This window comes from Coenobita brevimanus, chromosome 63, assembly GCF_032717465.1.
Source record: "Coenobita brevimanus isolate Jiangsu-jjx chromosome 63, ASM3271746v2, whole genome shotgun sequence".
In the NCBI taxonomy this organism is placed as follows: domain Eukaryota; kingdom Metazoa; phylum Arthropoda; class Malacostraca; order Decapoda; family Coenobitidae; genus Coenobita; species Coenobita brevimanus.
The window spans coordinates 3,194,020-3,266,108 of NC_137016.1; the positions used below are offsets into that span (position 1 = coordinate 3,194,020).

Sequence of the window (72,089 nt, forward strand, 5' to 3'; positions counted from 1 at the left end):
CAGACTGGGAAATATTGTTAGTATGGTATTTATGTGAGATGTTAGTGTCTGTAGTTGTACTGGGGGTCAGTAGGAGGCCCTAGTCACACATACCACCTCCCTACCTACTGTATATTGGTAAAATGGTAAAATAAACACATTCTTAAAGTTTTGTGTTCTGGTATGATGATAGTATTGTGTGTATGTGGGTTCGACGTACCTTTAGATAACTCCCCTTTTATATTATCGTTGCTACGCCTTGCTCTCTCTCTCTCTCTCTCTCTCTCTCTCTCTCTCTCTCTCTCTCTCTCTCTCTCTCTCTCTCTCTCTCTCTCTCAAGCAGGGTAACACAGGAACCAGTTAAACAGTGTTCCAGGTTTTCCCTACAAAATGAATAAACAATAGTAAACTAAGAATATTGTTGCTTACGCCTCACAGATCCATTGGAAAGGCTTTGGCCTAGACCCCGAGGCCATAGGAAAATGGTCAGTCTCGGCCAGTGTGTGTGTGTGTGTGTGTGTGTGTGTGTGTGTGTGTGTGTGTTCTTATCACTTGAGAACGTTACTCTCATGTTATCTGCATCTGAGCAATGTATAATCGGTATCTGTAGAGATAGTGATTATGATACCGATTAACTGACCTGTTTTACATTGTTTTTAGCCTTAGTCAAACAACCTCCCCACCTACCTGTCTATTTGTATGTATATATGTGTGTATGTACGTATGTATGCATATATGTAAGTTCATCTCTCTCTCTCTCTCTCTCTCTCTCTCTGTTTGCCTGTCTCTTCAGTCAGCTAGCTATGTCCCTAAATTCGTCCATCTCTGTCTAGAAAATTTTTTGATAATTCATCTCTGTCAGTTTTTAAATCTTTGTCAACATATTATGTTAATCTATGTCTTGTTATCGATCTGTCTGTCTGTTTATCTATCTGTCTGTCTATCTGCCTGTCTGTCTGTCTATCTGTGTCTCTATCCGTCTCTATTGCCACATCCACCCCACACCAGCTATCTGAGCAGACTGAGCAGTTTCCTTAACAGTGTCCAGTCGAGTGCTATATGCGAGTCACCTTGTATTGACTCCTTCATTCCGGTTACATCTTTTTCATATTTATTCTTGCTCCCTCCACACGATTTCATTCAACTGAGAAGATATTTTGAAGCAGAGAAGTTAGATACAGCCTTCATTAATCCCTTCAATAATAATAATAATAATAATAATAATAATTAATAAGAATAAAAATAATAAAAAATCTCCCAGTCTGTAATAAAATTGTCTGGATGCACTATTGCTCTTTCTTTCCATACCTAATAACATCATACTATTCCTTTTTTACTCTAACTTGGCCTAAAATTTCCATCCCTTCACCATGAATGCAGTAGATAAACATTTGAACATGATGCTAGTCAAGAAGTGCTGTGGAAGGAGGAGAGCCGTAGAATTGTCCTTGGCCCGTATTCTCGTCGGCTAAGGCAGCTTCCTAACGCCTCTTCCTTAGTGATTTATTTTGCCTGTTACTCCTTACTGTCCTCTTTAACGTCATTAAAATCATTGAAATACCACCATACTCAGCGTAAATAGCATACAAACTGATGTTAACTAGTCTCATCCAGAAATAAGTTATAAGGAAGAGGTGCTAGGGAGCCTCCTTAACCGACGAGAATACGAACCCATTTCTGCTACTGATGTACGATGAATAATTAATAAAGGAGAGAATATCTGGGCCAAGTTTGTGTGAAAAGAGTACAGTAAAAGTAATTAGGCTAAAACTAACGATTGATTAAAACCAACTTTTTCACAAACCAAACATTGTAGTGGCTGTGTTCGTTCTATTCTAACTTGGCCTAAAACTGCCATCTTTCCAACCTGAGTGCTATCTTGTACCGATAGCGTAATACTTGAATATAGTGTAAGTCACGAAGAAGTGTTATGGAAAGGGTGTAGACCCGTAGTTTATTTTGTTCTGCCATTAAGGTACGCGAAATAAGCTGATAAAGGAAGACAATCAGGACCAAATTAGGGTAAAAACACCATAAATGATACTTTACTCACACTACTGAACAACAGGAGAAGGAACGCAACTCTTGGAGGCAATTGTACCAAAAATTAAAGAGAGAGAGAGAGAGAGAGAGAGAGAGAGAGAGAGAGAGAGAGAGAGAGAGAAGAAGAAGAAGAAGAAGAAGAGGAAGAAGAGAAAAACATCAGCGGGATGAAGCGAGTTTACCTCGACACGCGAGCCAAGTGAAATCCAGATGAACTTGGCTAATGTCGAAAAAAAAAAAAAAGAGAGAGAGAGCATGAATCTCCGAGTTCGCTTTCAAGGTTATATTGTAAGTGGGTCTGGAGATTCCGTAACAGAATTCTGCACATTATATCTTGATATCCTTTTGTATGTTACTGATGCAATTTATGCCGATTTGACAATGGTAGGAGGAGGAGAAGGAGGAGGAGGAAGAAGAAGAAAAGAGAAAGAAGTCGTAGCATTAGTAGTAGTGGTGGTGGTAGTAGTTGTAGTCTATCTATATACTATCTATATACCTGGGCTACTTCCCCCAAAGAAAGGAAGGTAGCCGAGACAGGACGACACACTCCCAATTTACTCATCCACACACACACACATTGAGTAGTAGTTGTTGTTGTTATTGTTGTAGTATTAGAAGTAGTACTAGTTGTGACCATTATAGTAGTAATAGTAGTAGTAGTAGTAGTAGTAGTTATAGCAGTAGTAATAGTAGTAATTATTATTGTTATTGTTATTAATAATATTAGCATATCATCATCCTTAATCTATTTTCCACTACTATCTGCAGTTATTCCCACATACAGTACTGACAAAATCATGACACTTTTAATTTACTTCTAAATCGTGGAACATGCACTGAACAATCCAAAGGAAAGTGTGTGTGTGTGTGTGTGTGTGTGTGTTTGGGGGAGGGGTTGGCGTGGCGGCTGCAAGGGAACGAAGGACGTGTCTAGCAATAAAAGGCGAAGGGACGGGATGCACAAACATGCTTACGATCGATTTCTTGCCATAGTTTACAGTTTTCTCTTCAGGATACACTACACACACAGGGGGATTCTGCAGTCTCTTTTCCTTGCTCTTACTGCAGAAAAATATACTGTAAGCTACGATAATTTCCCCCAAAAAAACTTATTTATTTTCTTAAGAGGAACAGGTAAGAATAAATATTGTAAAAAAATAGATAGATAAATAAACAAATAAAATAAATAAAAGTATAGTAACGAGTTGAAAATGAACGTAAATTTCTTGAACCTGGCTCTTGACCTTCTCTTTAGCCTGGGAGATCTTTTAACACCTCTTACTGAGCGATTTATTTCACTTATTTACATACGAGCATCCCCATGTATTTTACCGACGCAAACAACAGTGAGAATAAAATGATACAAATGGCACGCAAGCAATTCAGTCGGCTGATAATTGTCCAGTAACGTACAAGAAATTGCAAAAATGTAAATTACTGAGAGGGTATCTATAGGTCTCTCGCTTTAACATGGCCCCGATTTTCATTCTTTTGTAGTTTATTTCAAAATAGCTGTGCGGTAGATTTCTACCAGTGGCTCTTAAATTTTTTCGACCCCAATACCCCCAAAGTACAACTCTAAATCAACCTGATACACCCTATCTAAGATACTGTAATTACACCTCTAACTTTTAATTTCCTGAGAGAGAGAGAGAGAGAGAGAATATGGCTATGAACAAACAGTTGAACCACAGGACTACTCGTGTGTCCAGTTAGTCGTAGTTGCCATTCACAATTTTTTTTTTTTTTTTTTTTTTCAGGATGTCCCTTTGGGTACCCTCATGATTCCATTTCGATACTCCATGGGGAGATTGAGGCACTACTTTATGAACACCTGATTTAGATTATAGAATGACTTTAAATCCTCTCTATGGCACTGCTTCGTGACTAGCACCATTTTCTTGCATTGATCTATTATTATAACTCAGCATTCAAGATGGACAGATGACAGTTTTAGCCCTAGATAGACTTAAAAAAAAAAAAAAAAAGGAATAAATGGCGGGTCTTGTTTACTCTAGCTTGGGAGATTTCGTAAAATCTCTTCCTGGGCAAAATAATTTATCTACCACACATTAATATCCCTTGTATATTATTTACCCAAAGTGGTCGTTCATGAAGACATAAATCGAATATAAGAGAATATTAAGATGTACAATAAAAAACAAATTACAGTACAATGCAAGCGGTGCAAAGTCTCCTACTACGATATCAGAAATATCGGTATGCGTCATGCTTCTCTTGTAACTTTGTCGTGTCCTAGATACCGCCAGATAAACTTACACGAACTCATTAATCAGTTGTTTTTTTAATCTATCTTTTCCTTTTTTAAACCTTTATTTTAATGATTTTGTAGACGACGACCGTAGTTGAGGGAAAGATATCTGAGCAACCTCGCGATTTATCTTATCTCGGTTATCGTTGACAGTTCTAGAATCTCGCTTAGGCAAATGACATCTGGCGAACCTTTCCTCCCTGTGTATTTGTTCGCTTAGTAATGATGAGATTTAAAATTGAGTCTGGTTCCCTGTTATTATCCCTGCTTGTTTGTTGGTTTTGATCCATTTCTTGTATCTTTAACAGCCCGTTCCTTGAGCCCTAGCACTCCTAAGTACCATACACCTCCACAAGTCACGACGTCAGCGCTAACACCCACCATACATAACGAATACATGCTTGGGGTGTCTCATACAGGTCTGGTCTACTGGTGTCAACGGGGAGTTATTCTTACACATCAGCGAGTCTTATGGTAGATCAGTAAAGTATGGTCTAACGAAATTCAAATCCTTTAAACTGCTCAACTTAGAGGACTTAAAGTTGATGAAAGGACAAACGGGTCATAACGTGCCAGCTTAGGTATCAACATCTCGAGCCACATCAGTGGACGAAATCGCAGTGATAGGATAAGTGTTTGATATTCCAGACAGGACGCGGCTCCAGATGTTTGTGTGTGAATCAGGTCAGGGTGGCCTAGGAGGCCTGATAACACCTTCTCAGCTATTTGTTTCGCTGTACCTCTTACTAGAACACGCATAGCGTTAAATAGCAAAGGAAACAGTGCCGGGTACAGCCAGTAATAACTAAATAAGTAAATAAAAATATTAATTGATAACTACATGTTCAAACATATTGATGCACTAGAATGGTTTTATACATGGTGACAGGTAGAGATGTATGGTATGTAGAAAGAGGACTATACTGGGCCTTGGGAGCAGGCTGTGAAACCTATACCCAGAGTCGGACACACACACACACACACACACACACACACACACACACACACACACACACACAAATACGCTCATGACAGTAGCTGTTAATTTTCTGTGATAACTCTGTTTTGGTTTTTCCCCAAACGACAAGAAAGGATAATGTATAAACTTTCCTTGTCTCTTATTTTTCCAGCAAAAGCACCTCCTACTTAAGGCAAGTAAAAAAGTTTGTGTGAAGACGGCCACAACAATAACGACTCGTCGAGTTCGTAATCACGAATACAGAATCGCTAACAGAGAAGGGATCCATTTACTGTATGTCTATGTTTGAAGGGTTAATATTCCATATACAATATATATATATATAAAGTAACAGACAAGACAAAATCAAGGTGTATAAGCAGTATACAGTACATATATGCCAAATAAATAGCTAAGATAGAGGTGCTAAGAAGTGTCTTGTTCCAAGGCTCGTAAATCTCTTCGATTAAGGAGGTTCCCTATCATCTCCTAAATGTCTTATTTCGCTTATTATAAGTTACTATATATCGCCTTTTGTGATGGTCAGATCATTGTATTATCGCCATATTCTGCACAAGTAAGCTGCAAAATGACATTAACCAGCCGATTCCTAAAATAAATCGCTGAGGAAGAGGCGATTGGGAACCTCCTTAAACGACGAGAACACGGGTCCAAGTGACTTTGGAGATTTTGCAAAACCTTCTCCTTGGTGATATATTCAGCACATTTTATCTCAATATTCTCTTCAGTGTTGTTGCTGCAAGCTATGTCCAAATGAAAACGGTATAAACAACATACAAGACAATAATAGTGTGTAATATGCAAAACAAATCGCTAAGGAAAAGGTGATGAGAGCTTTCAGTGCGACTACGAATTTATATATTCAGTTCCAGAGAGATTAAGGGTCCTATGCTTAAACCTTAAATCGCAAAGGGGAAGGCAAGCTCAGCTCCCTATTTTTGACGATTTCGCGAGTGAGTCAGATGGAGCGTGTTGAGCCATTCTATATGGTTGCTGGCTGCATTGTGTAGTATGGGATGCAGGCTAATCCATACGTAATAACCACAGGCGTTCCAAAAATGGCCGTCAAAATTAGGGTTTATCATTCCCCTTTGCCATTGAGGATTTAAGCATATGACCCTGAAGCTCACAGGGTAGAGCTTTAGTTATCACAGTCAAATGTTATATCCGTTGACAGGAACAGAGGTAGGGTGATCTAATCATGATAAGTAATATCTATTCGCCCGTGAGATTAACTGATGCACCTCCACGGGTTTTGCAGGTGACCCAATCAGGTGTATATGGTGAAGGAAAGGTTGATACACTGAAGAAAAACTCAGTTCATTCACTTCGATAACACAGTTTTTTAATATAATGCTTGCTGTTTAAGACGACTTTTTTCAATCAGGCAGACTTATAAATTGGAGAAGTCAGATAATCATCGTCTTAATTAAGCCCTTCATCATCAAAGTTTTTTTTTTTTTTTTAATGCTAGGAAGAAGGAGCCAAAGGCCATGAACCCTCAACTACTGTTCCTTCCAGGAGAAAAACAAAATACAAGAGAGAGCCAAATTCAAGATCCGATCATGTCGAGATGCCTGGACACACTGCGTTTGAAGGACTGGAGATCATAGCTAGCAGGAAATACAGAAAGAGCGAGACAGTTCCAGAGTTGCTCTGTTGCATAAATGAAGGACTGGAAGTAATGGTTAACTCTTTAATTAGAGAGCTGGACAGAAAATGGATAAGAGTTTGCTGCTAGACGGGTGCTACGCGCCTGTAGTAGAGGTAGAGGGATGCAAGCAGACAGTTCAGAGGAGCAGTGACCATTGAAGTAGCGATAGAAAAGAGATAAAGATACAACAGTGCGGCGAAAAGACAGTTGTTGAAGGAAGTTTGTAAAAGGAGGGAAGTTAATGAGATGAAAAGTCTTTGACTCCACCCTATTGAGAAGAATTGTATGTGGGGAGCCTCCCCACACATGAGAGTTGTACTCCACACAGGGGCGGATAAAACCTGTGTATAAAGTCAACAGCTGTTAAGGCGTAACGAAGGAACGGTGTCAGCCTAGCACACCCAATCTCTTGGACGTAGATTTTACAAGAGCTGTAATATGATCTTTCCAAGACAAGTCCCGAGTGAATGAAACCCCAAGCATGTTCAAGGATGATGCAGGATTAAGCTGAATGTTATTAAACATTAGTGGGTACTCCCGTGGAAGATTTTGACGGGTTGATAGGTGTCAAAACTGAGTCTTTGATGCATTAAAAACAACAAGATTATTTTTACCCCAGTCAGAGATACGAGCCAAGTCAGACATTAGGTGTGCCATAGCCTCATCCCTTGTTTGTTGGAGTGGCTGCTGAGATGGACGTTGCGGGAATCGAATGGAAAGGTGGAGTCATCAGCATACGAGTGGATAGGGTTAGATGTACAGCTTAGATGGTCATTGATGAATATGAGGAAGAGAGATGGTGATAGGACAGAGCCCCGAGGAACACCACTGTTGATAGATCTAGGACAGTGATTCTCAAACTAAGGGTCGCGACCCACTTTTGGGTCGCGAGAGGAATTCTGACGGGTCGCAGGGACATAGGACAGGCCTAATGCTTTCAGTATATTTGATTTACTTAACTGAATTTGTAATTATCCTTATTACAGTATTAGCTTATTCATAACAACTACGATTGGCTATATACCGGTTACTCTCTCTCTCTCTCTCTCTCTCTCTCTCTCTCTCTCTCTCTCTCTCTCTCTCTCTCTCTCTCTCTCTTTTACCCTCTGGGTCGCGAAGTCTTGAAATATTCCAAACAGGGTCACACACTAAAAAGTTTGAGGACCGCTGATCTAGAAGAACGATGGCCGGCTACAACAGAGGCTATAAAACGACCAGAAAGGAAGCTAGACTTGAAGGTACAGATAGGATAGAAACCGTAAGAGGGCAGTGTGGAAATTAAAGATTTATGCCAGACTCGAAAGCCTATGAGATGTCAAGTGCAATGGCAAAGCTTTCGCCAAAGTCTCGAAAGGAGGATGACCAGGAGTCTGAAAGATAGGTGAGAAGATCGCCAGTGGAAAGTCCCTGGCGGAACCCATACTGACGATCAGAAAGAAGGTTGTGATAGGAAAGACACTTTAAATTTTTTCTATTATGAATTAAATTAACTTTTGAGATACAGGATGTTAAAGCAATTGGACGAGAGTTAGAGGGTTGGGAATGGTCACCCTTCTTTGGGACTGGCTGAATGCAAATTTCCAGCAAGGGGAAAGTACAGTTCTTTACTCTTCTACATTTACTCTCAAGGTACAACGTTCACAGACATCAGCAAAACTCTGCACTAGTCTACCAAGTTCTTGTCCGGTATTTGCAAGTAGGACTGCATCATCAGCATACAAGTCAGATATTACATCCAACACCATTACCAACGCCATCCCCCTCTCTACTCGTGTCTACTTCTCTCATCACCCAATCCATATATATATATATATATATATATATATATATATATATATATATATATATATATATATATATATATATATATATATATATATATATATATATATATATTGAACAACTATGAGGACATCACACAACCTTGTCACACGCCCACACCGATCATGAACCATTCACTTAGATGCCCATTTACCCTTACACATGCATCACTACCATCGTAAAGACTTGACGGCACCTACCAGCTTACCATCTACACCGTACATGCGCGCAAAACCTTCCACAATCTTTTTCTGTCTGTTGTATGCATTTTCCAGATCCACGAATGCCATAAACACCTTATAATCCTTCTCAGAAGCCTTCTCCATTGTCTGTCTCTCAGCAAATATTTGATCTACATATCCTCTGCCACTCCCAAAGCCACCATGTTCAACACTCACCAGGAATGATATATCTCTATAATAATTCTTCCATACACCTTCCCTACCACACTCAAACTTATTCCACAATAATTCTTGCATTCACTTCGCTCACCTTTATTTTTGTACAGGGGTACAACTTGGGTACAGTCACAGTCTTTTTTCCACTCTACTAGCACAGTTTCACTCATCCATGCTTACAAATCTCCAACAAGCACTTCATTCCGCTCTCTCCACTACACTTAATCATCTCTTCATACACCTCAACCTCAGCTGCTTTCCCATTTTTCAGCCGTTTCACAACGTTCTTCACCTGTGCAAGTGTCACATTTCCTATTACTACATTCTTTCTCTGCACACCCCCCAAACCAATCACGTTTACAGCGCCTCTGCTCTCTCTAATCCCATTCATCAGGCTTTCAAAATATTCTTTCCATCTGGTCCTTCTTCATCCCAATGAGTTAATAATCTACCACTTACATCCTTCACACTTTCACATTTCTTTCTGCTGTTACTTCTACATTTCGGCACCTCTTTCCAGAATAACTCTATTTTCAGAGAAATTTGCATTCATTTTTCTTCCTAGATCATCATTTACCTCCTTTTTCCTCTTCACTAGTCTCTTTACGTGCTTCGTGTTCTCAGTATATTCAATTTTTATTTCAATTGAACCCCTGTCCTGTAACCACTCTAGTCACTTCTTCCTCTTTAATCTCACTGCTCTCTTCTTCATTCCACCATGCCGTACCATTCTTCTTTGTTGTTACTCTTGCCACACCACACACCGCTTTAGCATTCCTAACCAAGCAATCCCTATATACATTCCATAGGCTGTCCAGATCTATTTCATTCCAGTTCATTGATTCTAACTCCTCCCCTATTTTGGTCCTGTATTCATCTGCCATGTCTGATCCTCAGCTTCCGGTTCTCGACTTTCAGTCTTTCTCCCTGACTACTTTCTCCTGGTCGACGTCACTCCCCTCAACATGATCGAGCATACCAAAATCATTTGATCTGACAGACTTCCACATCGTGCTCTCACATACATATACAATTTTTTATTATAAGAATTTGTAGTAAATAATATGGCCTACTGGTTCAATTATCTCTTCCCCTTTCTTGCTCTGTAGCCTTCCCCTCCCCCCTTGTTAAATGTTCATTATGCTAACCCTGGAAAACTGTTATACAGGGAAATGTCCGTCTGATTAACGTGATCAAACAAAAATTAAAGCTAATATCAGTTTGAAAAAGCCCGCGCTCTTACGGCCACGTAGTGTATTCAGCGTATTGTATATGACTCACAGTTTTTACAGTGTTCGGTTATGGCGCAACAATATTACTACATCTTCATTGCAGTTATTGATGTTTCAGCATATGAACGGCAAAGTACTTAGTTAAAGCTTAATAAAATTGCCATAAATTCCAGACCATGGTGAGAAAAGTAGATTTTTTTTCTTTAGTTGATGGCGAGCCAGGGTCGAACCTAGAACATTCGGACATTGTTGACGTCGATGAGATGCCTGATGCAACTTCCTATTAATATTTTACATACAACGAGGCTGCGAGTTCCTGTCATTCGTGATTTGGATTCCCAGTTGTACAGTTATTTAGAGCGAGACGTTATCAGTGGTGTTCAGGCAAAGCAAACTGAACAAAGACTTTTATCGTTGTTGATATTTCGGAAGGGTAGTTGTTGAGGTCGCCATTTGCCTTGAAGTTCGAGGGACGTGTGAGCCTGAGGTACACAGTTTCTTCTGCCACCTGTCACAGCCGTCATGGAGGGTATCAACCTTCAGAGATTTACCCGTAGCTTTACAGAAAATTTGTAAGTGCCTGCACTTGTTACTGGTGTTGTTTTTAGTTCATTTAAAGTATATGTTGATGGAAGCAAAAATGGAACGGGTCGGATTCTTGGCAGGCTTCTGATAAGAATATTCTTATATCACTTCCTGATAGTGTCATCATGTTTATGGTATATCGTGTATTCCATGTTGCAAGTTATGTTAGTCGTCGTATATTATTATTATCGGTGAACAGAAAATATAACGAAGGTCAGCTACTTTTCTGGTAGTGATTTTGGTGTCAAGGAAGCACTTTTACCTATTAGGGCGGTTTCAGAGACTATACAGTAGATCAGTTCTGTATCATAATTTAGATACATCTGTACAAGAAGGGCAATTTAAGCTTTCTATTTTGTGGATGTCATTAATTTTGTGGTAGGCGTAGGGAACACCCATATTTCACTATTAAGCCATAACGCTATACGTTTTCCTGGTCTTCAGTGTTCTCCATTGTGTATCAGTATTATCACAGTTTTAAGTAAATGAAATAAGGAAAATAAAGCATTAATAGGATTGGAAATTAGATTATTGTGTAGTGTACCATATGTACCATTTAGCTACTGTTCTCATGCATGTCAGATGCAAAATAATTACAGTAGTGGAAGCCCCAGCTAGAATGCAAGTGTTTTAAAGTGTTTTCTATTTATCAATTACTAACGCCTCCATGACATTTATTATGGATGCCGCTCGTATTAATAACCTTCCAAAGGGGATAATTGACTCCAAGGAGGGAAGGGAGTTAATTTGAATCAAATTGGCATAAAAAATCAGTCTGGAAATGGTGAGATATGCAGAAAGTTTTTCAACAAATGTGAATTCCAGTTGTGGCTTCTGTTGAGTATTTCTGATGTGTTTGTCAGTTATCCCTATCAGTCCTATCTATCTAGCCATAGCCAGACGCCATAATCCCATAAGAGGTGACTGTTTGTCTTTGAATTAGTTGTTTTACGGGGAGGGGCCCATCGGTCCAATGCTGCACTAATTTTCTTTCTATACCCATATGATTTTACTAAGCTTAGACAAGATTTTCGTGTCAGAAGAGGTTAGATATAGTCTGCATTAGTCCTTCTCAGTTACAGATTTTTAATAAATTCAAAAGATTGGAACAGTAAGCAGTTGAAATGCCAGTACATCTGTAAGTTAAGGAATTAAAAGTGTCATTATAGGTCTATATTAGTCTGTTGGCTGAAATGAATATGGAACTTCGATGATTAAGGTTACTGTGGTGTGGGTAGTCAAATGGTGGGTGACAGAGCGACTTGGAGGTGTTTTGTCTGTGGCCACCCTTTGCGGTATTAGGGCGTCGGGCAATAGATAGATAGATAGGTAATAGAGGTGCTGAGTATGGCACCTTGATGACAGACTTACCTATATTAAGTATGGTAGCTAATTAATGAAGTAAAATGGGAGGGATAGATTGACATCATTTCACAGCCTTGAAACTTGAAACTTTTACACAAAGTTCATATCAGTACCGGTACTAGTATATACAGTAAACTCCCAGTTATTCATTGTTGCACTATCTGGCGCTGCTGTCTCGGCTCTGTTAAGCAACATCTGGTGAAATTATTCAATATCCGGTGCTGAAACGGGACGTAACTGGTGGTTCTGTGCAGTATGTGGTGTTAAGGTGTATCATCTATCTATCTATTGCCAGACGCCTCAATCCCATTCGGGGTGGCCACAAACAAATCACCTCCACATCGCCCTGTCCCCCACCATTTCACTGCCCTGCTTCCAAGCTCACACCCCCCTCTCTTATATACTGACTCATAAACCGTATCAATTGACTCATTAACCGTAACCATCCGGCACTGTATTACTGTAGTGTATCATTATTTTATTGTATTTTATGCTCAGTTTTCATCTTTTACTCAAGGGAACGTTTTTAGGATAGAGGTTTGAGATGGATAGTAATGCAATATCCGGCTCGACGCTGAATATCGAGCCGATGAGGGTCCTGTGCAATATCCGGCATTTTGCTTTAACCAGCATAGGGCTTGGCTGAATTATGCTGGATAAGTAAGAGTTTACCGTATTGCTGGGAGCGCTCACCACCCACTCACTTGATGTAATGCTGCTCTTGGGTGTCTGCCCTTTCCTTTCCTCCATCCCTCTTTCCTTCCATCCTCTTCTGTCTTCCTTTCGTTCATTCTTTCCTTGTCCTTCTGCCTATGGACAACTCTGTACTCCCTCTTCTGTCTTTCATTCCTTCATTCTTTTCCTTCTGCCTGTGGGTGACACTACACTGAGTGACAAGCCAAATGGTTTCCTGTACACCAGGAAACCATTTACTATGCTGGGTGGTAACCATATAACCAAATTTTGGCGCCTGGTGGTTTAGTGGGTAATTATTGCGCTCCAATCGAATTGAGCCGGTGAAAGTTTATATCCAAGGGGTGCTTGAGGTTGATTGCTCGTGTAATGCCACTCAGGGATGAGTGAGGCTGGTCACTCTCATCTTAAATGTCAGGACCAACTGCCTAGCCCCGGGCTCCTATGCTCCTCATGGGGCAATGTAGGATTGGATGATAGATAGATACTGTATTTCATGATTGGTTAATATCCGTTGTGCAAGAAAGAGGAACCACCTTGCAGAAAACTGTAAGAATATATACCGGTGTATATATATATATATATATATATATACAGTATGCTGTTTTATGAGTATGGAAGGTGTATACAGTAATCCCTCGATTATCCAATGTAATCAAGCCAGAGGCATGTCCTGAAAGTGGATCCGTCTGGATAATGGACAGCTCCCCTGGCCTCCCTTCATACATAACCTAACTTTGAAAGCAGTTGTAAAAGTCCACCACAGTACATCAGACAACACTTGTTCCAGTTGTTTAACACTACTCTATCTGGTCAGGCAGACCTATAAACCATAGCCAAGGAATGACCACGGTCAAGCAGACACATCAACCACAGACAAGCAGTCATCACTGCAGGGCCATACCCTACAGTGATATGAAAAAAATGCTGCAGCTGGGTGAATATGTTTACGTGGCCATACTTTCCACTTGGACGCAGGCATTTTGTCCAGATAAAATGGAAAAAACGTAGCTACAAATAATGGTTTTGAATAGCCAGATCACAGCATCCGGGTAATGCATTGTTCAAATAATGGACGTCCGGATAATCGAGGGATTATTGTACCGGTATTAGCCATTGTACAGTAATTTGTGATGCAATGTGTGACTTGGGGTTTATAGTTTTAAGATGTTGGACAGTTCTTTACCGAAACTTGTACAGTTGCAACACATAGGTGCGTGTGTATATGATGGAAGGAGGGGGAAACAAAAGATTCTGAAGATAATATTTTCAGTTGAGGTGCACAGCCAAAACTTCCGGCTTGACTAGAGGTGCTTAACAACCCACAGACTTATTGTCATTCGGAGTTTATACTGTATTTTATTCCTGCTTTTACCTGATGATAATATTTCGTTCTGAAGAAACTTTTTGAGCTTTAACCCCTAAAAGACTGGTTTCCACATATGCTGTTTGAGTGTACTATGGCCAAAAAGACGGGGATGTGCATAGGCTATGCGGTCACCCCCCCCACCATATCGCACCGCGGATTATGCCCGTCTTGAGTGTGTCACACCATTCTGATGCCTGTCTTTTAGGGATTAATACCTGTCACTAATCGCATCACCATGAGGGCTCATCCATATACTGAGTGTATAGTAGTACTGGTAGCTATAGTAGTATGAGATAGCAAGAATAAAAATTTAAATGTAGGTGTTATGAATTGGTAGAGTAACCCATAAGTGCAGTAGCTATGTAAACGATAGATACTCGCAGTGAGAGGACAATAATGAGATGGCTGCTCCTGCTGCTGCTCTGTTTGCATTCATAGTTAAGGTCCTTTTCCCTCCAGTTTAACAAGGGACATTAGGTAGTTACTAAAACACATGAAACACATCATTCAGATATCCCTTTGTCCTTTAATAGCCATATACCATACTGTACTGTATAGCTACCACGAGGTATTGTTGGAGTATATAAAAGATTTTTATTTTTTCCTAATTTACCCTCACATCTAAAAACTAGCATACATATCGAGTTGTCAGATGTCATTATTGGTAATTTCCATGAAGAAAAAGTTGTTATGCACTTTCTAAGTTTGAGGTTTCCTTATTTTATAAATTGGAATTGATGGAGTGTGCGGTGGAATGCTGAAGCATGGGGGAGAGATAGTAACTAGTAGCTTGGATGTGCAAATTGGCCTGGGAGGAAGGTAGAGTCCTGGAGGATTGGAAGTCAGGTACCCTATAATTGCAGTATTCACCCCTACTAAGGAAAACGGGAAAAAGAAGTGTGTGGTAATTCCTAGGGGCATTTGTCTTCTTAGTGTAATAGGAAAAGTACAGTATGGTATATGGTAGTGTACCTATTGACAGTTAAGGAAATAAGAAGAATTATATGGAGGAGAACAGGGAGGTTTTAGTTCAGATTTTCATCTTTAGGTCTTTAGTGGAAAAGTTTCTAGAGAAGGGAATGAAGCTGTATGAGCGTTCATGGATTTGGAAAAAGCACATGACACTGTGGATAAACAAGTTATGTGGAAAAAATTAAAAATATATGGAGTAGCTAAATGGGAAGTTGTTGCATCCCGTGATGAGTGCCGTATGTGTGACGGTGCTAAGGCTGCAGTGTATGTAGATAGTGAACCAAGTGAATTTTTCTATCTGAATGTTGGATTGAAACGGGTATGTCATGTCTCCTTGGTTGTTCAGCCTTTATATGGATGGGGTTTTAAAAGAGGTACAAGAGGGCAGTGGATATTGGAGCAGCCTTAATGAGAGAGGGCAGCATTTGGAAACTTCCTGTACTGTTGTAGTAGTAGTAGCTGTTCCCTAGGCAGTCTGGCCGAACATCCCCAAGTCCCTTAGGAAGGTCATGGCTGAGACCGGGCTTTCCCACAGAGCTCTCAAACAGTGTATGTTGTGTTGTTGGCATAGGTGATTGTGTGTAATGCAGTCTTCCATAATGTGCTTAACAGTATGGGGTGCTGTGTTGCATCCTGGACAGGCATCAGTGATGGAGTCATCCAGCCTCTTCTGGTAGCTGAAGAGGGCTGGATGGTGCCCACATCTCAGCCTGGCCAGGTGGACCCTGTCGTCACGAGGGAGATATGATTTAGAATGGTGGATGTCATGAGGCCATGCATGCAACTGTGTGTTGTCTTTAAGTGACTGAATGGAGCGGCGAGTGATCTGAGTGTGAATATGCTTCTGGAAGCTGGTCTGAGGTGGGCAAGGGGAGAGAGATGACAGTGTATTTGTGTATGGTATCCTGTGCTGGGTGTTGTTTTGATGTTCCTTGGTGTGGGTGGATGTGCTGCCATGTAATATAGTGGATGTTGTGGGTTTGTGGAGGCTGCAGCAAGAAACTGGGTGCCTCTCATGTCTAGGTGATCCTTGACTTTGAGGACTTTGGTTTCTTGATGTAGGTGGGGGACGATTGGGGGGAAATGTATGTGTTAGCGATTGTTATGTGTGATTTGTTACCAGTGCGTATTTTAATTGATTGTATTTCTTTTGTGTCATGTGGGGGGAGAATTAACTGTGTGTGTGCACAGGTATCTGCAAAGTTGATAAGATTTGTGTACCAGGGTGATGAGTTCACTGCCATGCCGTCGGCCCCGTCTTGTCGAATGGTGGTGAAGTTATGAAATGTTGGTGTTTTCTGTGCTCTGTGTAGTTTTGTTTCTTGTAAGATGGCAGTGTGTATGTTCTGTTGTTTGATGAATTGTGTGAGTTCTTGTTTTTTGATGTTTATGCCATCTATGTTTGACTGAAGGATGTTTATGTTGTGTGTGCGACGTGTGTTGGCTGCTGCAGCACTTGGGGGAGGTGGTGTGGGTGGAGGGGAAGGGGTAGGAGGAGGTTGTGATGAAGGTAAGGGTTGAGGTGGAGTAGGATGGGTTGGAATGGTAGGAGTTGGGGGACTGGATGGTGTGGGAAGGATCGGTGGGTTTGGCTGTGGAGGTGTGAAGGAAGTAGGAGTAGATTGGTGGGAGGGTTAGTGGGTGGGGGGAAGGAGCATAAGGAGCAGGCCCAGGTGTTTATGTAATGTTTTCTGGATGCAAGTGTTGTGCAGGTGTAATGGGTCCAGTTCTGGCAGGAATTGCACTGAACTGAACCCTTTTTTTGTCGGCTTGACGTGATAAGTTGTGAGCATGTTGGACATATGTATTTTTTTGGTGGGTCCTGGATTGCTCTCAATATTCCCGACTAGAAGAAGTCATCGAGAAATGACAGCCGGCATTTCATTTCTCAGTGTAGAAAAAATGGTGTTGTTGTGTGTGTTGTGTTGGGAGATGTGGTACTTGCCCAGGCACCCGAAGCCACTCCCAGGTACTTGAGCCCCATGAGGGGCCGGAGGGGTTTGCAGTGGTTTGGCTCCCATGCTGTCCTCCTCTTCTCTTCGACAGCCTGTGGGGGGTAGACCCACGATGAAGACGCCACCACTCCTGGTCCTGTACTGTTGTTTGCAGATGATACTGTGTTTAAGTGAAGACAAAGGGGAACTGCAAGGCTTAGTGAATGGGTTTGGGAGAGTGTGTAAGAAACAGAATCTAAGGGTGAATGTAGGGAAGAGTAAAGGTATGGTCTTCGAGAGAAATGAAGTCACTGCATGTACCATGAGGTTGGATGATGACGAAATGGAAAATGTGAGTGCATTTAAGTACTGTACTTGGGTATTGTGTTGAGTAAGGATGGAAGTTTGGAGGATGAAGTGCATCAAAAGGTGCAACAAGGGAGAAAGGTTTGCAGGTACTTTGAAAGTAGTGATAAGAAATAGGGAAGTGAGCATTGAGGTGAAATGTTGCTGCACGATAGTACTGTATTGTGATTCCAACTCTAACGTATGGAAGTGAAGCTTGGACCTGCTGGACGTGCACAAGTCAAGAGTGAGAGCAGTGGAAATGATTTATTTGAAAGGAGCATGTGGTGTTACATGGAAAGGCAGACTGACAAGTGAGGAAGTGAAGGAACGTTGTGGTGTGTGATACCAACTCTAACGTATGGAAGTGAAGCTTGGACCTGCTGGACGTACACAAGTCAAGAGTGAGAGCAGTGGAAATGATTTATTTGAAAGGAGCATGTGGTGTTACATGGAAAGGCAGACTGACGAGTGAGGAAGTGAAGGAACGTTGTGGTGTGGACGTGGATGAAATAGAAAGAATTAGAAGAAATACACTGAGGTGGTGTGGCCATGAGGAGAGGCTGGAGAGCGAAAGACTAACAAAGAGAGTGTATGTGAGTGAGGTGGAGGGGAGGAGGAGGGGAAGACTGAGGATGAGATGGAGGGATGGAGTGGAGAGGTATAAGAGAGAGGAGGGTGTGAGCTGGGGGAGGGCAGTGAAATGGTGGGGGGCAGGGCAACATGGAGGTGATTTGTTTGTGACCACCCCTTACGGGAGTGAGGCGTCTGGTAGTGGATAGAGAAATTGGAGATTTTATCTAATTTTGTCACTAACATCACATTTTCCATGGTTTTCAAATTCCACCCCACTGTCACTGGCTGAAGATTGTAGGACTGATGGGATATCAGCTGGTCTATTATGATTTTTATATATATATAGACTAAGTTCCATTGACCTGATATTGTGTGTTGACTGATTAGGCTAGTGTACCTTAATAGAAGTGCGGACACAGATTATATAATTATAAAATTAGGTTTCTGCGGAGCATCAGCTGGAATAAAGGAAACTTTTTCATTTTGTTGTAAAGGTAGGTTAACACAGATGTAACTTACTGCAGCATAGATTATGCACTGATATTGTTATTCTAACCTTGAAGCTTGGTTGTTGATTATTTTATTCTTTATTTAGGGAGCCAAATGTGAGGCAGCACCTGAAAAATGTGTATGCCACATTCACATTGGCAACAATTGCAGCTGCAGCCGGAGGGTATGTACACATGTTCAGCACCCTAATTGGAGCAGGTCTGATGACTAGTCTGGGGGCACTGGGTTGCCTCATTTGGCTCATGGCAACACCATATGATGGCAAGAACCAGATAAAACGGCTTTCTCTCCTTGGTGCCTTTGCCTTCCTTACTGGATGCAACCTGGGTCCTCTCCTTGATATGGCGGTCATGGTCAACCCAACACTGGTTAGTACCTGTACTGAGAGATGATTAGTGTGAATTTGAAATGTAGCTGATTTGATAAATACAGTAATATATATATATATATATATATATATAAACCCTTCATAAGTCAAACCTTATGGGGCTCCAGGGTAATTTGACCGAATTTTCCTACTAGTTAGAAATACTGTACTCTAGTAGCAAAAAAACTTATATTACTCCCTCCCAAATAATTGCAGATTATGTGATTACTTGTTTAACACTAAAGAAGCATTTATAAAGCAATAAAAGCAAACAAAAACAATTGGATGAAAATCATAGGATAGGTTAGGATAGAAGATTGCATACTTGGAGGGGTACAACAGTCATTTAATTACATAAAGGTCTGCACTTACAGTATTTATTTCACTTTATAATCAATTAAACTGAAATGTAACACTTGAAATATAATAAACTAAAGTGTAGCACTTGGAATAAAAGAAACTAAAATGTAACTCTTTGAACACATACTACTGTAAGTCACACCTCAGTTAGAGTTTGACGTGCCGGAAATTCCGCCTTCTGCAGCAACAGGACTGCTGAATGTGTTTAAATGAACAGCCTTTGTTTTTCTAATTTCTAGAACTGTTGTGCTTTGTTAAATGTTTGCCATGGGGTGGCTACAGCAGAATAATCATCAGTGATTATGTCATACCTCATTACTTCCTCACATCATCAGATCACCCATGTATTTCTCTGCTGTATCATTTCCCCCTCCCCCTGTTTTTTTTCCATTCTTATTCTCTCATAAACATTGTGCAGTTCTCTGGTCCACATTCAGTATATAATCTACCTTGGGAGTTAGGTTTTTGGAGAACTCTGTAGCTGGAGAAACAGTGTATGTAGGCACACACAACTTTCAGTGGGGAAAAATAGGGTTAGGTGAAGTGCATCATTGTAACAGGTGATGACAAACATCAGGCAGTATAGTCAATACATTTGTTTTCCTTTTAGTACTCAGACTTATTTGACCTTCCATTAGATGTGAAGGGAAAAAAAAAAAATCCAAAATTTCAGACAATAAAGTGAAATTTGTTGAGGAAAATGAGGGAGAAATTCAACTTCGGTGGTTGAATAGCAATATAGGAGCAGGGCAGACAGGGAAGACTGACAGTAACAGCAAACATCAAATGCCCTGTAGCAGACCCATTTAATTTTCCTCAAAGGCCATGTTGCCCAGATAATTAAGTTTGAGGAAATTACCTTACTTTCAAAAGATGTAAGAAAATCCATTGAGTTACATAAATTATTGGATATAACAATATAAAAAATTGCATTTAATGGAAAATATAAGCTAGTGTTTAGTGAATGCAAATCCATTAGGTATTTGTTTTCTTAAAAATCAGTATTTTGGGTTGATTTTGTTCTTGAATGCAGGTTTTTAAACATTTTTAGATTTGTTGCCATATGACCATGTAGTTGTGATGTCGAGTTGTGCGGTATACAGTAATTATTAATTTCGTAGACTTCACAAACATGATCTTTTTATTTTGCAGAATAGCATAAAAACACCTGAAGTAGATTATAGGTTAACATTACAATGTATAATAAAATTTGTGGTGTTTTTACTTTAGATCTTTAACAAAATCCAGTAGCTACATATAGGCATGATGACAGACGACAACACATTTTTGGGCTTGTTTAATTTCTTGTCATCACCATCACTTATATTTTTTAGGGATCATAATGATAATGTTTAGTTCTTTTGCACATTCTCTCAGCCCATTTTATAGGCAAGAATAAAAAGTGGGATGATATGATGATTAAGTTTTACTTTATATTGACTGAGCACTTCAGTAACTCTAGCTAATGTACACTAATGCAGTTCTATTACCTCATTTTACAGATTATGCAGGCACTGCTGGGAACAAGTGTGGTGTTTGCATGCTTCTCTCTGTCTGCTCTGTTTGCTCCCAGAGGCCACTTCCTCTACTTAGGAGGCAGCCTGCTGTCAGCCCTTGCAACAATCTTCTGGCTTTCCATGCTGAACATCTTCTTTGGATCACGCCTCATCTTCCAGGTGAGCAAGGCACTCTTCATTTAACAGTCCCATGACCCTTGACATTTTACCATCTGATGGCTTACTTGTATACTGAGGTACAGTAATCACTCCAATATCCGACGTAATAGAGCCATAGGTAGGTCCGGATATTGGGCCCCAGCTTATGGACTTGTGCTTATGAACCCTAACTCAGAGAAACACCTATACAACTCCCTCTGGACATGCATAGCACGTATTTAAGACCCAAATCACACCAATAAGGCACATAAATGACTGAAATAAATGCCAAAGAAACATAAAATGAGGGTTTAGAAGTATGTTCATACATTAATAAACATTCTGGTACTTATGGACCCTAACCTAGCCTAACTCAGAAAAACACCTTCCTACTGCACATGCATAGCTCCTAACACCCTATTCACACCAATAAAGGACATTAAAGAGTGAAATGAGGTAAGTATAGTATGGAAAAAAGTACAGTATGAAACGGGCGGGAAAAAATCGTTTTATTTTTTTATTTTTGGGGGTTTTCGGACCATTTTGGGAATATTGGATCCCAGGACGATTATGTCCGGGTAGTGGGGATGTTCGGATATTGGGCGTCCGGATATTAGAGTGATTACTGTACTTCGTTGTTGTTGTTGGATATTAACTCTTAGTTAATTCGTGCCCTGATTAGACAGACTTTCTTATTAAATTGCATGTTAATAGAATTCACTATAATTTAATGTCTTTTCAGTTGCTATCCATGAAGTACAGATTATAGGTGCTCATGGATTAGCCAAAAGTAGTTTCACACCTGTATCAGTGTCAGTCTTCAACATACTGTGTATGCATATGTACTCCAGAATTTATGATGTGTTGCCCATACACAACAGTAAAGGTGATTCAAAGTAAGTGCAAAAATTATTGTTGGATAAGTCTGCTGATTGTTTTAAGAAAGTTATGTGGAAGAATAACTGTTGAGAAGATAAAGAATGTCTCATTGTTAATGATGAACAGGGTGATTTTAGGAGTGGTAGGGCATGTTTGGAGCAGAAATTTGCAGTAAGATAGGTCACAGAGGAAGAATGTGAGAGGAAAGGTTGAGATCATGGCATTTATGAATCAAGAAAAAGTATATGAATAGGTGAAAAGGGAAGGATTATGGAAGTGTTTACAAGTGGTATTTATCGTAGTCATGTCAGACTTGTGCAAGCCCGCTGCTTCAGTAGCCTATATGTAGTACAGTACATACATACATGGACTAAAAACTGAACTGCTGTAAAGAATCATGATGATAGAAGTAAGCATACTTCTGGGTGATTGGAGTCAGTGGTTCATTGTGTTGGAATGTAGGAGATGTTTGGTGCTTAAGAGAATTGCATGGGGATGTGTTAGAATCCTCATTTCTGTATGGATTTTGAACTTTAGTATGACATGATTGTAAATCTGTATGGTGTGTGTGGAGGAAATAAGAAATTTGTGATTTGCAAAATGTGGAATAAGGCAATTTGTCAGTAGCTAGGGTAGAAGAGAGTGTGTACTTAGGTGCTGTGGTCATATAAAAGAGAAGGGATGTAAATAGGGTGGTGGTGGTTGTTGACCAAGCCTAGTCTGTCTGGCCAAGCAGACCCATCAACCACAGGCAAGCAACCGCCCCTGCAGTGTTGTCCTGTTCAGTGAACTAGTGTTTTCTTGTGGCTGATAGTACTACATTGAAGTGCAGCATATGTGATTTCATGCAGTTAACAGGAGTCAGTGAATGTACAGTGAGGTTGGATGGTGAGGAAATTGGAAATGTGAGTTCAGTACATTTAAGTACTTGGGGAGTGTGATGAGTAAGGATGGAAGTTTGGAGGGTGAAGTGCTTGAAAGGGTACAACAAGGAAGAAGGGTTGCTGGTTCCTTGAAAGCAGTGATAAGAAACAGGGAAGTAAGCATGGAAGTGAAAAAGTTAATACATGACAGTATTGTGATACCAACTCTAACATATGGAAGTGAAGCTTGGACGTTGTTGGAAGGACACTAGTCAGGAGTAAGAGCAGTGGAAATGAGTTATTTAAGAGGAGCCTGTGGAGTCACATGGAGAGACAGGCTGACAAATGAGGATATAAAGGAGCATTGTGGTGTGGATGTGGATGTGATAGGAAGCATTAGGAGGAACACACTGAGGTGGTTTGGCCATGTGGAGAGGATGGAGGGTGATAGACTGACTAGGAGAGTGTATGTGAGTGAGGTGGAGGGGGGGGAGAGGGAGGGGGAGGCCGAGGATGAGATGGAGGGATGGAGTGGAGAGGTATGAGGGAGGGGGGTGTGAGTTGGGAGCAGGGCAGTGAAATGGTGGGAAACAGGGCGACATGGAGGCGATTTGTTTATGTCCACCCCATACGGTATATATGTTTAAAGTCTTGGGGAAACATTTACCGTGTTGGTATACTTTAATGTAACTAATACTACTTTAATGAGGTGTATAATGTGCATGGTAGAGTTGTGATACTTCATTTCATATATAAATCCCAGTTGTCTGTGGAGTTTGGTACCTCTGTATTTATGCTGACCTAGGCCCACTCCCAGCGAGAAAGCTGGCCAGCTTGAGCAGAATGCACTTATTCAAACGAGAGAGACGTATTACTCCGAGCTCTCTCTGTGTTGCAGTAGTATCTTTCTGTGGCCAATAAAGAGAGAGAAATCTGCTCAGTTTTCTGTCACCTGCACATGCTACCTACCTACCATTCCTTCAACAAGATCTGCACCAATTCCCACCATCTCCTGTGTGTGAGAGAGACATTGGTGGAGAGGTGTCAGCCGGAAGTGACTTCGACCAGGCAGAACATTACATCATTGATAACCTGCTTGGAACAGTGCAGCCACGCCTAGGCTGATACATAATATTGGTGATCAGCTGTGTGGGGTTCCAACTAGTTGATACATGTTGGTGGCCAGTGGTGGAATTCCTACCAGCTGATACAAGGAGCACCATAGCTGCATCTACTTCCCCTCATTATTTGGTTAACATGGTTATCACCCAGCATTGTAAATGGCATCCTGGGTTGCTGAAAACTGTTAGGCTTGTTGCACAGTGTAGAGCCACCTGAAGTGAAAGAATGGAAGTATAAAGCAACTGGAAGGAAAGAGATAGGTAGGATGAGAGGAGGGCAGACACAGAGATAGAATGAGAAAGGGAAAGGAATAGAGTAATAAAGGGCAGGAAAGAGGTAGGCAGCTCAAGTGAGTGGATGATGGTTGCCAGCACCTACCACCTAAATAGGTTGGTTAAATGTGTATTCAGGTATGTGAGCTTAAAGGAGGGAAGAGTCATTTTAGGCCAAGGAAGTCGGTCACTATAATAAAAAAGGGTGAGGTTTGGAAGTTGATAGCAAAGGCTAAGGATTTGAAGGGATTGACTATTGGATAAATAGTGTGGCAGTAGAAAACACTTTTTTTTTTTTTTTATGTACAATATCAATATATACTGTATATATATATATATCTACCTATCTATCTATCATCCAATCCTACATTGCCCCATGAGGAGCGTAGGAGCCCGAGGTCAGGCAGTTGGTCCCGGCATATAAGATGGGAGTGACCAGCCTCACTCATCCCTGAGTGGCATTACACGAGCAGTCAACCCCAACCATCCCTTGGATATAAACCTTCACCGGCTCAGTCCGATTGGAGCGCAATAATTACCCACTAAACCATCAGGCGCCAAAATTTGGTTATATGGTTACCACCCAGTGTAGTAAATGGTTTCCTGGTGTACAGGAAACCATTTGGCTTGTCACTTAGTGTAGAGTCTCCCACAGGCAGAAGGAAGAGAAAAGAATGAAGGAAAGAAAGACAGAAGAGGGAGTGTAAAGTTGCCCATAGGCAGAAGGACAAGGAAAGAATGAATGAAAGGAAGACAGAAGAAGATGGAAGGAAAGAGGGATGGACGAGAGGAAAGGGCAGACACACGAGAGCAGCACTACATCGAGTGAGTGGATGGTGAGCGCCCCCACCTACCACAATATATATATATGACATACAGTATAATTATTATATGTACAGGCATACCCTGGTTTAAGGATGCAGTTAAGTAAAAACCCATCGCCAGGTAGGGTATCTTAACTCGGGGAAGATTTAACGTGGAAAGTATAGGGATGCCTTTTTGAGCCTTGAGTTTCCTCCCCAACCAAGTCCTAAACCCACCCAAATGAGTCCAAATAAAAGTTTAAAGCCAATATAAATGGCCTAACAGCTTTAAACGAAGCTAAGCTAAGCCTGAAACCAGTGCCGTCTCGCTTGAACCCAGTCAAGGTCACTGAAGAATGCCGTCTCCGACTCGAATGCAAACTCAGTAGAGAAGAAGCAGCTGTATGGTATACAATCCCACCATCAAATGGTCCCAGGACAATTAAATAAACATCTGTCATGCATGATAATAATGTGTGAATGACGTAGAGTCGTCCAAGGTGCAAATTGTTATGACGGAGAATCGTTGATGTTTTGGTGGGGAATGCAATCAATAGCCTTTTGAGTGGCCCATTTTTATGTCGTTTTTGTTATTGCTTTGGTTGCCAATCTCCTTTACTTTGTTCTCTTATTTTCCAACATATAGAAATTCCTTTGTATTTTCAAAGTGTTTTCCCTTGAATAGCCCAGATGTAAACAAATGATTTATCGATCGATGATGCAATTGGGATAGCCAGTTCAAAGGCCCCTGTTTTGGTCATTTTATTTACTTCTCTGGTTTCTGAGCTCCGTTATTTTCATCTCTCTTATTTTCCAACATTTATTTAGAAATTCCTTTGTATTTTCAAAGCATTATCCCTTGAATAATCCCAATGTAAACAGATGATTTGTGGCAGGTTGGGGCGCTCACCATCCACTCACTCGACGTATTGATGCTCTCAGGTGTCTGTCCATTCCTCTCCTCCATCCTTCTTTCCTTCCGTCGTCTTCTGTCTTTTTTTTTCTTCATTCATTCCTCATGCTTATCCCTCTTCTGTCTTCCTTTCCTTCATTATTTCCTCTTCCTTCTGCCTGTGGGTGACTACACTGAATGACAAGCCAAATGGTTTCCTGTACACCAGGAAACCATTTACTACACTGGGTGGTAACCATATAATCAAATTTTTGCTCCTGGTGGTTTAGTAATTACGGCGCTCCAGTTGGATTGTGCTGGTGAAGGTTTATATCCAAGGGATGGTTGGGGTATATTGCTCACGTAATGCCACTCGGGGATGAGTGAGGCTGGTCACTCTCATCTTAAATGTCAGGACCAACTTGCCTAGCCCTGGGCTCCTGTGCTTCTCAGGGAGTGATGTAGGATTGGATGATGATGATGATAAACATATGATTTATCAGTCGATGATGTGATCAGGATAGCCATTTCAATGGCCCCTCCTTATGTCATTTTAGCTACTGTTCTGGTTGTTGAGCTCTTTTATTTTCTCTCATTTTCCATTTATTTAGAAATTCCTTTGTATTTTCAAAACGTTTTCTTGATCGGCCTGATTTTAAATACTGTACATGATTTATTGATGTCATGGTTTTCATCAGTGCATGAAATATGTACTCTCTAAAGTTTTCATAATTATTAATATATATTTAAAATTATTATGTATTCCATGATAGGTTAGATGATAGTTCAGTGGTCAAACACGAAATATTCTTTGTTGAATCTCCTAGTTGTCCACACTGTTTTGTACCTTGTCTGATGGGTGAGAATCCATACCCCAAGTGACAATGTTGAATCCACCTATTATAAAACATATTGTCTAAAAATAGTTTATAAATCAACATTAACGAGAAAAAAAAAAAAAAAAAAAAAAAAAAACGGGGGCAGGCCTATGACAGGCGGGTTAGGATGATATTTTTACTCCATTATTCTAGGGTATCTTGGAGATAAGTTTGAAGAGATGTGAATGTTTGTCTCACACTTCACTGGCCATGCTGTTGATAGGTCTCCCATTTTCTTAAATTTTCTCTTCTTGCTCTTACCGTAAGTAGGAAGAGATGCAAGGATTATGATCTGTTGGTGTTATATAACAGATAATAATAGGGCTGACTGGGTTTACCCCAAAGCTATCTGTTTTCAAACCCTTACTTCACTCATATTTTGGGAATAATGCCAACTGTGTGCTGGAGTGGCATTCCTTCACGAAGTGGCACTGTTTTTTTTTTTTTTTTTTTTTTTTTTTTTTTGGCTGCAGTAATACTGTCTCCCATCCCATGATAAGCGGATTTTGGATTGCAGAAGGGCAGCTATAGCTTTAAGTCCTGTGGAATTTCATCCAGTTGTATCTTTTCATTTCAGGCATTGATTCTTTTCTCTCACAGGTGAATTTATACCTGGGTCTTGCTGTGATGTGTGGATTCATCATCTTTGACACTCAGAACATCACAGAGAAAGCACGACGTGGTGACAAGGACTACATTATGCACAGCGTTGAGCTTTTCATTGACTTTGTCAGTGTTTTCAAGCGCCTCCTCATTATCCTCACAGATCGGGTAAGTTTGTGGTGTCTACCGGTATTTTATCCTTCATCTGTGCATAGGCTAGTTTGTAGGTATATGAGCAAAGTTAACCCCCTCCCCACTCCATTCGTTTTGATATGCTATCCAGGACTTTTTTTTGTTTGTTTGTGTTATATTGTTTATGAGTAGTTTTTAAAACTAATAATTGTGTTGTTTCTGTACAGGTAGCAGCTGTAGAAATAAGGAATTCCTGTTTTGTTACAGGCAGTGTCCATAGAATTCATTAAATTTCACATATCATCACGTACAGCATTTGTGAAATTATTTAGATCATAGTTTTGGTTGTTACCCATGACTTCATCTGTTTAGCCCTACTTGCTGGGTGATGGCATAGGCCGCCGCAAAAAGGGTGGATGGAGACTGCCGGGTGATGGGAGAAGCTGCAAATGCAATCCCACCACAGTTTGAACTGACTGCCATTTGATTTCCTCTCCAAAGGATAAGGAGAGACTTTTGCCACCCTATGCAAGCATACCTCAGTTTTCTCTGTGACTTAGCCAGGTGCTGAATAATATTTTCTGAAACCACCTCGTCCGATTCCATTCCTGTCTCACGCGGACCCCTTGACATATCCACTCCTACCAAGCCTCTGCCCAAGGATACTTGAAAAGGGCCCACTTATACAGGGCTCTTGCTAACTGCCAATGGTTGCAAGCCATTTGGCTCCTAAGGCATCAGCTTTACGAGCCAAAGAAATTATTAGTAACCAAACTGACTACGAGGCGAAATATTTTACAAGCAATAAATATATTTATTTATTTACTTACACATTATGATGATTGGAATCATATTGTGAGGTTTTAAACATTCACAATGGCGACAAGGAAAGACTTTATAATCGATCACAATGTGCGTTTTTGTTCATTTAGTGAGATTTACTTATTTTGTAGTTTACTGGGTTTTGAAGTGGATGTATTTTTTCCTCGTCAAATGGCGACTTGCATGTAAAATTTGTTCGCCGAAGGAAAAAAATACTCGCATTTGCGAGCTGTGGCTCGCCAAACAAGAGCCAAGTTATAGTGCGATAGGGCATGCCTTGGATGTCATGTGTCTAGTTTATGTAGTAGTGGAGAAATTATCACGTTGAGAGCAAAGTCAAAGTTGGGGCTGCATTCACACAAATGAAGACTTCCTGCTTCAGGCACCAAAAGCTACTCATCTTCACATTCTTACTCATCGTTGCGACCACGTGCAGACCTGGGGATGCTTTCATTCGCAAAAAGAAGAGTTGGTGAGTAATATGGTCTCTAATTGGTCCTTAACTATCCTTTCCTATGAAGTTTCGGAAAAGGGATGTCTTGGTAAATACTGCATTTGCTGTAGGGAGAGCATGGCCGCTCCCAAAACATTCCTGCTGCAGACTTGTACATAATCAACCTACTCTCTTTTTTCCTAAAATGTGTGTTGTACACAATCACATTCATTGCCTCCCCAAACTCTAAGTATCCTTTCCCCTTCCTCATTTCTTGTACCATATGCACATCCCCAATGCTGCTTCACCTACATGACCATGTAAGTCTCCTTCCAAAACTACAGTTTCATCATCGTCCATATCATTAACACATGTATTAAGTCATCCCAGAATCTAGCTTTCTCTGCTTCATCCAAGCCAGCCTGTGGAGCATATGCTGATATAAATGAAAATGTGACTCCACCGAACAAAACTATCACTACTGTTATCTTTTCACTCACTCTAATTACCATACATTCACGACATATTCCACGCATTTCTCCTTAACAAACACACCATCACCACCTTATCCATCTGCCTTACCCTGCCAAAATATCTTGTACTGACAGTCTCTCCCGGCAGTCATTCTGGCTGATCCTCCCCTATATTTAGCCTCCCACACACAGCCAACGTCCAGTCACCTCCTACTTATCGCCTCGAACACATCTCCTGCTCTACCTCTTAAACTTTCCACATTCCATGATGTCAGTGCGGTCCCCTTGGGTGATTTAGTTTCCGCAGACTTGCTTTGAATTTTCTCCTTTTTTGTCATAGTTGATAGGAAAAAAATTAATGGGGAGAGACAGACCGCAGGCCCCACCCACCTGCACAGTCCCAAGTCCAAGCATGGGATCTGGGATCCCAAGCAGCATCCATGACCAGTGGCTGTGGCAGTGGCCCCCGGGCACCCTGCCAGGACAGGTACAGGGAAACCCTCCAAGTGCGCCTCTGCATTGTAGCCACCTTGCCATTATACATCCACTGATAAGGCAGTCTTCTGAGGTGCTACTCCCTGGTTTGGGCCCCTCTCTTTTGAGCAAAAGCAGTAGCCTGAAACTGCAGTTCCCCATACCCACTTGCACAGATCCGAGCTGCATCCCATCTCAATCCCCAAAACTATGCTGGAGAAACCTGTCACCCCTTCTCTCAATAATTCAGCCACTAGTCTGCGGGGGCAAAGTTTTCTGGCTGCATGCCATTGCTGATGTCAACCCCTGTGACATAGTGGGGTACATTGTGTGATTATATAAAGTGCATGTAGATTACTGTATGAGATAGATGAAAGTGTTTGGAAGGGTATGCTGGTCTGCGTTCCATGTTAGTGTCACACTGAAAAGGTCAGCAAAGGGGAATGGTCAGATATTCTTTTAACTAGTAAAACAGGAGCTCCAGCTCTACCTATCACTAGCATTCCCATTCCCTTTGGGAGTACCACCCTAATCAGCTGGTGCTACAGCCTACAGTAAAACTGTGTGTGTTAATCATAATTACTAGAGACAAATCAGACACCAGAAAGTAAGGCTGTTAGTTACTGCAGTTTTTTTTTTTTTTTTTTTTTTTTTTTTTTTTTTTCATGAGGAGCATAGGAGCCCAGGGCTAGGCAAGTTGGTCCTGACATTTAAGTTGCGAGTGACCAGCCTCACTCATTCCTGAGTGGCATTACATGAGCAGTAAGTCCCAACCACCCCACCTGCAGAGGCTCAATCTGATTGGAGTGCCTTAACCCACCCCATGCCAGTGACGTCCATGTATGTCAGCCCCTGTATGCGCAGACAGTTCCATTGGCGTCCATGTCCGTCGGCAATTTGATATTCAGTGAGATCTCACTATAACGGACTAATTGGGGCCCAAGCCATTCTGAAAAAACAAAATTCCGATAAAAGCGACATCCGGACTTCCCCCTGCAAAACCAGACTTTTTCCGATAGTCAGTCCCCTACTTATGAAGGATCAACTTAAGAGAAATCCATAGATACGAAAAATTCGCAGATACGAAAAAAATTGTGTATGGTGTGTGTGTGTGTGTGTGTGTGTGTGTGTGTGTGTGTGTGGTGGGTCAGTCATACCAAGGAAGGGTCAGATGAAGACAGACAAAGAGGTGAGGTGATAATTGCAGTTCAGGGAAGAGTAGTGGATAAGTAGAGGAGTGGAGACAATAATGATCTTTAATGTGAGAGAAAGAGAGAGAGAGGATAGCACAGACGTAGGTATGGTGTAGGAAGGCGATGGGGTAGAGGGAAATAACTTTGTGACCTCCATAATTATGGGATTAGGGTTGGTTTGGAGAGAAAGAGAGAGGGCATAGCACACTAGTAGGTATGGAGTATAATGGAGATGGGGTAGAGTGAAAGAACTTTGTATTCTTAGTAATTATGGGTTTAGGGTTGGTTTGGAGAGGGAGGAAGGGAGGGAGAGGGAGTATTAATGAGAGATGGACCTATAAAATAAAACTACCTACGAAAGACCTTTAAGATCCAATTATTTTCGTTAGTTGGGGACTGCCTGTATATATATGTATATGTATATATATATATATACTGTATATATAATCACAGTACCCTCATGTCCGAGACGTTTCGCATCCAAGATGGAGACCATAAATAAAAATCCAATATATTGCTGCAGTACAGTTGCGTACATCCAATACGGAACGGTTCATAACGGCCCAAATCTGAGGAGAATACAGCTATGACGGTCTCACCCGGTCCAACACAGTTGCCGTGCCCTGGAGAGTACGTGGTTGCGTTATTGTTCAATAAATTATTGGCATCTGGTCACACGATGAGCAGGCAGAACTTGCCTTTGTCTCCCTCACCAGAACATCTTGGTCCCGTGGACACACTTACCACGTGTTGCACTCAGCGTGTACTAGGTTATTGCCTCTCATACCTAACCGTGCCTAGGAAACCATCAGCTAACCCCTCGAAGCACTGCCATCTACCTCAGGCTACTAAGCTGGAGATAATTGGGCTACTAAGCTGGAGATAGCAAGCTCAGAAACACATTTTCAAGTCAAGGAAATTTGTTTTGGTGCCAAAACAGGTGTAGGTTGATGTTTTTAGGGGCACTTTTTGAAGATTTTGTGACAGTATTAATTTTTTCTATGAGGTCTTGTGCTGGTCCAAGACGTTTCTCATCCTAGACGGGACCCTCAGGCGACAATATTACCGTGTTGGACACTAGGGTACTTTGTACTGTGTATATATATATATACACAGTGGAATTTCAAATTTTGACATTTTAGAATTAGACTTCGAATTTCAGTGCGTTTTGGAGTTTTTTCCCTACCTCACTTTTCGATGCAAAATTGCTTTTTTTGATGCTCTCAGACTCAGACTTCAACCACAACAAGCAAAGATAATATTTTTGAAGTGAACCAAAATGGTAGAAGTGAAGGAAAATTATAAGAAAAAGTATGAGCCTAACGTAATATGTGACATGTCAAGAAGGGACTGAAAATCATCATCATTTATTCATATGTGAAGCATACAAAGATATGGTTCCGAGACAATTCATCATGAAGTCAATTCGCCATCAGATAATTCCCCATCAAAACATGGACGCAGCCAAAGGTGAAATGGCAATACAGGATAGGGCAGAAATACACCAAGTATACACTTGCTGACAAGACGATATACACTTGCCGACAGTATGGCAATACAGTGCAGAACTACAGTAACTTAACCTCAAGTGTAGTTCATAAAGTTTACAGGGGGTGTGTGCAAAAAATCATGATTTTACGTAGTAAGGTTCAGAGGCCCCGGACCCAAACTAGATTTTCCCATGAGAAGTTCAGTTTAAATTTTGATGATCTGAAATTCGCGGTGATTTTTAGGCACTCATGCCCATCGAAATTCGAAATTCCACTGTGTGTGTATATATATATATATATATATATATATATATCTAGTGTAAGGGGTCAATAATGATAGTATTTAGGGCACTGTAGTTAAATATACCTGTGTAGTACCTTGCACCTGAAAATAGTCTATATTCTGTATTATTCATATTTTTATTATTATTGCTGATTTCAGTTGGTTCATAATGATCAGTGTGATAGTGCATATAATGGTACAGTATATGGGGTATATATGTTTTTGAAAAATGGTGATTTATATGGGTAGACAGATCATGGTATCATACTGCCATGGGATTATTATTTTGTGGACTTTTCTTACCCTAGTGATTGATAAGGTTTAATGATGTTGATATTGCACTTTGCTACACCCATATAATATGATCTACTGATACTAGCATCTTGTGCCTATAGTTACTGATTGTACTGTACAGAGCCATAGACAATGATTGAAATTTACAGGTGAGGAGGAAAGATCATGGAAAGGGGAAGAAGGAAAGGAATGGTACAGGAAGGATGTAGATGGTACCGGTAATTTGATTAAAGTTTTGGTAGCTGATATTTAGTGTTATTATGTTTGTAGTTGTTGTAGTGGGCCATTCATGAACAAGCAAAGGAAGTTTGGAGGTCTTCCCCCCCACACACACACACACACACAGTTTAGTTTATTGGTGTCTTTTATTGGTTTATTCTTCATATTTGTACAGTCGCCCCAAGAAGTGATGGCAGAGTTTCAGATTGCTTCGGTCACTCTGCACTGCCATACATTCAGTGAAAGTGAATATAAGGTAAACATTCAATGCCTTCATCACGTCATATCAAATAAAATATATATTACATCACGCTAAGAATTATGTAAAATGAGTAACAGGAGGCAGTGATATATTAGAAGTTAACACTTGTATAGTTACCTTTCCCGATTTGAATGAATATGAAATGTATTACTCCGCTCGTGGTGGGCAGTAGGCCTATAACTCCGTATTCCTGATTTGTTTCCCAGGATTTCAAATACAGATGCTCAAGTTTTGAAGACCAGTTAAGGAAAATTCTTGTGACTGCAATACACTGCCTTATTTTCAAATGCTATGGTGATGATACAGCAACAATAAGGATGTCATAACAATGAAATTATTATTCGTAATGATGCTCTACCTGCGGTAGCAGCAAGACCATGCTGCCTTTTATTCCGTCTTTCTCTCGCCAATAATAATTATAATTAGCAACTTTATTCCCAACTGATGCAAAATTATTTTTACTTGTAAGGAGGTATGACAGTTTCTGCCTTTTTCTCTTACACTAGGCAATAAACAGGACCAAAACATGAGTTCATAAACACTTGCACTGCAATAGCAGGCATTCTTTACTCCATCTTTTAATCTTAATATGTCTTTTAAAATAAACTGTATAGTGTCCTGCTGAACAGAAAATGCAGATTCGGAAGTTTTGAACTCATTGATTTGTTTATGAACCTCTGCATTATATTACTCTTGCTAATCAATTATGCACTGAGGATATCAGACTGTGACAAAAGTTAGCATTCCCCAAGGAGCTCCGACTCGAGGCAAGTTTCGAGGTTCGTTTTTTTATACTTCTCTCCCCGATTGCCCTCTGGCATATATTAAATAATCCAGAGAGTTTTCTTGATAGAAAACTGGCCAAAGGCAGTGTAATAACATCATATCTTTAAGTAAATGTTATCTCCTTTCGGGCGTGTTGATCGAAACATTTAAAATAGCTTACTGGCTTGTGCCGCCTTCCTGCTTTCTGTCGTCGTCCATGGAGACATTGGAAATGGAAATAAATGACTTTAAATTATTCCCTAGTATTATAATGGCCATACCACGTTGAGTACACCGCTTCCCGTCCGATCAGCGAAGTTAAGCAACGTTGTGTCTGGGTAGTACTTGGATGGGTGACCGCCTGGGAACACCAGATGCTGTTGGCATAACGTTCTCCCTACGTGTCAAGTGGGGTTGGTGGAGGATTAGTGCCCCTCCCTGTAAAACAATTAACTCTGAGCCCTTGGCCACCCCGTTTGGGATACATGGCGTCTGGCAATGAATGAATTATAATGGAAATTATTTTATAAATAATAATTATTAATTTTAATTGTTTATTGAAGCTCCCTTTTGTTCAGTCTTACGCTACTAAAAAATTATTGCGTGTTACCATACTAGACTTGAACTCCACAAATTATTCCTGACTGTCCCTGAGCGATAGTTGTGAAATTTCAATTACTTCCGTTTAGGATTTCCTGTTCTCGTAACTAACGAACTGCTTCCTACAATTTTGAAATATACAGGTACTTTGGCATTGATTTATTGTTTTTTGTAACAATTTTACGTATTAGGTTTCACCTCGTGGATATATAAGGAAGAGTATGTGCACTATCGCTGACCGAAAACTTCTGGATACTCCGCCGTCACTTCTTAGGCCGACTGTACCTCAACATAATTTTCTTGACATTGGACCCCCTTCATTGAAAGGAATATTGAAAATTATCTAATCCCTCTAGTTTCAAATATGTAGCCCGACTGATTAAAATTGTTAGAAGATTTCAAGAATATATTGCCATCCCCAGGCCTAAGAAATTAAGGGATGCTTTATAATAATGAGAATGCCCATTGAAGCTGTTCTTGATATAGGGACTGCTGCTGCTAATTTCAAGACATGTGTGTCACAGCTGCTGGTTTTTATAAGAATGTCAAATAACTGGCTTCACTTCTAGGTCAACAAGTAGCATTTCAAACTCTTATTCTAACTCAGATGGGCACAGTCAGAGGGCAGTAGGGTTGAATTAGATTTAAGAAAAGGAAAATACAAAACTTGAGAAGGTGTTTGTCCCCCGTAAAATTCTTAACTCCATTCTGCAACCAGTAAAATATTTATTTGCTCAGGTCTTAATCATCATTAGCTACATGTGAAGCATGCAACAGAGCCATTCTTTGACTGCTAAATTAGGGGGCAGGGTGGCTTAGTGGTAGAGCATTGAACTCGGGACGGTGGGAGTTGAGAGTTCGAGCCACGTCAGGTAGCTGCCATCCCAGGAGGGGTAGCTCCCTCCTGTCACCTAGCAGGGCTATATGATCTAATAAAGTCTAGCTCAGGGGAATATTTCCCATGTCTGCTAAATTATAAAAGGTTACAACCAGTTTTCTGTATGGTTTCCAGCATGATTTCTTTCATTTATGTTTGTTAGCTCAGTTACTTCCTTCACATCAGTGCCATGCCTGATACATTCATTAACCATATTTCTCGGGAAGACCATTCTTCTAGAACAGTGGTTCCCAGCTTTTTCACAATGAGGGTCACTTATGTGTCAGATCTACGAATTATGTAAGAAGAGCTTTTGAATATTTGTGTTTTGTAAATTTTTTTTTATAAAACAAGTATTCAGTATCATTTTTCTAACCCCACTTCCCATAGAAAAGTGGGATGGGTTATATCCAGAAACTTGAAATAGAAAGCACAAACGTAAAACTATACATACGGTTCCCAGTTGATTGGAGCACTAGTCATTTGCACATTTTTCAGACCCTCCCCGTAAAACAAATAACTCAAAGTCAAATGGCCACCCCTTACGGGATTACAGCATCTGGCAATAGATAGATAGAAAATATTGACCCCACAGGCAAATCCCACTTGCACCTTTTTTTTTTTTTTTTTTTTTTTTTTTTTTTTTTTTTTTTTAATAATAAATAATGGGTAGCTACAACCCCATTGAGGTGTAGATAATGTTTCAAGTGTACTCACTTAGCAATGAGAGGCATCTATTGAGTCAGCCTGAGCCTCATAGGATTGGAAAGGGTGCAGTGTATTTTTTTACTGTATATAAATGGGATGGAATGGAGAGATGTACGAGAGGAGGGGGGGTGAGCTGGAGGAAGGGCAGCCAGAGATAAGAGGACATGGTGACATGGATGAGATTTTTTGTTTGTGGCCCCCCCTTAGGGGGATGAAGGAATCTGACTAGATAGGTATTGTACAGTGATAGATAGATATAAAATTTTGCATACCATTACCACAATTGTAGACATAATTGAAACTCATATTTCCATAAATTTTGGTGTGAAAGCTTTTGTTGTCATTTATCCTCTTATTATTAAAATATGCTGATTGCATCTCCAGTCCCATTTATATGTAAATCAAGTGGACCGCAGACTTAAGTTACCCTCCTCCTGCTGTCCATCATCCTTTATTTAGGGCTGGGGTTCTTAACGGGAGGTATGGGGACCAGATTCTGGGGTTATGGGACACGTTCTTAAAAAAAAATGCATGGTTTAGTCAGCTTTTGGGGGGGGGGGGGGCAGAGGGAGGGGATAATTCTCATCACCTCTGAGAAGTAAACTGACTTTTTTATAATCTGAAACAGGTGACTCAAAGTAATGGTGTAGAATAGTTGTTTATTTGTCGTTTGCTGTTTTTCCACAAGCAAATAAGTAGGATGAAATTCTAATGATTCTTTCCTTCTCTGTTCATGTTTATCCATATGTAAAATAAAACCAGGCTGCTGACATCTGATGTCACATAAGCTCCTAACGGGACTGGTGATGATTATTTCGACAGAGGGGAAGAGGGTATGGGGACCGTGTCAATCCGTTGGGGGACTGGACAGAGAAGTGGTTGAGAACCCCTGTTTTAGGGGATAGAAAAGTTAAAAGGAAGATTGTGTAGCCCTGCAGTGGAGACACATAGTTAGATTGGTACTATAAAACTTGGGCACTCACTTGTTAATATGACTGTAGCTGTATTATAAGCTGCCTCCAGACACACCCCTGTCAGGGTTATCAAAGAGAGCTGATAGAGTTCCTCAAGCTAGGCCGAAATCAGAACATCACCCAGCCTTCCTCAGTTACCAGCTTAAATTTGGCTTGGATGGAATCAGATGACACGTGCTGCACTTGTAGAGTAGGGCCACAACACAACCCACTCATGGAGTATTGCACATTACATACTAAAACTTGGAAAGATGAAATGATAGTGATTATATTGATAGAAATAGTGATAGTTTTATTTAGTTCTGTAGTTTTAATGTTAATTGCTGCTGAGGTAGTGATGAAAATGGTTTTGATACTGTAGATTATGTCCCATACACATAGTGAAGTTGCTGAAGGTACTATTGCTATGGTAGGCATGATTACTTTGGTGGTAAGTGTATTGGCCATGATAATGCCTGATGCAGGGATGGCTGTATTGTATAGTTAAATTATTGTATTTGTTGTTCAGTATAGTTGTATCTCCTTGTGCATGCCACATATAACTTGGGTAAAGATGTATTATATACAGTATATGTATGCATTGTAATTTGTAACCTTTAAGTGGAAGAATAGTGAGAGAATAATGGCTGGGGTTGTGCTTTGATCAACTGCTATTGGTGTTGGAGTAGGGATGCAGGGAAATAGGATCAGTCTCGTAGGAATTACAGTAGTTCCATTTTGTTAATTATGTTTGTCTGTTGACTCATCAGTTATGTGCTTATAACTCTTTTTGTGCAAGACCGAACTTAATCATTACCCTGTTGCTTTGGACCCCAGTTCGTACACACACTCAGACAACACAGCTGCCATTCGGGTTGTAGTATTGAACCTTCTGCAAAGATAAGACTGTTCATTGAAAACTTTAGTGGTGTCATATGTAGTCTGTGGGATGTTTTCAGACATTTTGGTGGGTCTTATAGGAATGCAGTGAAAGCTGTTCCGCAAAATTAAGCATCTCGCTGTTCCCTGCCACATGCAGGATTAGTTTAGTAGCATGGTAAGCTATCCTCTTCTTAACTACTTGACCTATAACTCCTAAGATTAACACCTTCTTCTACTCTCGTACACTGAATTCAGCCAATTCATAACTCCAGAAGAAACGGGAACATCACATGGAACCGTCTTACTCCAGAACTGATACAAAATCGTACATTCAAATCTTCACCTACCTCATCATGTGCATTGATACTGTACCATCATAAAGCATTCCATGGCATTCATATATTATCATGCTTGACTTGGCAAGAATCTTTGATTTGAAGCCTATTTTCTTAGTTCTTTGCCAGACTAAGGCATTACTGTACTTTGGCTCTGCATTTAGTAACTTTTTTTAATTATAATTACTACTAGTGCCCTATTCTAGTGTTAATGTCTTGTTACAATGCAACATTGAAGATGTAGAAATGGCAGATTTAGCAAAGTTAATGGAATGAGAACTATATAGTAAGTTTTTTTTTTCACACACACATGTAGATTTCCTTCTTTCCCATTCTGTTCACCATGGTACTGTAATTGGAAAGCTTGAATATTGTCATCATTGTTGTTTTTATTATTATTTTTACAGGAGGCTCAGAGCAAGAAGCGGAGGAAGGACTAATCACAACTGCAGCAGCTAGTCCTAAGTTACCGGAGTGGTTCTGTATTATGAGTGATGGAAGAATTTTGCCAAGTCTTTTGAGCCTTGATTTGTCATAGTATTTGTGACTGCTTGCAGTTACTGCAAGAAATTAAATTCTCATACCAGGTAAGGGAGCAATATTGTTATTGGTCTCATTTTATTTTATTACAGAAATGATAGGTAATCAAAGTCTAATGTATAGGCAGTGGTAGGCATGGATCAGACTGGCAGATTTTCAGTTCTTTCATAATGCAGGATCTCTTGGGTCAGTAGGTATAAAATTTGCCAGCAGGACAGGAAGTTTTAATTGCTTTCACTCAAGCAGTGCGTTGTATTTTGTGGGTTTGCCTCGTTGAACTGTTATTTATGATCCTTCTTGTACTGATAATTTGTAAACTTGATTTTTCCTACTTGTCTACTCTCCACTGTCGTGCGAGGTAAATGGAATCTTATGAAAAGGAACTTGCAGCTTCACCAATTGATATATTGGAATTGGAATGTTTGAAAATAGGAAATATGAGGCGAACCATATTGCTCAAGATATCAGTCATATACAGTAGTTACTGAATTTTGCAAAGTACTGTACTGTACTTGTGTTGCTTGTAAGACCCCAAACTCATAGATATGTGTAGTGAACTTTCCTTACAGACTATAGTAGGAATTACAGTAACCATTGCATGTGATTTGCATATGAATATGTTAACAGCAGTGCTAAATTTGGTGAAAGTTTAAACGGATATTGACAACCTTAGATCTGAAAAAAAAAAAGGTCAAGTACAAAATTTCATTGCCTTGATTGTTCAGAAAGGAAGTTGTAATTATGAGTGACACTTGTCATCATATTAATAGTGGGTTTCCTTCTGCTCACTACTGAACACCACTGGAAGTAGGTGTTACCCTGTCATGAGTTTTTGAGGTTTAACTAAATGCTTTAATGATGTAGCTCTTGTTACTTAGCCTTTTTCCCCATATATGTACTGGCATATTACATAATTCCTACATTGTTCAGGCTGATTGAGCTTATTTTTTTGTCAGGGATTTATTACTTTTATATTTATTGGTTCCCTGGTCCTGCTGGAGAACTAGCTGTAGTGATATGTTGTAAGGAGCACATGACTTTGTATGTTTGGTAACAGCTCTAGAAAGTATAGCTCAATACAGTAATAGTTAAAGTAGTAAAAAAGTTTATTCACATGATTCATGGGTTTGTATATTTTAATTTCAGTTGGTTGGCTTTTCTGTACATTTATTGTGCAGTTTATATTGATAACACTGTTTTTGTAACATATACCCAAATACTTGTGTTATCAAGTTTTGCTAAAATGGTCTTACCCAATAACTGGTATGTGTTACTATTCACTTTCAAGAGATCTATTCTGTTTCAGATGTAATGAATGAAGTACACTTGCAAAGAAGTGTCTAAAATTATTCCATTGTTCCATTATTGCTCTATTGTCATTGTGTATTTTACTGTGCAAGTTAGAGACTAATAAGGTAATAGAATAGATTTCCATGAAAGTTCTGTTTTCTCCAGACTGAAAATGGCATAAGTAGTATTCATGATCCTTTTACAGCTTGGATATTGATAAATTAGTTTATCATCAGTATCTGCCTTCATAAAAATTTGTACATTTTCAATAGTTATATACAAGCTGGTCAGGGATGAGTGAGGGTAGTTCATAACCATTAACTGCATTGCAGTGTTGATCTTACCTGTAGCAGTAACTGGCTTCAATACAATCGTGCTTCAAGTTCATAAACAGACATACTAGCACTTATAATAATGCAGGTTTGAGTTACATGTAGTTGTGTAATTGTCTTGTATAACATGATCATAAATGCCCTGTATTGCATCTAAGCTGTGAACATCATCAGGGTGCAGTAAAATGAAAGGGATATTTGGGGAGGGTGGCATATTTTTGGAGAAGTGCTTAGATGTGGATTGGGTAAGGATTTTATTTTTTTCCTTGTCTGTCAGGTATGTAGTTGTGAGTTGTAATTTTGTAATGGTATGTAATATTGCCATGGGTAAAGGATAGCTGTACACAATTTTCATAGATGAATGTTCTAGCAGTACAGGAATTCTGAAAATTTTATTGATTGCATAGAGCCAATCATATGTCTCAGGACATTTGGTTTGTGGTGCTGCAGGTAAATCAGCAACAAGGAAGCTTCATGGAGTGTTCAGTACATAAACCACTCGAATTATTACCATGTTTGATTTTTTTTTTTTTTTTCCACAAATACCTGTATACTGTTCATTTATACTTTTGTGCCACTTCTCTTGATTTGATTGTTGACTGTCATAGTACAGTAGTTCATTTGCAAAATAAGTAGAAGCTTAAGTTTCAGTGATTTTCAAACATGGATTACTGTAACTAATTTCTGTATTTATATAATATTTTTATAAATATATCATAGAATTTGATGTTAGAAAATGGAGAAAACAAGGAGATGCATTATTTTTTGGATGTCAGTTTTCCCTGGTTTTAAATAAAAAGAAATCTGATGCATTAGTATTGTGTAGTCCTTCCTTTGTTAATTGAATTCAACCTTTTCTTCATCTTCACTGGGTATTGAACAAGTTTTTTGGCTCAGAGGACAAGGAACAATACTCACCAAATTCTTATGTATTGTGTTAGGTGATAAACCCCTTTATCCGATGATTTTTTGTTGTTGTATTCTTGCTGTTACCAAATTATTCTCATAGGCCTAGAAGAGCATCACAGCACTGAAGAAGTTACTGGTAATTATGGCTGTATGTAACTGTGCAAGCTCAAACAGTCCTTACCTTGGTAGCAAAAATAGTTTCAGAGCATAAAGAGTAATAATAAAAAAAATATATATATAAGACTGAAGAGGTTAAAAGTACAAGGACTCATAGGGTCAGGAATCCCACTTTACTAAAAAAAACATTCATCATCATCGTCATCCAGACTTCCTTTCCCACCTTAGGGCAGGGTGAGGAGTAGCATTGTCCAGACAGCCCAGATTTGCCCAATCCAATGGTCCACACTTCCATTCGCTCACCATTCAGGCCCCGGAATCCTGGCTCCATCTGAAACGCCAAAAACATTCACCACGTTCTATAGCTTCACAAACGTATCTCATAAAGTCAATCTGGACAGTGTCATGTAAAAACGGGGTACCAAAACCCTGATCATGCGCTTCTGTCATGATATTCATCCAGCCAGCTCGATCTCATGTCAGTCCCCTAGCCTCACAGACTTCCAAACGTCTCTTCCTCACACACACATCCACAATATCCCTCCACCCTCTCCTTGGCCTGCCTTGCCTCCTGCTTCCTTCAGATTTGCTCAGATATATCCTTTTCACCACTCTATTGTTATCCATTCTCTCCACATGACCATACCATCTCATTACACTCTCTTCATTTCTGGTGTCCACAGACTTTCTCACTCCACATCTTTCACGGATCATTATTTTGTATTCTATCCACTCTCTGTACTCCGCATACATTCCTCAGCAGCCCCATCTCCACTGCTCTCACTCTTGACTTTTCATTTTCATGCCATACCATAGTCTCACATCCATACCTTATGTTAAAGTTGGCACCAACACTCCTTCATGTAAGCCTTGTGCAGCTGCAACACTCGAGCCTTTTTTTTTCTCAAGGCCTTCATTGCACCAGTTTCTTCCTTGTCACTCTACTTTTCACGTCTATTGCACATTTTCATCTCTTTTATCTCACTATACCTAAGTACAGTATTTGAACTCTCTCACCAATTCCAACATCATATTGGGAGCCACCTTCTCTCAATAACCATCACTTTACTCTTTTCTACACTTACTCTTAAGGCACGATGATCACAGACATCAGCAAAACTCTGCACTAGTCTCCCAAGTTCTTGTGTGGTATATGCAAGTAGTACTGCATCATCAGCATACAACAAATTTGAGATAATCCATCACCATTCATTACCAGTGCCATCTCCCCCTCCATTACTCGTGTCTTTACTTCTCTCATCATCCCTTTCATAAATATATTTATTGAACAACCATGGGAACATCACACAACCTTGTCGGATGCCTACACTAATCATGAACCATTCACTTAGATGTCCATTAATCCTTAAACATGCTTCACTACCATCATAAAAACTCCTAACGGCACCTAGTGACTTAACATCTACACTGTACATGCGCAAAACCTTCCACAATCCTTCTCTGTCGACTGTGGTATGCTTTTTCCAGATCCATGAATGCCATAAACACCATATGGTCCTTCTCACAAGCCTTCTCCACTATCTGTCTCACAGCAAATATTTGATCCACACATCCTCTGCCACTCCTAAAGCCACCCTGTTCATCAGTCACCAGGACTTCTGATATCTCCTCTTACTTTATAATAACTCTTCCATATACCTATCCTACCACACTCAATAAACTTATGGTACGATAATTCTTGCACTCACTTCACTCACCTTTATTTTTGTACTAGGGTACAATCACAGCTTTTTTCCACTCTCCTGGCACAGTTTCACTCATCCATACCTTCTTACATATCTCCAACAAGCACTTCATTCTGCTCTCTCCACTACACTTAATTATCTCTGCATACACCTCTTTAACCCCAGCTGCTTTCCCATTTTTGCATCATAGCTGTTCAGAGGCCTTGCTGTATAGAGATTGTTTGGACCGATAAACTTTTGTATACGTAGCACTTATGACCTGGTGTTTAAGTTCTATTTCCTGTATTATTACTTACCTCTGTTAATTAATTCCCCACAGGAACAGTGGTAGCCAGAGGGATGGACAGGGTGGCCCTGACCACCTTTGAAAGATGCCTGGTCACCTCGGTGGCCTCTTGTTTCCTGGGGAATACCTGTAGATCTCTCTGGGTCTTTTTTTTTTTTTTTTTTTTTTTTTTTTTTTGGGGGGGGGAGGGGAGGGAGGGAACCTATTAGTAAGCTTGCCATCTTATTTTAGAAATTAGCTTTGCCACTGCATATAATTAGATATGCTACATTCATGGCCCTGTATTATAAGCAGTGATCAGTAAACGCCTAAGATAATGTATACTGCTAACTGAGTAGTTTGGCTTTAATAATAAGCGACAGTAATGGTATGTGTTACTATTCACTTTCCATAGTTACCTACCGGGCAACGTTCCATATTACTCGTTACAAAGCAGGCTAACACAAGGCCTCATCCCCGGTTAACATAAGGCCCCATCCCCGAGATGATGGGCTCGCTGGTCGCCAATTGGCTGACATTTGTGACGTCATTATCCACAACACATCACGCTCGAGCCAGACACCTGAAACAGAGCCATCTATTTTCATGGCAATTAGTTTATGCGAGTATGCATATGAACAAGGTCATATATCTATTGAAATATTTTGCAAATGCCATCCATCGCATTTTTAAAATTAGATTATTAAACCTCCAAAGGTGGGTGTGGGTGGGTATAGGTACAGGTAAGTATGGTAGTGTGTACTGTATAGTATGTGGCTGTAGGTGGATGCATGTTGGTAAACATGAATTTGGCAGGATATGGGTAGATGTAGATGGGTGTGGTAGGGTTTAGGTGGCTGTGGGTGGGTGTAGGTTCGGGATGGGTATAGGTGACCGTGGGGGAGTGTGGGTACATATAGATGAATGTGAATGAGTGGAGATGAATATGGATGGGTGTTGGTGTTTGTAGGTGGGTAAGGGTTTGTGTGGTAGGGTGCTACTAGATGGGAGTTGATGGGTATATGCTGAGGGTGGGTGTTGATTGTGGTTGGGTTTATTTGTCCATAGGTGCGTGTGACTAATTGTAGGTGGGTATGACAGGGTGCTGGTGGGTGTAGGTGAGTATGGATGGGAATAATGGGTATGACTAGTTATGGTAAGGTGTAGCTACGTTCAATTAATTTTGGTGGGTTTGGAATGCTTTGAGAAGGTGTAGCTCGGTGTGGATGAGTGGGCGTGGGTATGGATGTATGTAGGTGTTTGTAGGTGAGTATATGGGGATGTAGGGGGATGTGGGGGTGGGGGTAGGCAGGCTTAGATATGTCTGGGTTAGGTATATGCAGGAGTGGGTTAGTGTAAGTGGGTGTGGGTGGGTGCAGATGTGTGTAGGTGGGTGTGGGTGAATGTACAGTAGGTGGGCCTGGGTGAACATAGGGTGGTGCGGGTGGATGCGGATGGGTGAACCTGAGCCAATCTGGTTATGGGTGAGCCTAGGTGTTTGTGGATGGATCTTGGGTGGTGTGGGTGGGTATAGGTAGCTGTGGATAGATGTTGGTGGGTGCAAGTGAATGTGGCAGGGTTTGGGTGGTTTTAGTCGACGTAGGTGGGTAGCGGTGAGTGACAGTGGGTTTGGGTGGGTGTAGATGTTTGTAAGAGAGTATGGATATGTAGGTGGATGTGGGTGGATATAGAGTGATGTGGGTAGTTGTAGGAGGTGTTGGTGGGTGCTGGTAGGTGTAGACAAGTATTGGTGGGGCTGAATGGGTGAAGGCACTCGTATAGCACAGTTTGAGTGGATGCTGCAATAAAACCTTATTTACAATGTCTGTTTATTCTTCACTTATATTTTGCTCTATACGGATTGAATTAGGCCTAGGTATGCCTTAACTAGGATTGGGTACCAAAGAATGTTGAAAATGCGCATGAGTTAGTAAAATAAATAGCTCTGTGTTCGACAAACGCTCATTAATTACTAATAATTTTATTTTACCTTTTTCAGGAGCATTTATTATAAACAAAATCAATGAATCCCTAACTGAGGTATCGCAATGGATAGGCTTACTTTTGAAAATGACTGAAAAATAACTGAAAAATCGACATGCAGGGGCATGGTTATCAACAAGTAGAGTCAAAACTTCGACTCCGATGCCACCTGTATTCGTTACACAAAATTATCATACTCAGAGGTTGCAGATAGGATTAAACGTCCTTTCAGAGCTTTCCTATATATAGCCATTGCTGACCTCCGACCTCGTTGCCTGGGTGTAGGGACAGGAGAAAGGTGGACGGGGCCTGGTGAGCTGTGCTGTTGGACTACGCTGTGTGCTGTGCAAAGTCGGTACTTTGATTAGGGTTTGGGAACTATTTTGCTGGATTTGTACGTAAATAACGCCGTTTTCTTTCTATTTTATATACATACACAAAATTATCTATTTACAGTTACCCTCATCACCAGCTGTGCAATAGGACTGATGAGTTGAAACTTGACAATACCTTAAAATGTTCCTATATCCCGTTTTTATCGTTATAATAACGATACAGTATAAGTGCAAAGATCACAAAGGTGTACTATGCAAAGTAAATAGCTGAAGTGTTCGTAGCATCTCTTCCTTAGCGACTCACCCTGCATATTTCATTTTTTACCCTCTTGTATACTCTTCATTGGAAACTATGTCAGTATTAAAAGGATCCGATTAACAAGCCAGATATTATATGGAAGAAAATGCAACACAAATCATCGAGGTGGTGTTACGAAGTTTCAAATTACAATTTTAGTTGTTTTCGTGAAGTGCAGATGGTGCTGAAGTGCCGGATAGAACGTGATGACAGCAGAGAGGAGGAAGCCTGACTCATTTCCCTTCCTGACATCGATCTGCTCACTTTCCTTGCTCTCCTGATAAGTGGTTTTGTTAATTCAGTGTTCTGATCGGTTTGTCAGTATGAGAAGTAACTGCAGTGATTAGTGGAACTGGTAACACCCTTGACTATTGCAGGATTTTAGTTTAATTTTCGCATCAAAATTTTGGTTGTAGGTATTGAGCCCGAGAGAGGTGGCGGTGGGAGGTGCCGTGCCTGTGGAAGGTGGTGGTGGGGTGTACCGTGAATGGCATGTGGGAGGTGGCGATGGGGTGTGCAGTGTCCATGGGAGGTGTCGGTGGGGAGTGCCGTGCCTGTGGGAGGTGGTGGTGGGGTGTACCGTGCCCGTGGAAGGTGGCGGTGGGGTGTGCCGTGCCCGTGAGAGGTGGAGGTGGGGTGTGTCACGCCCGTGGGAGGTGTTGGTGGAGGTGTGCAATGCCCGTGGTAGTTGGCGGTGGGGATGTGCCGTGCCTGTGGAGGATAGCAGTGGTTTGCCGTGTCCGTGCGGGGTTGCGGTAGGGGTTTGCCATGTCCGTGCGGGGATGCGGTGGGGGTTTGCCATGTCCGTGGGGGTTGGGCCGGTGAAGAGTGCCATGCCCGTGGGGGGGTGGGGGGTGCCTCGCCCGTAAGGAGTGAAGGTAGGTTGTGCCGTGTCCGTGGGGGGTGGTGGTGGGGGGTGCCGTGCCCGTGGGTTGTGGTGGGGGGGTTGCCGTGCCCGTAGGGGGTGCTGTGCCAATCGATGGGGAGTGTCGAGCCCGTGGGAGGTGGTGGTGGGGGATGCCGTGCCTGTGGGAGGTGGTGGTGGGGTGTACCGTGCCCGTGGAAGGTGGCGGTGGGGTGTGCCGTACCCGTGAGAGGTGGAGGTGGGGTGTGTCACGCCCGTGGGAGGTGGTTGTGGAGGTGTGCAATGCCCGTGGGAGTTGGCTGTGGGGATGTGCCGTGCCTGTGGAGGGTAGCAGTGGTTTGCCGGGTCCGTGAGGGGTTGCGGTGGGAGTTTGCCATGTACGTGTGGGGATGCGGTGGGGGTTTGCCGTGTCCGTGGGGGTTGGGCCGGTGAAGAGTGCCATGCCCACTGGGGGGGTGGTGGGGGTGCCTCGCCCGTAACGGGTGACGGTGGGTTGTGCCGTGCTCGTGGGGGGTGCTGGTGGGGTGTGCCATGCCAGTGGGCGGTGGGGGGGTTCCCGTACCCTTGGGTGGTGGTGGGGGGGGTGCCGTGCCCGTGGAGGGTGGCAGTGGGGTATGCCATGCCCATGCGTGGTGGCGGTAGGGGCTGCCGTGCCCATGGGGAGTGGCGGTGGGGAGTCCCGAGACCTTAGGGAGTGCCGTGCCCTTTGGGGGTGTCGGTGGGGAGTGCCGGCCCGTGGGGGGTGTCGATGGGGAGTGCCATGCCCGTGGGGAGTGCCGAGCCCATGGGAGGTGGCGGTGGGGGGTGCCGTGCCCGTGGGAGGTGGCAGTGGGGGGTGCCGTGCCTGTTGGGGATGGTGGTGGGGTGTGCCGTGCCCGTGGGGGGTGGAGGTGATGTGTGCATTGCCCGTAGGAGGTGGGGTGTGCCGTGCCCCTGGCGGGTTGGGATGGGGTGTGCAATGCCCGTGGGGGGTGGCGATGGGGTGTGCTGTGCCTGTGGGGATGGCGGCGGGGGGTGCCGTGTCCGTGCGGCGGTGGAGGGTGCAGTGCCCGTGGGGGGTGTCGGTGGGGAGTGCCATGTCCGTAGGGAGTGGCGGTTGAGTGTGCCATGCCCTGGGGGATGACCTTGGGGTGTGCTGTGCCCGTGGGGTGTAGCGGTTGGGTGTGCCGTGCCCGGGGGGGTGGAGGTGGGGGGTGCCGTGCCTGTAGGAGGTGGCGGTGGGGGGTGTCGTGCCAATTGGAGATGAGGGTTGGGTGTGCCGTGCCTGTGAGGGGGATGGAGGTAGGGTGTGCAGTGCCCGTGGGAGGTGGGGTGTGCAGTGCCTGTGGGAGGTGGGGTGTGTGCCGTGCCCTTGGCAGGTTGAGGTGGTGTGTGCAGTGCCGGTTGAGGGTGGCGGTGGGGAGGTGCCGTGCCCATGGGGGGTGGCAGTGGGGTATGCCATGCCCGTGCATGGTGGCGTTATGGGCTGCCGTACCCATGGGTAGTGGTGGTGGAGAGTCCTGTGAACTTGGGGAGTGCCGTGCCCTTTGGGGGTGAGGGTGGGGTGTGCCATGCCCGTGAGGGGGGTGGAGGTGGGGTGGGCAGTGCCAGTGGGAGGTGGGGTGAGCCGTGCCCTTGGCGGGTTGAGGTGGTGTGTGCAGTGCTCTTGGGGGGGTGGGGGGGTGCCGTGCCCATGAGGCGTGGTGGTGGGGGTGCCATGCCCGTGGGGGTGGCAGTGAGGTATGCCATGCCTGTGCGTGGTGGCAGTAGGGGCTGCCATGCACATAGGGAGTGGCGGTGGGGAGTCCTATGACCTTGGGGAATGCCGTGACCTTGGGGGGTGTCGGTGGGGGGTGCCGTGCCCCGTGGGTGGTGGTGGTGGGTGATGCCATGCCCGTGGGTGGTGGTGGTGGGGGGTGCCATGCCCGTGGAAGGTGGCATTGGGGTATGCCATGCCTGTGCATGGTGGCTGTAGGGGCTGCCGTGCCGATGGGGATTGGCGGTGGGGAGTCCCGTGACCCTGGGGAGTTCCGTGCCCTTGGAGGGTTTCGGTGGGGGGTGCCGTGCCCGTAGGGGTTGGTGGTCAGAGGTCCAGTGCCTTTGGGGTGTGTTGGTGGGGAGTGTCGAGCCCATGGGGAGTGGTGGTTAAGTGTGCCATGCCCTGGGGTGTGACCTTGGGGTGTGCTGTGCCCGTGAGGGGGTAGAGGTGGGGTGTGCCATGCCCAGGGGGGTGAGGGTGGGGGGTGCCGTGCCCGTTGGAGGTGGCAGTGGGGTATGCCATGCCCGTGGGTGGTGGCGGTAGGGGCTGCCGTGCCCATGGGGAGTGGCGGTGGGGAGTCCTGTGACCTTGGGGAGGGCCGTGCCCGTGGGGGTTGTCAATATGGAGGCCCATGCCCGTGGGGAGTGCCGAGCCCATGGGAGGTGGTGGTGGGGGGTGCCGTGCCCGTGGGAGGTGGCAGTGGGGGGTGCCGTGCCCGATGGGGATCGCGGTTGGGTGTGCCATGCCAGTGCAGGGGTGGAGGTGAGGTGTGCAGTGCTCGTGGGAGGTGGGGTGTCCCGTACCCCTGCCTGATTTGGATGGAGTGTGCAGTGCCCGTAGGGGGTGGCGATGGGGGGTGCCATGCCTGTGGGGATGGCGGTGGGGGGTGCTGTGCCCGTGCGGCGGTGGAGGGTGCTGTGCCCTTGGGGGGTTGTGGTGAGAGGTCCAGTGCCCGTGGGGTGTTGGTGGGGAGTGCCGTGCTCGTGGGGAGTGGCGGTTGAGTGTGCCATGCCCTGGGGGATGACCTTGTGGTGTGCTGTGCCCATTGTGGAGTAGCGGTGGAGTGTGCTGTGCCCATTGTGGAGTAGCGGTGGAGTGTGCTGTGCCCATTGTGGAGTAGCGGTGGAGTGTGCTGTGCCCGTGGGTGTGGGGGTGGGGGGTGCCATGCCCGTGGGAGGTGGCGGTGGGAGGTGCTGTGCCCGTGGGGGGGTGGAGGTGAGTTGTGCAGTGCCCGTGGAAGGTGGGGTTTGCCGTTCCCCAGGCGGGTTGGGATGGGATGTTCAGTGCCCGTTAGGGGCGGTGGTTGGGAGGTGCTGTGCCCGTGGGGGGTGGTGCTGGGAAGGTGCCGTACCCGTGGGGGGTGGGGTATCCCAAGCCCGTGCGTGGTGGCAGTAGGGGCTGCCGTACCCATGGGGAGTGGCTGTGGGGAGTCCCGTGACCTTGGGGATTGCCGTGCCCTTGGGGGGTGTCGATGGGGGATGCCGTGCCCGTGGTGAGTGGCGGTTGAGTGTGCCATGCTGCCATGCCCTGGGAGATGACCTTGGGATTTGCTGTTCCAGTGAGGGGTAGCGGTGTGGTGTGCAGTGCCCGTGGGAGTGGGGGTGATTTGTTCCTTGCCCGTGAGGGGGATGGAGGTGGAGTGTGCAGTGCCCGTGGGAGGTGGGGTGTGCCGTGTCCTTGGCGGGTTGAGGTGGTGTGTGCAGTGCCTGTTGGGGGTGGTGGGGGGGTGCCATGCCCCTGGGGGGTGGCAGTGGGGTATGCCATGGCCATGCGTGGTGGCGGTAGGGGCTGCCGTACACGTGGGTAGTGGCGGTGGGGAGTCCCGTGACCTTGGTGAGTGCTGTGCCCTTGGGGGGTGTCGGTGAGGAGTGCCGTGCCCGTGGAGAGTGCCGAGCCCGTGGGAGGTGGCGGTGGGGGTGCCGTGCCTGTTGGAGGTGAGGGTGGGGTATGCCGTGCCGGTGAGGGGGGTTGAGGTGGGGTGTGCAGTGCCCGTGGGAGGTGGGGTGTGCCGTGCCCTTGGCGGGTTGAGGTGGTGCGTGCAGTGCCCGTGGAGAGTGGAGGTGGGGAGGTGCCATGCCCCTGGGGGGGGTGGTGGGGGTGCCAAGCTCTTGGGGGATGGCAGTGGGGGTTCCATGCCCAGCGGGGGTGGCAGTTGGGTATGCCATACCTGTGCGTGGTGGCGGTAGGGGCAGCCATGCCCATGGGGAGTGGCGGTGGGCAGTCCCATGACCTTAGGGAGTGCCGTGCCCATGGGGGGTGCCGATGGGGGGTGCCGTGCCCGTGGGAGGTGGCGGTGCGGGTGCCGTGCCTGTTGGAGGTGAGATTGGGATGTGCCGTGCCCGTGATGGAGGTAAAGGTGCTGTGTGCAGTGCCCGTGGGAGGTGGGGTGTGCCGTGCCCTTCGCTGGTTGATGTGGTGTGTGCTGTGCCCGTTCGGGGTGGTGATGGGGGGGTGCCGTGCCCGTGGGGGGTGGCAAAGGGGTATGCCATGCCCGTGCGTGGTGGCGGTAGGAGTTGCCGTACCCATGAAGAGTGGCGATGGGGAGTCCCGTGGCTTGGGGAGTGCCGTGCCCTTGGGGGTTTTGGTGGGGAGTGCCATGCCCATGGGGAGTGCCGAGCCCGTGAGAGGTAGCGGTGGGGGGTGCCGTGCCCGTGAGGGGGGTTAAGGTGGGGTGGGCAGTGCCCGTGAGAGGTTGGGTGTGCCGTGCCCTGTGGGGGTTGAGGTGGTGTATGCAGTGCCCGTGGTGGGTGGTGGGGGGGTGCCGTGCCCGTGGGGGGGGTTGGGGTGCCATGCCCATGAGGGGTGGCAGTGGGGTATGCCATGCCTGTGCGTGGTGGTGGTAGGGGCTGCCATGCCCTATGGAGTGGCGCTGGGGAGTCCCATAACCTTTGGGAGTCCCGTGCCCTTGGGGGGTGTCGGTGGGGGGTGCCGTGCCCGTGGGTGGTGGTGGAGGGGTGCCGTGCCCGTGGGTGGTGGTGGTGGGGGATGCCATGCGCGTGGGGGGTGGTAGTGGGGTATGCCATGCCTGTGCGTGGTGGCGGTAGGGGCTGCCGTGCCCATGGGGAGTGGCGGTGGGGAATCCTGTGACCTTTGTGAGTGCTGTGCCCTTGGAGGGTGTCGGTGGGGGGGTGCCGTGCCCGTGCGGCGGTGGAGGGTGCTGTGCCCTTGGGGGTTGGTGGTCGGAGGTCCAGTGCCCGTTGTGTGTGTCAGTGGGGAGTGCCGTGCCCGTGGGGAGTGCCGTGCCCGTGGGGAGTGGCGGTTGAGTGTGGCATGCCCTGGGGTATGACCTTGGGGTGTGCTGTGCCCGTGGGGGGGTAGCGATGGGGTGTGCCGTGCCCGGGGGGGTGGGGGGTTGGGGTGCCATACCCGTGGGAGGTAGTGGTGGGGGGTGCCGTCCGCGAGAGGGATGGCGGTGGGGAGTGCTGTGTCTCTGATGTTTGGCGGTGGGGGTGCCCTGCCAGTGATGGGTGGTGGTGGGGTATGCCGTGCTGATGGGGGAGGGGTGTAGTGTGCCCGTCGGGGTGGCAGTGTGGGGTGCCTTGCCCATGGGAGGTGGTAGTGGATGGTGCCGTGCCCGTGGGGGGTGGCGGTGGGGTTTGCCGTGCCAGTGAGGGTGATGGTGGAGTGTGCCGTGCCAGTGGTAGGTGGCGGTGGGGGGTGCCGTGCCCATGGGGTGTGGCGGTATGGATGCCCTGCCAGTGGTGGGTGGCAGTGAGGTATGCCGTGTCGATAGGGGATGGCGGAGGGGTGTGCAGTGCCCGTGGGGGAGGAGCAGTGGGGTGCGCTGTGCCCGTGGAGGTGGCGGTGGGGTGTCTTGCCCGTGGGAGGTAGCAGTGGGGTGTGCCATTCCTTTGGGAAGTGGCGGTGGGGTGTGCCGGGCCCGTGGTGGTAGTGGTTGGGTGTGCTGTGCCCTTTGGGGATGGTGGTGGGGTGTGCTTTGCCCTTGGGGATGCTATGCCCGTGGAGGATGGCGGTGGGGAGTGCTGTGCCCGTGGCCGGTGGAGATGGGGTGTACCGTGCCCATGGGGGATGGTGGTAGGGTGTGCCGTGCCCACCGGTTGATGTCTTGTTCGGACCAGGTTACGTTGAGCTCGTATCGTGTTATTTTGTATATTCCTGCATCCCGAGGACCTGCTACATATACGCAGGATGGTTCATTGACGATGCCTTCTCTCTTCTCTCATATACTACTTCCCCTGAGTTTTTGTTTTTTGTGTGCTAGACGAAACTTGCTTGAACGATTTTAATTTTGAGGCAAATCAACTAAGCCGTTCTCCATGCATACGAGAACTCTATAGCTTTGTGGCACATAAGCGCATTATATGGGCCATCCTATTTATATATTGCGGACTTTGTGAAGGATAGCTGAATAATGATCAGATCAATAACTTTTATGTCAATCTTCTATAGGTCTTGACAGATTCGGCATGACAGTCTTTCATATTCTCATTGTTTTCCATATGAATTTTATTTGATACAGCTTTGGTAATATAATCATTAATTAACCGTGTAATTACAGATGTCGGCTACTTCAGTGCCCTTGTTGCCCTGGCCCAGAATGCCCCAGTGGACCAGGTCTTGGCCCTGGCCCAGGCATTGACCCTGGACCACCAGCCCAGCGTACTGCTGTGCACCCTGTCTTGGCCCTGGCCCAGATCCAGAGCGCCTCTATGGACTCGAAAAAGAATCTATGATATTTCCCTGAGGAGTATACCAACACGAGTGTGGTGGTGCCCTGAGGAGTCTACCAACCCGAGTGTGGTGGTGCCCTGAGGAGTCTACCAACCCGAGTGTGATGGTGCCCTGAGGAGTCTACCAACCCGAGTGTGATGGTGCCCTGAGGAGTCTACCAACCCGAGTGTGATGGTGCCCTGAGGAGTCTACCAACCTGAGTGTGATGGTGTCCTGAGGAGTCTACCAACCCGAGTGTGATGGTGCCCTGAGGAGTCTACCAACCCGAGTGTGATGGTGCCCTGAGGAGTCTACCAACCCGAGTGTGATGGTGCCCTGAGGAGTCTACCAACCCGAGTGTGATGGTGCCCTGAGGAGTCTACCGACCCGAGTGTGATGGTGCCATGAGGAGTCTACCGACCCGAGTGTGATGGTGCCCTGAGGAGTCTACCGACCCGAATGTGATGGTGCCCTGAGGAGTCTACCAACCCGAGTGTGATGGTGCCCTAAGGAATCTACCAACCCGAGTGTGATGGTGCACTGAGGAGTCTACTGCTCCGAGTGTGTGTTACTGCCCTGAGGAATCGTTCACCCTGAGTGTGTGACGGTGCCCTGAATAGTCGATCACCCTGAGTGTGTGACGGTGCCCTGAAGAGTCGATCACCCTGAGTGTGTGGCGGTGCCCTGAAGAGTCGCTCACCCCGAGTGTATGACGGTGCCCTGAAGAGTCGATCACCCTGAGTGTATGACGGTGCCTTGAACAGTCGATCACTCCGAGTGTGTGGCGGTGCCCTGAAAAGTCGATCACCCCGAGTGTGTGGCGGTGCCCTGAAGAGTCGATCACCCCGAGTGTGTGGCGGTGCCCTGAAGAGTCGATCACCCCGAGTGTGCGGCGGTGCGCTGGGGAATCTACCGTCATCTACTGCTGCCCTGTCATAATTTTCCATTTGTGTTTTTTGCATCTGCTGGTCTTTGTTCTTGCAGAATAAAATCTGAAATATATTCTGCCTTGTTTTATTTGTCACTTTATCTTTAAGAAAATAAATACATTGTTTTTATTTGAACTTTATTATAGTTTTAAATGAATATAAAATAACATTTAAGTATGGTATTCTGAAAACTACAGAAAAAAAACTAAATCTTTATTTAAATGAAAGTGCAGCCAAATAATATTTAGATGATTTTGAAAAATAGGAAACTAATATAAAAATTGAAAAAAAAAAAAAACGGGGGGGAAATGAGGAAAATACATGGATTTTTGGCCCCCCAAATATATACTAAGTCGATTGCCATGTTTAATGTGACCAGGTTCTGCATCGATCGACTGGTAATTCAATGAGTGTCCAGAGACAATCTGAAAGGAGGGGAAGGTGTTAGTAAATAGAGTACACGAGAAAAAAATAAAAATCTACCAAATTTTCCCTCCCTTAACCACCACAACTTTAGTGGGGTGAGGGAGGGGAGAGATTAGAATAGGGTGTACAGTCGAGGACAAAAGTTTGCTTACTATATCTCTGACTCCTCTTCACTTAACAAAGCGAACTGTAATAAGATGGAGAACAGTACTCAGCTGAGGAATGTCAAAAGAGGAGGAGGTGAAATATTTGGCAAACATTTGTCCCAAACTGTACCAGAAGCGCTCGCTGCCCCAAAACGCACACAAGCGGAAGGCCATCTTTTATCTGAGAGTAGCCAGCTTGTAAAAACTTGAGTTATTTTTTGGAATTAATTCTATTATGAGGTACCAAGAGTTCCCAGTTAGTATTTTTATTGAATTTTGGACTTAGTACTATTCTGAGATGCCAAAAGTTCCCAGTTAGTTCATTATAAATTATTTTTTGTACGGTACTTAGTAAATATTATGAGCACTTTTCATTAGCTATTAATGAAATTCAGAAATACGAAATACAAAATATTACAAGAGCGAGTGGCCATTGAGATATTCATGGACGATATTTTGGACTTGGGAAACATTTCGAGATGGCAATGTAGCTTTGAAATACCACTTTGCAATATTTTGCCATTTATACAGAAAAAAAAAAAAAACACGAAATACTGAACTTATAGGATATCGTTGCCATTTATTTCATCAGTAATTTCTATAAACGTATTAAAACTTCCAAAGGTTTTTCTCGTCTTGAAAATGCCGTTTAAAAATTTTTTAGATTTGGTAAAAGGTTCGATGGAGATATAATAACCCCTTCAACCCGGTGACGAATTTCTTAGTTTACAATTCCTACAATCAGGCGGCTATATTAAGCTTAGCGTAGACTTTTCGTGCTGGTGAGGTTAAATAAATCCTTCGCTTACCCCCCCTCACGACAAGCCGTCACACAGAAGCGGAATAAAGTCGTCAGGAGACAGCAAGAATAATACAGCCAGTGCGTCATCGGAGTGGAAGGTTTAATACTGGATGTGTGGTGTGGGTAGGGTGTGTGGAGGTGTGGGTAGTTTGTGTGAACGTGTAGGTATAGTGTGTGGAGGTGTAGGTAGGGTGTGTCGAGGTGTGGGTAAGGCGTGTCGAGGTGTGGGTTGGGTGTGTGGAAGTGTGGGTAGGGTGTGTGGAGGTGTGGGTAGGGTGTGTAGAGGTGTGGGTAAGGTGTGTGGAGGTGTGGGTAGGGTGTGTGGTGTGGGTACGGTGTGTGGAGGTGTGGGTAGTGTGTGGAGGTGTGAATAGGGTGTGTGGAGGTGTGGGTAGGATGTGTGGAGGTGTGGGTAGGGTGTGTGGAAATTTGTGTAGGATGTGTGGAGGTGTGGGTAGGGTGTGTGGGGGGTGTAGATAAGGTGTGCGTTGTGGGTAGAGTGTGTGGAGATGTGGGTAGTGTGTGGTGTGGGTAGAGTGTATGGAGGTGGTAGGGTGTGTGGAGGTGTGGGTAGAGTGTGTGGAGGTGTGGGTAGGGTGTGTAGAAGTGTGGGTAAGGTGTATGAAAGTGTGGGTAGGGTGTGTGGAGGTGTGGGTAGTGTGTGGAGGTGTGAGTAGGGTGTGTGGAGATGTGAGTAGGATGTGTGGAGGTGTAGGTGGGATGTGTGGTGTGGGTAGGGTGTGTGGAAATGTGTGTAGGATATGTGGAGGTGTGGGTAAGGTGTGTGGAGGTATGGGTAAGACGTATGGAGGTGTGGGTAGGGTGTGTGGGGGTGTAGATATGGTGTGCGTTGTGGGTAGAGTGTGTGGAGATGTGGGTAGTGTGTGGTGTGGGTAGAGTGTGTGGAGGTGTGGGTAGGGTGTGTGGAGGTGTGGGTAGAGTGTGTGGAGGTGTGGATAGGGTGTCTAGAGGTGTGGGTAAGGTGTGTGGAGGTGTAGGTAGGATCTGTGGAGGTGTGGGTAGTGTGTGTGGAAATGTGTGTAGGATATGTGGAGGTGTGGGTAGGGTGTGTGGAGGTGTCGGTAGGATGTGTGGAGGTATGGGTAGGGTGTGTGGAGGTGTGGGTAGGGTTTGTCGGGGGTGTAGATAGGGTGTGTGGAGATGTGGGTAGAGTGGACGGAGATGTGGGTAGTGTGTGGTGTGGGTAGAGTGTGTGGAGGTGTGGGTAGAGTGTATGGAGGTGTGGGTAGAGTGTGTGGAGATGTGGGTAGTGTGTGGTGTGGGTAGAGTGTGTGGAGGTGTGGGTAGAGTGTGTGAAGGTGTGGGTAGGGTGTGGAGGTGTGGGTAGGGTGTGTGGAGGTGTGGGTAAGGTGTGTGGAGATGTGGGTAAGGTGTGTGGAGGTGTGGGTGGAGTGTGTGGAGGTGTGGGTAGGATCTGTGGTGTGGGTAGGATGTGTGGAGGTGTAGATGGGGTGTGTGGAAGTGTAGGTAGAGGTGTGTGGAGGTGTGGGTAGAGGTGTGTGAAGGTGTGAGTAGGGTGTGCGAAGGTGCGAGGTGGGTGTGTGGAGGGGTAGGTAAGGTGTGTGCAGGTGTAAGTCGAGTGTGATGAGGTATGAATAGGGTGTGTTGAGGGTGTGGATAGGGTGTGTTGAGGTGCGGATAGGTTGTGCGAGGTGGGTGTGTGGAGGGGTAGGTAAGGTGTGTGCAGGTGTAAGTCGAGTGTGATGAGGTATGAATAGGGTGTGTTGAGGGTGTAGATAGGGTGTGTTGAGGTGCGGATAGGTTGTGCGAGGTGGGTGTGTGGAGGGGTAGGTAAGGTGTGTGCAGGTGTAAGTCGAGTGTGATGAGGTATGAATAGGGTGTGTTGAGGGTGTGGATAGGGTGTGTTGAGGTGCGGATAGGTTGTGCGAGGTGGGTGTGTGGAGGGGTAGGTAAGGTGTGTGCAGGTGTAAGTCGAGTGTGATGAGGTATGAATAGGGTGTGTTGAGGGTGTGGATAGGGTGTGTTGAGGTGCGGATAGGTTGTGCGAGGTGGGTGTGTGGAGGGGTAGGTAAGGTGTGTGCAGGTGTAAGTCGAGTGTGATGAGGTATGAATAGGGTGTGTTGAGGGTGTGGATAGGGTGTGTTGAGGTGCGGATAGGTTGTGCGAGGTGGGTGTGTGGAGGGGTAGGTAAGGTGTGTGCAGGTGTAAGTCGAGTGTGATGAGGTATGAATAGGGTGTGTTGAGGGTGTGGATAGGGTGTGTTGAGGTGCGGATAGGTTGTGCAGAGGTGTGGATAGGTTGTGTTGTGTTGTGAACAGGGTGTGATGAAGTGTGAATAGGGTGTGTTGAGGTGTGGATAGGGTGTGTTGAGGTGTGGATAAGGTGTGCAGAGATGTGAATATGGTGTGTGGAGGTGTGGTCGGGTGTGTGGAGGTGTGGGTACGGTGTGTGTGATGTGAATAGGGTGTGTGGAGCTGTGGGTGTGAGGGTGTGGGTAAAGGGTGTGAAGGTGTGGGTAGAGTGTGTGTTGTGTGGGTAGGGTAGGGGGTGCTGATGCATGGGTTGAGTGTGGGGAGGTGCGAGAAATGTGTGCGTGGAGGGTAGGTAACGTGCGTGCAGGTGTAAGTCGAGTGTGTCACTGTGTTGAGGTGTGGGTAGGATGTGTGGGTGTGGTTTGGGTGTGTGGAGGTGTGGGTAGGGTGCATGGAGGTGTAGATAGGGTGTGCCAAGGTGTGGAAAGGGTATGTGGAGGCGTGGGTAGGGCGTGTGGAGGTGTGGAGAGGGTGTGTGGAGGTGTAGGTAGAGTAAAAAGAGATGCGGGTATAGTGTGTGGAGAGGTGTGGGTAGGATGTGTGAAGGTGTGGGTAGGATATGTGGAAGTGTAGGTAGAGTATAAGGAGATGTGAGTAGTCTGTGTGTGGAGATGTGGGTAGAGTGTGTGGAGATGTGGACAGAGTGTGTGGAGGTGTCGTTAGGGTGTGTGGAGGTGTGGGTAGGATGTGTTGAGGTGTAGGTGGGGTGTGTGGAAGTGTAGGTGGAGTATAAGCAGATGTTGGTAGAGAGTATGGAAGTGTGGGTAGGGTGTGTGGGTTGTGGGTCGGGTGTGTGGAGGTGTGGGTAGGGTGTGTGGAGGTGTGGGTAGGGTGTGTAGAGGTGAAAGTAAGATGTGTTTGGGGGTAAAGAAGGTGTGTGGAGGCATGGGTAAGGTGTGTGGAAGTGTAGGTACTGTAGAGTGTGTGGAAGTGTAGGTAGGTTGTGTCGAGGTGTGGAAAGGGTGTGTGGAGGCGTGGGTAGGGCGTGTGGAGGTGTGGGTAGGATGTGTGGAGGTGTAGATAGGGTGTGTGGAAGTGTAGGTAGAGTATAAGGAAATGTGGGTAGAGTGTGTGGATGTGTGGGTAGAGTGTGTGGACGTGGGGGTAGGGTATGCGGAGTCGTGGGTAGGGTGTGCGAAGGTGCGAGATGGGTGTGTGGAGGGGTAGGTAAGGTGTGTGCAGGTGTAAGTCGAGTGTGATGAGGTGTGGAAAGGGTTTCTTAAGACGTGGATAGGGTGTGTTGAGGTGTGGATAGGGTGTGCGGAGGTAAAGATAGGGTGTGTGGAGGTGTTGTTAGGATGCCCGGAGATGTGGATATGGTGTGTGGAGGTGTGGATAGGGTGTGTGGAGGTGTGGATTGGGTGTGTGGAGGTGTGGATAGGGTGTGTGGAGGTGTGGATAGGATGCACAGAGGTGTAGGTAGGGTGCATGGAGATTTGGGTAGGGTGTGTGAAGGTGTGGGTAGGATGTGTGAAGGTGTGGGTAAGGTGTGTGGTGTGGGTAGTGCGCATGGAGGTGTAGGTAGGATGTAAAGAGGTTTGGGTAGGGTGTATGGATGTTTGGATAGGATGTGTGGAGGTGTGGGTAGGGTGTGTGGAGGTGTGGGTAGGGTGTGTGGATGTGTTGGTGGGGTGTGTGGTGGTGTGGGTAAGGTGTGTGGAGACGTAGGTAGGGTGGGTGGAGGTGTGGGTAGAGGTGGGTGGAGGTGTGGGTAGAGGTGTGTGGAGGTGTGGATAAGGTGTTTGGAGATGTGGATAGGGCGTGTAGAAGTGTGGGTACAGTGTGTGTGATGTGAGTAGGGTGTAAAGCTGTGGGTGTGAGGGTGTGGGTAGAGGGGGTTAAGGTGTGGGTAGAGTGTGTGTAGTGTGGGTAGGGTGTGTTTGGGAGTGGGTAGGATGCATAGAGTGATGGAGAGTTATGGAATGGAGGGATGGAGAGAGATGAAGGTAGGGAATGAAGAATGGAATTTTGTAAAGTATATATATTTATTCCATTAACCTCATCATAAGACGTAATAACTTCATCAAGATAGTGTATCATGTTAACTAAAGGACTGACGTATCAAACGGCATAACGGTACAAATAATGACAATTGTTATAAATACTGTGCTCCTTTTCACGCGAAATATACTGCACCGTTTGGCGACATCTCAGGATAAAATGTCTTGAGAATTGCTGACGTCTAATTGGAACGACATGAAATTATCCTCAATAATCTGGATGAAGTGAAAAAATTTGCCAAACCTCGGCTTAAAAAACGCATCGTCCTCATAATATCCACCAAGTGATAAGAAAAAAGCTGCATATAACAGTAGTAATCATAATGTTACATATTCGTCATGTAATGAATGGCAGAGTTGCAATATTTCGGCATCGCAGAGTAAAGTCAAAATCTAAAACAGCTTTACATAACTCGATCATTTCCAGTGCAAGGTAATCATTGCTGGATTTTACCTGACAAGGTAAGAGGCCGATAGTGTGTGGTGCCGACATGGACGGTGAATCACAAACAAACTTAACTAAGATTTTGGTTTGCAGGAAGGACAAGGGGAAGAGAGAACGGAATTTCTCAATTTATCTCGTCCTTCTTGCGAAAATAAGTAGATAAAATACACACCGGTAAGTAAATAAATAAATGTTAGTTACGAAAAGAGAATTATCGTAAGTTGTTTTGTGAATCAAGGAGCATATCAGTGGTTGTAAGCGCACACAAATGCCAGTATTCCAGTCAGCTTAAAAGGCTTTATAGCACCTCTTCCTTCGCGATATTATTTACACACTACACCATTTTCTTCATGCGAGCGAGCAAGGAGAATAACCAAAAATACTATACTCTATACTATGTCATATAGTTGTTGGGAACAGCACAAAGACTGTCATTACGGAAACTGTAGTTCTTTCACCTTAACTTGTCAAAATTTTCGTCCCTTTGCAGCTTATTTTATGTAGTTCAGTGGCATAAACAGACAAAATTAAGGTTATACATCCTTTCAAAAGCACTTCTTCATAACTAGCATCATATTTTAGTGTTAATCTATGGTTACAATTCAGCATTCAGGATGGAGAGCCTTTTTTTTTTTTTTTTTTTTTTTTTTCCAAGATAGAGTACAACAAGTATAATGAAACTACCGTGAATCTATGCATATCCTTCGAAAGTTTATGAAAAACTAATTGGGTTTACTTAAAACATGTTTTTCAAAATGTGCCATCATATTGTTAAAACGGCCCAAGAAGCCAGATTGAGCATCAAAACTGGGACGCATCTATGTTAAAGCTACTGCGCGTCTACGCACTTACTGGAAAGCTTATGGAAAAGTACTGTAATACGTGTTACTTCAGTGCTATTCTCAAAATTCGGCACCATATTGCTAAAAAAAGGGGAAAAAGAAAAGAATTCAATATCAAAACTGGGTTATCTCGGAATTTATTGAAACTACAGCAGACCCATGTATTAGACATAGAAGAAAGGCCTATGAAAAAGTAATAGGTGTTATCTGACGTCTTTTATCAAAATCTGTCATCATATTCTCAAATAAGAGTAAAAAGGCTCCAAATCAAGCACCAGAGCCGAGTTATCTCGAAAATTGCTAATGGAACCACTGACTTATGCATATCGCTGGATAGCTTATGAAAATAATATAGGTGTTACTTGAGTGATTTTCCCCAAAATTTCAAAGTGTGTATTGAATTTAGGCAAATGGGATGGCACACTTGTTAGCTAGTGTAAGATTAACAAACTTGCTCGCTCGGACATGTTCTATGCTTTCAAGCGTGGACTTATAATACCTTAATTATTCTTTTGTATTATAATATAATAACACTTTTTTTTTTTTTTTTTGCACGCATATGAGATTGTAAACTACAGTACGTGCAGAAATAAACTAGTAAGGAAGAGGTACTGCGGAGACTCATAAACCGATCATCACACAAGCCAATGATACGGGGTCACATGGAACTGACTGCACACCTGGATACTGCAGTCTATATTTGCACTGTGTTTAGTCTTACTCATGCATAATTATCCTTATAAATGGTATTGGAATTTAGTAAATGCATCATACCATAGGCTTTTTCACTTTACACAAAACACAGTTAACCATTTTTATACTAGACTTTCAAAGTTGATTGAAACGGCAGCACTGAGGACCAGATTTGTTACTAATGATATAACGACGTTTTTTTTAATGTTGAAATCGCACAGTTTAGATTGCAAGTGAAACAGCCCGTCGTGCCACGCTATGGGAACTGAGGCGGCCCGACTGGTGGCGTTCTTTTCTCGTAATGCGCGTGTTCTCGGGGTTATAATCCAAACCCTGGCAGGCACTTAAAGTGGATGCTGTTAATGTGCCCCTTCCTAAGCTTGCTTATGTTTGCACACTATCGGTTTATCAGTGGCACATCCAGACTCTTGTACACACCACCATAGCAATTGCGACACATCGACTATCACACGCATCATTCCTCAAACAGACACCCCTTCCCCGATCCTACTTTGCCAACACGGGGAAACAGTGGCGTCACCAGGGGGGGGGGCTAGCCCCCCCAAATCAAGGACTCAGCCCCCCAAAAATTGCAGCCTCCCAAAATAATAATAATAAAAAATCACCAGCTTACATAGTATGCTTGCAGCTCAGCATTGGCCCACCTAGCTTTCCCCCAACCCCCTACCGCCAATCCACTTTTATTCGTGCATCCATATTAGTTTAATACAATATTATTTATAGCTATATAATGTGATAAGTTATTCACAATTTACGTAAACCTATGATTCAAATCATAATAGTTATAATATATTAGTTTCCCATATACTTTTTCCAAGCTTGGTTTTCTTTGAAATATATTTATTGCACAAAGAATGCAAGATTGTATTAAATTTATCAAACTTATTATATATTTACAATATATAACATGGTATATATTAATCACGGAGCTTTAAAATTGGATTATGCAGTCTAAAATATCTGATCTTTGCAATTTTTCACAAATTCTAATGTTCAGAGTATCGGAACTCGGAATGTTTGTTTACATTTAGAAGTGTCTGTGAACTGTGGCTAAATCCAGTGTTGTTTTCGGCTTTATTTGAATGTATTGGTTTCAGTGGCTGTATAGACGTTACTACGTTCCGGTATATTGCTAGCCACCTCACTTTACCTGTTCATTTTTGTTTTTACGGATATGAGATCTAGCCTATACTTTATACAGAGTCGGCAGTACTTAGTTGGTTCAGTCGACACTCCACTGTCAGAACTGAATGTCATTTCCCTTTATAGGCTATTCTGCAATAATACATTTGCGGATATCAGCCATCAGCCACTCAGGTGATGAAAAGGTCATCTAAAAATCCTCAGAGACAGGGTGACATAAGGAAATTCTTTCGCACCTGCACATCCAAAGATGAGTCAGATGAGTGCCAAGAAGTGGCTGTTATTGGGAATGAGGTGCCAGAAGCAACCCCAGATAACCCCAGAGCTGAACCCATTCAGACATGTAAGTAGCCCTATATCAAACTTTTTCAGTAGTCATTTTATGAAGCTTAGACCAGGATTTTTTTAATTGATTTATTTTTAAATTGGTTAGGCCTAGGCTATTTCTCAGCGTTGCAAATATATTGTCCTAAACGTACAGAGTGGGAAAGTGAATGGCTTTGTTTTCCTATCACAGTACCGGTAATGGAAGATGAATTTTGGCAATTATATCTATATACATTGAGCTTCTTTGAATTATCAAATTTAATATGGTAAGTCTAAGAAACCGTTATGATACCACATAATACTAGCAGTTTAAGAAAACCTTATTTGCAAAAAAGCTTTATACAATTACCTTGTACACATTATATCATAAGGTTTACTGATACCTAGTATTAGGCCCATCAATATTCATGTGTCCTATAAGTTTCTTATTAATAGCCTGTGAGACCTTATTTTACTTGTTCTTCATCTATAGGCCTCAAAAATTCCCCTAAAACTGCTCAATTTCCGAAAAATTTTCCGGGGGGGCTTACAGGACCCCCATGTACCCCCCAGCTGCATAGGCTCATTTCGCTCGTCCCCCCCCCCTTCTACCTACACCAGGGCCACAGTCCCCCCAAAATCTGACCCCTGGTGACGCCACTGCGGAGCAAGATTAACCCGCGGCGTCCCGTCGACGTTCTTTAACGTCCACACGTTTTGTCACTGCCAATCCCATCGACGTACATAAACACGAAAAAATTGCAAGGTCCCTAATTTACACAATTTTCAATTTTTGCGAGTCATTTTTGGTACGTATACACGTGACACCTTCCTCAACAAGATACCAGGCAGGGACAATGCCTTACCCAGCATGACCTCCTCCCCCCCCTGCATGCCACTGTCTCAGCAATTCACCTGTTATCAGTGACCTGGCCAGTATAGCCATGTCATGCCACGGTACGAAATTCAGGGCCAGAGTGATTCCCCAATCAATGACAATATGGAGGACAAACTTTACATAGCATTAGAGGAAGAAACAGTTAGAAATGATGATCAGGTAATGTGGCAAAAATTGGTCAGGTATTAGTGAGTGAAACAATGCTTATAATGCCTATATTACTGCTTGAAAACCAATATACTCTTGTACTACATATAAATTCGTACCAAGTAAATAAATGAATACCGGTACCGTTTATGAGTGGTGTGAAATAGTTATCCTCCCATAGAACTCGTTTTCTTTGGTGCCAGCCTGATAGAAAACCCAGTAAGGTAAGGAGGTACTCCTACCTGTAATGAGTATTTTAAACCTCAGGTGAGCGATTTCTCTATGAATTTTCGATGTTTCTCACCAAAAGCGAAGGTTTGAGCCAAAAATTTTTTTTTCCTAAAATGGTCGGGATTGGGGGGAGTCAATGGTGGAAAAGTGGTCGGGATGGGGCGGGTTAATTCTGGTTATCAGCCCCCCTCCGATATGAAGCTTTGGTCCTGCAGTGGATCTAATATAGACCAAATTAGAAGACAGCATTCCAGTACACTCTAGCAATTCAGTTAACAATGACAGGTATTAATATACTTGTTAGTATGTTAGGGCCACCTCCTAATTATAAAATTCCTTTTAAAAAATCTGGCAGGTAAAAGACCGATTACCAGCTAGCATAAGTGGATGCAAAAAGAACAGGTGGACTACTGCACCTCGAGAACGAATAATGTAGCTCAAGTCCAGAGTTAGGTGCACGAAAAACACACACGAGGTGGAAATGGCACTGCTTCGCCTCTCATGAATAAATTGCATTTCTATTACCAAACATACCGGTATATATCTATCCACCTACACATGCACCTCACTTGCACCAGACAACTGCACCATCCACACCATTAATCCACACCTCTTCACACCACGTACACCACCATACGATCGCCATCAACAAAACCAATCCACCGTTACCCACATCACACTCATTACCACAGAGCACCACACCCAGCCAGATTATAGTATAGGCACCACCATTCCTTGCTTCAGTAATTCACAAACAGTCCATTATACCTCCACTGTAATGTAGTCCTCCCACCAAAAGACACCTCACAGATCACAGTGTCATAACTCGGACAATCCTTTGACATAACTTCAAGAAATGCATATACTCGGTGAGCAGCGCCTATGTGACCGGTTCCTGTGGTCCATTGGCTTTCCGTTCAGATGAGCCTAGAGTTACAACAACAACAACAACAACAACAACACATTCAAGCCAACAAACCACCACAATTGATGAATGTTGTAAGTCATTGTAACGCTCAGTTTCAACGTTTAATATCTTTTTTCCTTAGTCTTTTTATCCCTCTAACTTCGTCAATGAATTGCACGTGCGTAGTTTATTCCATGTAGCCTCGTAGTACACTCAGCCATGGCGTTCTTTGATTTTACCTTGGCCCAGATTTTCGTCCTTTTGCAGCTTACTAAAATAACCAAATGGCAGAAAAAGACAATACTGCTACTGCTACTACTAATATTAACCATCCATTTCATAGCATTCATTTTTTTACTAGCATCGTAGGGTTAATGTCTTTTTACAACTCAGCAATCAAGATGAAGAGACGGCAATTTTAGGCCCAATTAAAGAGAAAATATATAAATAAATAAATATATGTGCAGCATAAATAAACAGATTAATATATATATATATATATATATATATATATATATATATATATATATATATATATATATATATATATATATCACAGACATAGAAAATACAATTCTGAAAATCTGTTCAGCCTCCTGACGTCTGTGAAACTTTTATTCAAGTAATTTTTATTAATTACAAATTAAACCGGGTGATTAAAAAAAAAAAATCTTAATTTTTGTGAGTACATGAGTGACCCGGGAAGCCATGGTGGGTAGCTCTGAGACATGAGTTAGAGTTGGTTAGTTAGGGAAGGGTAGGAAAAGTTAGCTGGGGTACAATAGGTTAGGTAGTGTGGGATAGGGTAACTGAGTAGGTAGATTAATTTTAATAGGGTAGGGTAAGTTATGTTGCGTAAAAGTCAGGTAGAGCAGAGTAGCTAAGTAAGGCAGGGAAGGGTAGCATGGGGTAAGATAAGGTAGAGCAGAGTAGCTAAGTAAGGCAGGGAAGGGTAGGATGGGGTAAGATAAGGTAGAGTAGGTTAAGGCTAGAATATAGAGTAAATTAGGTTAGGAAATGGTAGATTGAATTTGATAGGGTTAGGTTAGGCTTGGTAGGGTAGGGTAGGTTAAGTCTGAACGGGAAAGGGGAGATTAAGGTAAGATAGGACTCGGTAAGTTAGGGCAAGATAGGGTAAGATGAGGCAGGACAGAATAAGGGAGATTAAGTTGGACAGAGATAGGGTAGGGTAGGGTATTTGTGTAGGGTAGGGTACGGTACTAGGGTAGGGTAGGATAAGGCTGGGTAAGAAAGGGAAGAGAAGGGAAGGGTAGGGTAGGATAGGGTAGAGTAGGGTAAGGTAGGGTGGGATGGAGCTATCTATCTATCTATTTAGCTCTTTCTATCTATATATTTGTTTGTCTGTCTGCTTCTCTATCTGTTAAACAGTCGGTCAGCCTATCTGTCTATTTATCTACCTATCTATCTATATATCTATTAGCCTTTCTATCTAACTATAGATTTTAGCCAGACGCTTTAATTTCAGAGGGGATGGTCACAGAGTGCCTTCATGTAACCCTGTCCTCAGCCATTAAGCTACCCACATTCGAGCTCATAAAACCTTCATTTATATTCTTCTTCACCCTATTCCTTCACGACATCCTCTGTCCCCTTTCCACCTCACTCACACTCCGTCCCCGTTCTATTTCCTTCCCGTTTCTTCCTGTCTATCTTACTCTTTCCTCACTTTTCCTTCCCTTTCGTCTCCATTCTTTCTTCCCCGCACTTCTCATATCTTCCACGCAATCTACCATTCTAAGACTATTATCTGCTCTCCCCTTACATAATGAACTATACGATCTCTCTATCTATCTTTAAGAAAGGTGTATGTAACTACCATAATCCGACTCTCTAATTATATCAGATTATTCTCTTAAGTGTCAGTTTTCCTACCTACCTACCTATCTATCTATCTATCTACCAACCTATATCTGCCTTTCTATCTGTGTATTAATTTGTGGATCTGTAAATCTCCATTTAACCCTCATAATCTGCTATCTGTTATTCTATGGATCTGTAATTTTCCATATATTTATTACTTTGTTTATAAATCTCCAGCCATCGTTGTCTACCTATTAGTTTATCTGTCTTTTTATTTATTTATATCTGCGACCCATCTATCTGTCTACCTACCTACCTGCCTATCTATCTATTAGTTTGTCAACCTGCCTATGCTAACGGGCGAAAGATGATGGCAGATGTAGCTGAGAACAGTGTGACTTAACTGCTAACACCAGGGAAAGGAGAGAACGTTGGCTGGCTGGCTAGTTGGCTGCATCATTCGCTGTTACCTCACTCCATCTGTCGATAAAAATCATCACCACAACCATCATCATTAACATCATCAGCTGCATCAAAACCATCATCATCATCATCATCATCATCATCATCATCTCTTCCGGGTGGAAGTATGACTGTGTATGTGAAAGTGTGGCTAATGTGGAGATGTTGCTGTGTGTGTGTGTGTGTGTGTGTGTGTGTGTGTGTGTGTGTGTGTGTGTGTGGAGGGTGTCCTTTTTGGCCTACGCTACAAATAATCATGGACTTCCACTTTCACATGCACTGCCTTTCCTATAGACAACCCTCATCCGTTCGTACTTTGCCAACATGGGGAAGGATTAATTTTGGCTGTCACTCATTCTCCGAGTACACGGTCAGGTCTTGCACTGAGTTTTGGGTGAACTGACGTACAAATATAGATTTAAACTAAAACTGAAATTTTAATAATAATAATGATACTGATGATAATAATAATAATAATAATAATAATAATAATAATTGTCATTATTATTATTATTATTATTATTATTGTGGCACAAAAGAAGAAAGCATACAATGAATGGATGAGAAATAGGGGCGTGGAAGAAGTTGAGAGGCGGAAGAGAGAGTTATATGTAGAAAGAAAGAGAGAGGTGAAAAGATTAGTAAGAGAGAGTAAGAAGAGAGTGGATGAGGAATTTGGAAGGAATTTGAGTGTAAAGTGGAGGGACTGTAAGAAAATGTTCTGGAAAGAGGTGAAGAGAGTAAGACAGGGTGGAAGTGAGGTTAGCAGGGGAGTGAAAGATAATAATGGTAGATTACTAGTGGAAAAGGGAGAAAAAGTGAGCAGACGGAAAGAACACATTAAGGAATTGTTGAACATACAGGATGGAAGTAATGTGAGTATAAGTGGCTCAGGAATGGCTGGGAGAAGGAGGGAAGTGAGAAGACAGGAAGAAATCAGTAGGATAGAAGTTGTGGAAGCAATGAAGAAAGTTAAATTGGGGAAAGACCCAGGAATTGATGGAGTGTGTGGTGAAATGCTGAAGCATGGGGGAGAGATTGTAGTAGAATGGATGTGGAAGATGTGTAGATTGGCCTGGGAGGAAGGTAGATTCCTGGAGGATTGGAAGTCAGGTATGATTATTCCCTTGTACAAAGGGAAAGGGGAAAAAGAAGTGTGTGGTAATCATAGGGGCATTTGTCTTCTTAGTATAATAGGGAAAGTGTATGGTAGGATACTTATTGACAGAGTTAGAGAAAGAACAGAGGAATTAGTTGGAGAAGAACAGGGAGGCTTTAGGATGGGAAGAGGTTGTGCAGATCAGATATTCATTCTTAGATCTTTAGTGGAAAAGTTTCTAGAGAAGGGAGAGAAGTTGTATGCGGCTTTCATGGATTTGGAGAAAGCATGTGACAGGGTGGATAGACAAGGATTGTGGAAGGTATTAAGAATATATGGAGTAGATGGGAAGCTGTTGAATGCTGTGAAGAGTATGTATGATGGTGCCAAGGCTGCAGTGCGTGTGGATGGTGAACTAGGTGAATTTTTCTCTTTGAAGATTGGGTTGAAACAGGGATGTGTCATGTCTCCATGGTTGTTCAATCTGTACATGGATGGGGTAATAAAAGAGGTACAAGGTAGGGTAGTGGATGTTGGAGTGGCCCTGGTGAAAGAGGATAGTGTTTGGAAACTCCCTGTATTGTTGTTTGCAGATGATACTGTGTTGTTGAGTGAAGACGAAGGGGAGCTGCAAGGCTTGGTGGATGAGTTTGAGAGAGTGTGTAAGAAATGGAATCTAAAGGTGAATGTAGGGAAGAGTAAAGTGATGGTCTTTGAGAGAGGTGAAGTCAGTGAATGTACAGCGAGGTTGGATGGTGAGGAATTGGAAAATGTGAGTACGTTTAAGTACTTGGGTAGTGTGATGAGTAAGGATGGAGGTTTGGAGGGTGAAGTGCTTGAAAGGGTACAGCAGGGAAGAAAGGTTGCTGGTTCTTTGAAAGCAGTGATAAGAAACAGGGAAGTGAGCATGGAAGTGAAAAAGTTACTACATGACAGTATTGTGATACCAACTTTAACGTATGGAAGTGAAGCTTGGACGTTGTTGGAAAGACACAAGTCAAGAGTGAGAGCAGTGGAAATGAGTTATTTAAGAGGAGCCTGTGGAGTCACATGGAGAGACTGGCTGACGAATGAGGATATAAAGGAGCGTTGTGGTGTGGATGTGGATGTGATGAGGAACACACTGAGGTGGTTTGGCCATGTGGAGAGGATGGAGGGTGAAAGACTGACGAAGAGAGTGTATGTGAGTGAGGTGGAGGGGGGAAGAGGGAGGGGGAGGCCGAGGATGAGATGGAGGGATGGGGTGGAGAGGTATATGAGATAGGGGGGTGTGAGTTGGGAGCAGGGCAGTGAAATGGTGGTGGACAGGGCGACGTTGAGGCGTTTTGTTTGTGGCCACCCAAAACGTGATTGAAGCGTCTGGCAATAGATAGATAGATAGATAGATAGATTATTATTATTATTATTATTATTATTATTATTATTTTTATTATTATTATTATTATTATTATTATCATCATTATTTTTATTATTCCATTCATTATCATTACTATCGTCATTATTATTATTATTATTATTATTATTATTATTATTATTATTATTATTACAATTATTATGTGAAGCTACAAAGGTGGTGAAAATTTTTGGCTTATCCAATAGAGCCAGGATTCCGGGGGCTTGAATGATGCATGAGTGGAAACGTGGCCCATTGGATTAGGCAAACTTGGGCTGTCTGGACATTGCTACTCCTTATCTTGCCCTAGGGTGGGAAAGGAAGTCCGGATGATGATGATGATGATTATTATTATTGTTATTGTTGTTGTTGTTATTGTTGTTGTTGTTATTTTAACTTAGAGGTATTAAAGAGCAGCTAGAAAACAATCAAAAAGGCATATTGCTTTCTAATTCCATGCCTGTACTTTTTCATGTATTTATTAGTCAGACACCTCAATCCGGGAAGGGGTGGCCACAAACACACTGCTTCGATGTCACTCTGTACTCCGCCATCAGGCTGTCTTCCCTCCAACTCACATCATCTGCATTCGTATACCTCTCGATCACATCTCTCCACCTAGTAGTCGGTCTCTTCCTCCCTCCCTCTCTCTCCACTTCATTCACTTACACTCATATACTCTTTACTCTAACCTGGAACACTTTTTCGACCTTTGATGCTTATTCCATGTAGTTCAGTGGCAGAAAAAGGCAATACAGCTGTTTTACATACTTCCTACGGTATTTGTTCTTGACCAGGACTATATTCTAATGTCTGTCTATTGATACAGCTCAGCCTTCAAGATACAGAGTTTGCAGTTTGAGGAGAGGTTTGGGTATAAAGCGTATATTCACCTCTCAGCCTTTTCAGTCTAATACAGATGACTTGGGCGAGCTGAGAGAACTCGTAGCTATCAGAGGTCTAAGAAACACTGTCCTTACGGTACTTTTCAGTGAGATGTAGGACCTCCATAGTTTGCAGTTTTCTCCTTTTTTTTTTTTTTCTTTAACAATGCCCTTCATGGGATTCTTTGAACATTTTCTGAGTGCGTTTTCAAGTTTCGATTATTTTTATATTTTATATAGTTTTAAATTGCTGAAAAGCGTATAAAAACTGGTCCTTGTCTGCACTCCCCAGCAGTGCCAAAGACAGACGGAGGTCATCCTAGAATACCATTTTTGGCACGAAATTACCCTTATCAATAGCGATTTATCCCAACCTAACCTAAATTTTCATAACAGCCCAACCAAATCTATTCTAACCTTACCTAACCTATACTAATTTAATTAATTTCATCCTATCCTAACCTAGCCAATCCTTTATATAATCATACTTTCCTTGTTTATTGGTGGATCCTTTTCGTACTCTAAAATGTACTTC

General features: G+C 43.5%; 1 protein-coding gene and 1 non-coding gene across 2 annotated transcripts; both read left to right on the forward strand.

The window, feature by feature from the left end:
- The first annotated feature begins 10,703 nt into the window (after window positions 1-10,703).
- Window positions 10,704-41,586, forward strand: LOC145404458 (bax inhibitor 1-like). The gene is made up of 5 exons (XM_080275978.1): window positions 10,704-10,950; window positions 18,813-19,095; window positions 20,957-21,130; window positions 27,419-27,589; window positions 39,024-41,586. The coding sequence occupies exons 1-5, from the start codon at window positions 10,901-10,903 to the stop codon at window positions 39,054-39,056; spliced, it is 711 nt and encodes a 236-aa protein (XP_080132104.1). The 5' UTR covers window positions 10,704-10,900; the 3' UTR covers window positions 39,057-41,586.
- On the forward strand, window positions 34,529-34,647 carry LOC145404542 (5S ribosomal RNA). The gene has a single exon (XR_013898199.1). It is a non-coding gene; the product is annotated as a 5S ribosomal RNA (ribosomal RNA).
- Window positions 41,587-72,089: the final 30,503 nt, after the last annotated feature.

What these genes read in the sequence shown, in the direction of transcription:
- LOC145404458 (XM_080275978.1), top strand. Translation starts at nt 10,901, where the DNA reads ATGGAGGGTATCAACCTTCAGAGATTTACCCGTAGCTTTACAGAAAAT. An exon ending in TCATGGTCAACCCAACACTG is followed by an intron (nt 19,096 to 20,956) that starts GTTAGTACCTGT and finishes CTCATTTTACAG; the next exon opens with ATTATGCAGGCACTGCTGGG. An exon ending in TCATTATCCTCACAGATCGG is followed by an intron (nt 27,590 to 39,023) that starts GTAAGTTTGTGG and finishes TTATTTTTACAG; the next exon opens with GAGGCTCAGAGCAAGAAGCG.